Source organism: Impatiens glandulifera, chromosome 9, assembly GCF_907164915.1.
Source record: "Impatiens glandulifera chromosome 9, dImpGla2.1, whole genome shotgun sequence".
Lineage (NCBI taxonomy): Eukaryota > Viridiplantae > Streptophyta > Magnoliopsida > Ericales > Balsaminaceae > Impatiens > Impatiens glandulifera.
Window position 1 is genome coordinate 7,628,748 of NC_061870.1, and position 72,089 is coordinate 7,700,836.

Sequence of the window (72,089 nt, forward strand, 5' to 3'; positions counted from 1 at the left end):
ATAAGGCAGTGAGTTTTAGTTCTGAAGTGGGGCGAATTAAAATCGATAACAGGCATGAATCCAGCAGTGAGAAGGTTCAAAGTCAGAAGAGACCTACTAAAAAGAACATGCTGAAAATCGAAAACAAAGCAGAAAGATTCTGAATCTAAAGGCTACTAACTCTATCACGTGAGGATAAGATCTATGAGATATACTCCCCACCAAACGGTAACAGCATTTCATACAATCAAATTGTTGCCATTGAAGATAGTGAGGCAAGTGATGCTTAAAACTTCTCTGAGGATGAGGTCCAAGATAGCCTTGAAAGTCAGGAACCCAACACTTATATTCATTCATAAATATAGTGACATGGAACATAAGGGGTCTCAATGACCCTCTGAAATTCAAAGAAATCAGGAGGATCATTGAAAACCAGAAGATCACTATTATGGGTATTTTTGAGACAAAAGTAAAAAGTCGGAACGTTGACAAGGTTAGCAAGTTGTGTATTAATAGTAGTTGGGAAATTATTCACAATTCAAATGACAAAACGGATAAAATCTGGATTATCTAGGATAATAAAGTTGTTGAGGTCAAGGCTCTCTTTTCTAATAATCAAGCAATCATGATTGAGTTCAAAGACAGAATCACCAGAATTGTGTTCCATCTTTCTATTGTTTACGGTAGTAACTCAAGAACTAACAGAAGATTGCTCTGGAATTGCCTTAGGAACTGGATTGGTAGTGATAAATTTTGGGCTGTCCTTGGTGACTATAATGCAACAAGAAATGAAATTGATTGTAGCCTAGAATCTGAAATCACTTAGGATATGATTGACTTTAACGATTATATCAGAGATATGGATTGTATTGAGCCTAGTAATTCTAGGAACTTTTTCCCCTGGTCTTTTAAAATAGGAGATGAGCGCATAAGGAAAAGTAGGATTTACATATGTCTAGTCAATGAAAATTGGATCAATCAATTTCAGAGAAGTCAACTTCATGTTCTGAATCCTTGAATTTCTTATCATTTCCCGATTAAATTGTTCTAGGAAAAGGAGGAGAGGTTCAAGAAGCCCGTCAAATTCTTCAACTTCTAGATAGAAAATGACAAATTTATGGATATTCTTTAAAGTGTTTGGTCTACATATGTTAGGGGTTCCAATAAGTACAGGGTTTATGAAAAGCTAAAGATCCTGAAGAATCAACTCCAAAGCTTTTACAAAAACAAGTTCAGCAATATCTCCAGTAGAGTTTTGGTTGCAAGAGAAGAACTGGAAGAGGTTCAGAAAAGGTTATTAAGGGATGATAGTGATGAACAACTTAATGAGGCGGAGAAGGATGCACTCGAAAACTTCAGGAACCTGAGTCTACTTAAAGAGAACTTTGTTAGGCAGAAGTCAAGACAGAGCTGGCTTTCGTTGAGTGATAAAAATATATCTTTCTTCTACAGGAAATGCAAGGCTAGAAACATGAGAAAAAACGTGTACATGATGAAGAATGATGATGGAGAATATGTTCAGGGTCAGAAGGGTATACAAGATCTGGCTATCGAGTTCTATAGAAAGCTAATAGGTACAAGAAAACAGCATCAAAGTCACCTGAATACCTTGTATTAGATTATCGATAGAAAAGTTTATGTTGAGGATAGTCGCGAGTTAATAAGGGTTGTCACAAGGGTTTAGGTTAAAGAAGCGCTGTTCAGTATTGATGGGAATAAAAGCCCGAGTCCGGATGGTTTCAATGCGAAGTTCTTCAAAGATAATTGGTCGGTTGTGGGTAAAGATATTACTGATGGGGTTCTGAAGTTTTTAAAGAATAGGAAGATGTTAAAGCAATGGAATACAGCGGTCTTGACCTTGATCCCCAAAACTAAAGTGCTCGAAAAAGTACAAGATTTCAGACCAATTTCCTGTTACAATGTGGTTTACAAAATAATTTCAAAAATCATTTCTAAACGCTTTAAAAATGTCATAGGAAAAATAATAAATCTTAATCAATCTGTATTTATCCCTGGTTTAACAATCTCTCATAATATTCTTTTCATGTAGAGCCTTTTAAAAGTCTACGAGAAAAAGAAAATATTCCCGAGAGTGGCTTTCAAAATAGATATCAAGAAAGCTTTCGACTCTATAGATGGGAATCCATTTGGGATTTTCTATTTGTATTTGTTTTCCTATGATTTTTATTGATTGGATTATGCAATGCGTTTCTTCATCCTGTTTTGTTGTTAGTGTCAATGGAGTCCACGAAGACTACTTCAATGGTGAAAACGGGGTAAGGCAAGGGGACCCCCTCTCTTCTTACCTTTTCGTATCTATCATGGCGATCTTTGAGAGCATCTTGCGAAAGAATCATCCATACATCTTTCACCCTTTTGTGAGGTAGATGAGGTAACCCATTTATGTTTTGCTGACGATTTGTTTATTCTAGCGCACGTAGACGTCAATTCCATTAAAACTATTAGGGGTGCACTAACGGTTTTTCTGAGGTTACAGGTCTTACTATTAATGAAAGAAAAAGTGTGGCATTTTATGGAGGAGTGAAGGACGGAACAAAGTAGGACATATTCAACATTATGGACATTGCGGAAGGCAACTTTCACATAAGGTACTTGGGAATTCCGTTAACCGTGAAACAGATCGAGATCTCACACTGCAAGTCACTAATTGAAAAGGTTAAAAACACGATATATGGCTAGGCGGCAAAGAAACTTCCTTATGCAGGGAGGATCGAGCTTATCAAAACTGTAGTCATGGGGATAATTGAATACTGGGCGCATCAGATGGTCATTCCAAAAAAGGTAATGAAGGAGCTAGACACGCTAATGAGGAATTTATCTGGGGCAGTAGCAGGAGAGGAGGAAAGAAAATCAAATGGACTTCTCTCTATAAGCCGAAAGAGGAGGGAGGCATTGGCCTAAATAACTGCATCGAGTGGAACAAGGCTCTAACCTTCAAGCATTTGTGGGTATTGGAATGCAACCATGAACCATTATGGATCAAATGGGTACACACGCGATTTATGAAATAGGAAACCAGTATTTGGACGTGTAAAATCAATGAAGGTATGAGCTGGTCACTAAAGAAAATTCTTAAACTGAGAAGTGATATTGCAGACCTTTACGAAGTGATATTCGGCTAGGGGACGGGAAAGGCACTTTGTTCTAGCACGATACTTGGTTCAAAAACCAGTCAATCATTCACAAAGAGGAGTTCAAAAATGCACGTATCAGAAGGGACTGCGTAGTGGCAAAAATCAGAGACATAAAAGACGGGGACTAGAACTCGCTTTTGAGAAGAAATCCAGAAGGACGGAGGATATTGGATCACATCAGTAACATAAAACTCCGAGACAGACCCGACATTCATGAATTAGTTACAGAAGACAATGGGAAGCTGGTCTCAAAGAGTATATGGGAGGTAATCCAAGAAAATGCATAGAAAGTAGAATGGGCTCCTATCGTATGGTCAACCAAGATCATTCCTCGACACCAGTTCATCCTATGGCTTGCCTTCTAAAAAAGACTTAGCACTCGTGACTGTATCAGCAAGTATATGAGCATCCCGAACGTGAGTTGTCTTCTATGCAACGAAAGTGAAGAAAACATTGATCACCTGTTTGGGAGCTATAGTATAGTATTGGAAATTTAGGACAGATTTTGTAAAAGCCTGGAGCTGATCAGTTTTCCGAAGGAATGGAAAGAAATCAAAGAAGCAGCACTACTTAAAACCAAAGAAAACAGATTTGCAAACGTATTCAAGTGCGGCTTTGGAACAGTAGTTTACAACATTTTGTATGAACATAATGCGAGAGTCTATGGCAGAACCCGCAGAAATGTTGAAGAACTATAGAGAAATATAATCTCAGATTGTGGCGCACTTGCGGGAACGTGGAGAAAAGTTCTAAGTACGGAGCAAAATTAGAATATCAGCATGAATTAGAATTTACCGTTTACTGAAATCATTAGAAACGTAAACATTGTAATCAGATAGTTCATTTACATTTTTTCTTTCATTTAGAATGATACGACTTTAAAATCATTCTAGGTCTGTCTAGAATGATCTCTTAAACTCATGAGTTTTTTTTCGTTCTTGAGAAATTTTAATAAAATGATGCTAACTCGTTTTTCCCAAAAAAAAAAAAAAAAACTACAAACTTATAGAAACTAGCTTAAAAATAAATTTTTACACTTTTTATTGATTTTTTAATATAAATTAGCGACTTTATTTCAAAAATAAAATTTTAAATAATTTAAACCTATATTTTAAAAATATCAAATTTAAATTTGATTATAATAATTCTGAAGATTATTTAAACTTGAACTCAAATTAATTATTTTATAATTGATTTTAAAACCTATCATGAATTATTTGAAATCTTTTAAAATAATATTTTATTTTAAAAGTGTTCATAACACGCAAACATGTTGAAATTCTTAAAAAATCGATGTTGAAGATTCTTGAACATGGAGCTTTTACGGGTGTTGCATCCCCACACCCTAAACTAATTATATAAATATATATTCATTTAAAAAATCTAATAAATTAATAATATTATTACTCACAAATATTAATAATTAAAGATACTCTAAATCATAAACTAATTATATAAATATATGTATATTCATATAAAAAAATATAATATTAATAATATTATTATTTATAAATATTAATAATTAAAAATAATATATATTTATATAATAAAAGAGAAAAAAAATAATTTTTAAAAAGTCCAAAGAAAAAGGGAGAAAAGAAAAACAAAATAGAAATTTTCAAATTCTCAAATATTTGCGGTAAAAGATTAGCTTTACTATATCATTTAATTAAATACAATATCAAACAATGTAAAGTTTATAAATTTAAAATATATTAATTATTATATATAAAAGTTTAAACTAATCAATCATTTATATATAATATAATTTATATTCTTAATTAAATTTTAAATTTAATTATATATATTATCTAATTAAATAATATATAAATTTATATAATATTTTAAAATTTAAAATATGTTGTCATATATTTTTATTTTCTTACTTATTATTATTATTTAATAATGATATATATATATATATATTATAATTAATTATTAATAAATATATTGATATATCAAAATAAATATTAATATAATTTAAATTTAATATTTTTTTTAACAAATATAGAATTTATAAATTATAACTAAATTTGTAAGTTCAAAAATATAAAAAAAAAATCAATATTAACGGTTTTAAAACGGTTGATATTGACTCCTTTTATATCTAATAGTTTTTAAAACGGTTGAAATTGATCCCTGTATATCAACTATTTTAAAAATAGTTGATATTGATTTGCTCTATAAAAACCGTTTTAAAAATCTTTGATATTAATCTAATGTATATCAGCCAATTTAAAAACTGTTTAATGTTGACCTCTTCTATTTCAACTGCTTTTTAAATTGTTGATATTGCCCCCTCTATAACTTTGTAGACACCTTGTCTACTCTCATATTCATGACTCAAAATTCCGACCGAGTTTAAGATACAACAAAAGAAAATACGTGCTTTTGAAAAGGAAGTAGTAACTTTCTTGGAGAGTTTTGTGAAGCTCTGGTATTATACTCTCCAAAAATACATAGAATATGGAGAATATACTCCTCATTTCTTAGCAAAAGAATGACGAGTGTTACCACAGTATTCCACTATTTACGCTTAAATAATAAATAAATTATATAAACGATCTTTTGATGGTCAAAACATGCTCTAAGAAGATGGTGTAGAACAAAAAAGGACCATATATGAAGTACACGTATGAACATGCGCCCCACACATGAACGGAATGGTCTTAACCAATAAAATACTATGTCGGGGATATTATTGGCAAAACCTAGAACAAGAATGTGTAAGCAATGTAAGAAGTTGTCATCAGTGTCAAATCTATGTTAACTTAAAGCATACTCTGGTATCACTCCACTATAATATGACATCCTTTTGGCCCTTTTCTACATGGGGAATTGATGTTATTGAAAAAATATACCCCTATACCTTAAACGGGCACGAATTTATAACTGTAACTATAGACTACTTCACCAAATGGGTGGAAGTAGCTTCTTACAATGTCTTGAAATTATCTCATGTGGAAAAACTCATTTGCACTAGAATCATCGTTAGATATGGATTCCATCACGCTCTAATTTAGACAATGGACAACACTTTCAGAAAAAAGGATTGCAACTACTCAATGAATTCAAAATCGAGCATCATAAGTCACCGCCCTATAGACCCAAACCAGTGGTGCTATAGAAGCGGCTAACAAAAACGTGAATAGGATCCTCAAAAATATATCATATGCCTTATGGGGATATCGTACGACCGCTCGAACCTCGACAAACGAAACCCCCTACCCACTAGTTTACGGTATGGTTAACGTACAACTAATTTAAATCGATATCTCAAGCCTTAGAATAATCTTAGAGTGTCATGTTATTGGTGACATAGTTCTCAAATGAATCTGAGAACTCCTAGACCCAAAGGGGAAAGTTTCGTCTTCAATGGGAAGGACCATTTCTAGTCAAGAAAATACTCTTTAGAGGCGTAGTTTTCTTATCTACTATAGAAGGTAGAGAATTCATTTCCCCAAGAAATCTCGACGCGCTTAAAAGATATTTTGTATAATATCGAGCTATACGTAGAACAGTTTCAAGCTCAACCTTGAAAGAAGCTTATTTCAATAGAATTCAACCCAAGTTTTGTAAACTTGCACCACTAGCCAAAGGACTCAAGTCCGAACTAAAAAATACTTGATTCTTCTCAGTAAAAAAAATTAAGGAAAAGAGAAGATACGTTGTCAACCTACATTATTGTAGGACCGGTCTTAAATAAATAAAATTCCCAGTCCTATGACCTAAAGAGAAGGAGAAAAAATTTAAGAAATGAGGAAAACCTTGATCCCTGTTATGAACAGATATAGAGGATTTTAGGAAACAAGTAGGGGATAAGTAAACAACGTCACTTCCTACTAAGGTGATGATCACAAAACAGAACCCGATATAATAGAAATGATATTGATCATAAGTTATTTTTTTCTTAAACAATTATCCGAAAGAATATCTCTCCAAAAAAAATTTGTTAGAAAAAGAATCGGAATGAACTCATTCCAAAAACAAGGTCAAAAGTCACAAATTGAGAAAGAACACCTCATCTCTCATACGCAAGAGAAAAGAGAGGTTTAGAACTCAATTCTTTGGGAGGAAAAAAATCATAAAACAAAAATTCCAAAAAGAGAGAACGGAGTAAACTCGGAAAATCTCTACAAAAAAAATAAGAAAAATGTTTTTGTGTTAGTAGAGGTATTGAAATCACCATTCGTTGTTCACTTAGACTCTAGTCTTGATTGGTATAGCAAGAGCGTAATGTACTGATTCTACCAGATACACTTCATAAACCAAAAAATGACTCAAAGAGGTTGAGGTATTGAAATCATCATTCGTTGCTCACTCAAACTCTAGTTTTTATTGCTACGAAAAGAGTAAAGATGTATCAATTCTACTGCATATACCTATAGTCAACAAAAGAAAACAAAAGTGTATATGTTAAAGAAAAATCCAAAGTATAAAGTTATTAACCCTCTTTAAAAAAATATTTCCAGATGAGTTTGTTAGCCTATACGCAACGAAACACCCCAGAGTAGACGGAACACCCAGACATCTGCACTTTGGCCCGAAACCACGTCGTTTCTCTTTTGGATTGTCTTCTTCCTTGCGACAAATGACAATGATGAACAACCGAGATATTTAATTTCTCTAAGATAGGACTCCGACGTTAGTCCACCGAATCAGATGATTCAAAATCTGAAATGATCACCCTGGTGATTATTTCACCTACGATGATAAGGCTCATCATTTTCTGATCAATCAAGTTAGATGAAGAACAAACAAAAAGTCATTGTAGACTTGTGACATAAATTCAATCCACTTGGTCGATCAACCGACCTTGTGAGGCTATAAATAGCCTCCTCTGGGCAATCCGAAGGCAAGAAATCAAATCATAAGATCTCAATCATTCCCAAAAGAAATTCGCCATTAAAATTTTCAAGATTTTTTCTGAAAAATTGTAAGTTTCGTGTAAGTATGTAAAGCTCGGATCCAAGCATTCACAAAGCTTATAAAAGAGTTCATTAGTGTTCTCTAACTCACAGTAAGCATCCAATCATACTATAATTCGATTTATAAGTTTTAATTGAAATTTTTACATTTTAGTTCGACTAATTTCATATACTGCATTAGTGTCTAATTTCTTGATTGTAAAATGATCATAAGATTGTTTGTAAGTTATCTATCAAAAAAAACTAAATCAATCAACCTAAATCTAAAATACCTGAATTTAATTTTGAAATTTTTCAAAATCGAGTTTATGTTCTTGAGTTATTACTTAAGAACAATAACCCCTAAACCTTTCTAATACATTTCTAAGAAGGTAAGGAACATATTCAATCCAATTCCAAGAAATCCCGGTAATGTTTGATCAATAAACTATTTGTTTATAAAAATAAGAAATTTAATTCTTGAATTGGTTAAAACGAACTTTCAGTGTACATGTTTTGGTTTCATTCAACCATGTAAAGTATAAGGAAGCTAATTGTTAGCTACTTGCACATCATTAAACCTTAAAACACATAAAAATGTTTTTTAATCAAAATTATTTGAGTTAAGGGGGACATCATCTCGATCGAATGATGCATCGGGATGATGTTATAAATGATCCATGGGACTAGGAGAAGATTCTCATGCCTTTGGATAAATAGATCAAGGCCCTGTCAAAATCATCAAACTTGTTGTTTGGTTTTTTGACGTATAACTGAGGGTTTAACCCGGGTTCAATTTAGTACCGAGAAAATCGAACACTCCCCTACACTAGATCAAGAAATCTCACACACCAACCAAGAGCCTCCTCGCACCACAACTGAGAAATCTCACATCGGACTGAAGATACCTAGCCTAGGACTAAGAGATCCTCTCACCCCGACCGAGGAACCTCGCACCCAACCAAGGATTCTTAGTCCATGATCAAGAGCTTCTCGCACCTCGACCGAGGAATCTTGCATCCAATCGAGGATCTCTAGCCCAGGACCAAGAGCTCCCCGCACCATGACCGAGAGCTCCCACATCTTAATCGAGAGGTCTCAACACAAGACCGAGGGTTTTAGCCCGAGACCAAGAGAGAGACATCCTAGACTGAGAGGATCGATCCTAGGGCCTATAAGGATTGAATTTTAAAATTCCAAAATTTATATTTTTTAATTTGCAACCCCAAACCATTTTCTAAAAATCTGGAAACAAAAATATAAAACAATTTTAAAGTATTTTTAGAATATTTTTATAAAACATATTTTTGATAAGTGTCTATTTGGGATTCATTTTTAAATTTTAATGTCTTAAAATGATATTTTTAGGTACTTTCCTCATTAATTGACGACATCAATCGCAGGTACCTGCATTTAAATATTATTCTATAACACTACAACAAAATCTACTTTCAACCACCCTTATATGCCAACGCATATTAAGGGCGGGTAAAAGTTAAAAGAAAAAAATACTTTGTCAACCTTTATACATATACAACTACCTTTAATTTTTTATATATATATAAACTTTTTTAAAACCTTATAATTTAACTATTCTAAATTTTAATATTTCAATATTTTATTTTAAAATTTTATAAATATTTTATTTCACTATTTTAATTTTGTAATTTAAATTTAACTTAAAATTTTATTAACATTAAAAATTAATTATTATTTTTTATATAACATAATTTTTAAACTTTTTATATCATTATTAAATTTTTGTATTAACATCGGTCTTTTAATTAATTATTATTTAAATTTAATTTAATTAAAAGTAAAAGTAAAAATAATATAAACTAAAAATAAATAAATTAAACATTATATTATATTTAAAAACAAAATTGAACTTATATATTTTTTAAATTAGAAATCTTTATTTTCTTTAGAGTTAGAACAGCCCAAGCCTAAGCCCAAGTCCAAGCCAAGCCTAATTAAATTTCTTTGAACATACATTCATTTCTAACCTAATCACCGACTCTCCCCTATCTCTAAGTATGTTGTAGCAATTTCCTTCCTCCTATCTCTTAAGCAGATCTTCATCATCATATATTCATGAAACCATATCAATTCTTGTTATGTCTTCCTCGTGGAGCTACAACAAATTCCTCCATCTATCTCCATCTATCTAACTATGTAATCACTTACGACTCCTCCTTCTATTGGACGTCGCAATCAACACACATGCAATCAACGCACAGGACAACAATAACAACTGAGAGAGAGAATATTTTGTCAAAGTTTGGACAAAATAATATTCCACCGATAAGTAATCATCACTTTTGTTTTATCTTCTTCTAATGCTTTGAGAATACACGATCGGAGAAAAAATCGATTCAAAGAAATCTCATCAGTATGTATCGATTCCCTCTTTTTTTGTCAATAATTCCTACTTAAAACGAAATTTAAGTTTCTTTTTATCTGATGAATGGATTGAATCAATGAATGAATGAATTCTACTATATCTTCCGATTAATTAGGATTTATATTAGCTAGGAGGAGAGCATGAATGGAAAATAGATCCTAGTTATATATATAAAAGAAATTGGACTGTGGTTTCAGCCTTTGGTAATAGGTAGTTAAAGAAATCAATTATCTGCATCAGTTGCACATACTCATATTCTTCTTGGCACCGTTTCATGTTATTATACAGTGCAATTACACAGTTGGAGTTGCAAAACTCAGGGTATTTTAACTATAAACACAAACTAACCAAATTTGTATTATATTGCAAAAGGAATGAACTTATATAAATTGTTTTTTATCTTCAAGATCCTTAGTTGGAAAAATTGAAAAAAAAAATGGGATTCGGAGACTACATCCCTAACAAGATCCGTAGTTAGAAAAATTGAAAAAATTGGGATTTAGAGACTACATCCCCTGACTTTGAATTTTCCACCGGTAGGATTATTATTATTAATATAGGAATTTTGATTAAACGTTTGAAATTTACATTTTTTTCCTCTTTGCGGGTATGTGCAAATCCTTCAAGATTCAGGCTTACCCATCAGACATTATTTGTTCGAGCTCATACTAATTTCTACAGTCAGAGTCCATTCTTCTTCTATATTGTAAGATATATTTATTATATCTCTTATTGGTTTGGCTGGTCCATTAATAACAATATGTTACAGGGATGCTTCTTTCAACAAATTTTCAGATTAGTGACTAAGTCTGACTGTTTAACGTTGCGAAATGGTTTCATAAGTGTAAGAGTTTCTTCTTTAGAATGAAATTCATTGAGAGAGGATGATGATGATCTTCATTTGTTCTACTGGTGTAGGTTCATATGGGTCCAGGAAGTAAATTTTACTTCCAAAAGTATATCCAAACGTCATTGGAGGATGATTTCAAAATAGTTGTAGGAGTAAGGATATTATCTAAATAAATATGATTTTTTTAGATTAAAAATACGTAATTTGCTTAAAATTGTATTGTTTTTAATATTAACAGTCATGCCTTGTGGGCGTCATTTGTGATCTTCTTTCTCCTAAATATTAATGGTGAGACATTGTTCTTCTAGGAATAGCCGTGACTTTTCTTTCCAAGATGAATTATGAACTCATAAAAATCTTCTTTCAGGATGACATATATTGTTTTGGGGATCATTGATTCCTGTAGTGTTAAGGAATAAGAAATCTCTTTTTATGAACTTGTCTTGTTTATGAATTTAGATGTAGTTTTTGGACTATACTGTAATTTTCAGATAATTTTGGTGGTTGGAACAGAGCTTCAAGTTATTATGACAAAAATGGCTATGGAAATCACCCAAAGAGCTATGGAAATCACCCAAGGACATTGCAGACGGCAAAGGAGAATTTTGAGTTAGCCCTGGAGGTTGACAATTCACATACACAAGCTAAATACTTTTATTTAGCAAAGTTACATTTTAAATATCATACGGGGCATGTGTAGCTGTGTAAGTGATAACAAGCTCTAAACCTTGTACATTTTTTCCTTTGTTTCGTCGCTTACTTCTTCCTTGATGTTTTTTATATTTTAAGGGATAACAATTGTATTCCTCTTTTTAGTTGATTATTAACTCCTCTTCTAGTAAATTGTTTCTTTTGACATGGTTATATCAAATAACTGGGTAGTTTGTCTACTTTAAAAACAGGAGTTGCTTTATTGGTTGAAACTGCAGTATGGGTGATCTAGATGCACAATATGAACTAGGTTGTAAGCTTAGAGTTGATGTAATTTTTTATTCCTTGTTAATTTTAATTGTTCTAAAGATCATAAATATGTTCTTATGAAAGTTCTCTTTGTGTTTGAACAGAATAAATATGTTCAGTTGGGTCATCAAGCATTCTATTTGGAGAAGGTTGTTGATAAGGTACATTTTATTTGCTGCAAAGGTACGGATTTATTATTTTGTTTGGAGAAGGCATACAAAAATTTTCATAGAAATTTTTCTGTAGAATCAATATGACAAGGAATATCTTATATGTTTATTATTTTCAATAATATCTTATATGTTTATTATTTTTTTTGTTTTTTATAATAAGACACAGTTTTATACTTTTATGTTTGAGCTATAATATAAAAGGAAAATTAATCCTCTGTATTTGGTTTTTCTTTTGACAGTATTGATGATTGGTTGTAGTATTGTTGTTAGAACTTATTCTAAAATCTATTTTTGGATTTATTCCATTCCAGGTTTGTCTTGTTTATCTTTGTTTGATTGTTGATTGATTGAATGTTTCTATATACCATATATGATATTTGCTAGAGATAATTGTTTATAGAAATATTTGTTAGTGATAGATATGTGCACCAAACATCCTTATTAATCATGATTATCAAAGAAATTCGACAATTATTATTGTCGATCTTTATATAATTAATAATATTATATATTATTGACCTAAGTAGATTCACTGAGGTATTCTACTTTAAATAGTTTATACCTTATGTCTCATGATCTTTATTGGTTATCTCAAGTCTTTATTTTGCATATGAATTGTCTCATAGAATTTGAAAACATCTTTAAACTAGATATTTGTATTTCCAAGGCTATTATTTTGTCAATTCTACATTGGAAATACTCTTTTTTTTTGTCTAGATTTATATAGTTAAACTATTGATGGCACTTTTTCGGATTGAAATTATAAAAAGTTGGGTTATTTGTTGAATAGACTTAACATTTACTAGTATTTTGGCTGATAAATTAATTAATGAGAGAGTAGGTAAAAGTTTTTGGATTATTTGAAGATTATTCAAATAACCCAAATCGATTAATTATTGTTAAACTGAAAAACTTATTTATGTTTCTGGCTTAATCTAGATACAAAACTAGATGTAAAATGTATTTTTAGATTTAGTTATGTAGAATTATTGGTCATGCATATCACTCATTAGGGCATGTAAAACATAATCAATTGTAGATACATATTTGGTTGAAATGGTATTTTCAAATCGGTATATTGATCTTCAAGAATTCTCAAAGTTTATTCTTGAAATTTTGTAATGAACAATCTTAATATCTAGATTCCAATAATTGAAGATCAATTTAATTCTCTTTTAGAAGTTTAATTGTGAAGAATGAATGATTCAGGTGTTATATGCTCGTCTTCATCTTTGAGCTGTCAAATGCATGAAGAAGCAACCAGGCTTTGTTTTTCAAATTTTGTGTCGATTTAGTTTACATCAATATACCATTTTTCTTTCTTATCTTAAAAATAACATTTTTCACATAGCTTTGGTCCAAGAAGAAGTGGATGTCCAAGAAGAAGATTAAGTGGATGAACCCATTCATTTCCAGTTCTCATTGTTGTTTTGTTCAAAAATTATTTTATTTTGTTTGAAATATATTTGATGTTGGGAGAATTTAGTTAATTTTGTTATTATTAAAAATGTCACTAATGAGTATGTAATTATTTTTAAATATTCTTTTTAATGAATATTTAATTTTAAAAATGAAAATTCGAATAAATTTTTTATTTTTAAAAATTATAGACTTTTGGAGACGCTTAAATTGATGTTACCGACACTTAAATAAGCTTCGTTATAACAAGCGCCCACCCTGCTTATGGCGACGCAAGAATAAGTGTCGGTGATATTTTTGGCGACGCTTTTAAGGGTTGGCAGAAGTCTTTTTAAGCGTCGTCGTAGGTCTGTTTTGTTGTAGTGTAATTTTAAATGCGAGAAAACATGTGCATGTCTAGAACCTGAAGAATAATTTGTTAAATAAAAAGTAATAAAACTAACTTTTCATGAACCAAAACATTATAAAGTAGAGACTGTTCTTTAACGGGTACTGAATATATAGTGTTAAAGTCCCCTTTCTCAAGTATCACCAAATACCAAACTTAAAAGAATCTCTAGTCAAATATACATTTGTAGACATATAATTTTATTGATTTTAAATTATAAATCAATTGGCGACCCTTTAATCAAATAAATAATGTTTTAAATTACTTATTTTTAATTAATTTAAAAATAGATTTCTCTTAACCAAATTATAATTTGATTATCCTAAATCTAAAAGATTATTTGAAATTTGATCAAAAACTAAGTATTGTTATAATTAATGTCTAGACATATTTATATAAATATTTTTGAATAATGTTTTATTAAAAATACTAGGAAAATTTCCGTGCAATACACGCGGATAAAAATATAATTAAAATAAATTTAATAATAAAAAAATGTATTTAATGTTTAAAATTCTTAATAAATCACGAATAAAAATAAAACGCTCACATTCCATATTTTTTTTTACTTTAGTAAAACAACTTATCTTCTCACATATTTTATCACATATTTTTTCTGAATGAACCTCTTATCTCGTTACCTTACACTTTCGCTTTGGTCAATCAAATATTTGATTCATATTATACATTAGTTAGTTAAAAAGTTGAACTTATATTGTTAAAATAATTTGTATTCATCAAATTGGTTTGAATATAAAATATAAAGTGTTATTAGCCAAAAGGGTTTTACTTGTTTTGTTAGGTTGCAAGTTCGAAACACAAATATAGCATTTTAAATTTTAGTTTTTAACCGTTTTAAGTATATATGGGCGGGTCAACCCACAATCTGACCCAAATATCAATTTACTCTCACATATAAATCCAAATTAACCACAGCTCTCGAGCCGACAATCCGGACACTTTAAAAATTATGCATCATTATATATATTAAAAGGTTGAACTTATATTGTTAAAATGTCCCGCATTCATCAAATTTGGTGTTAAATTTAAAATTTATAGTGTTATTAGCCTAGTTGGTTAAAAGGTTGTACTTGTTTTTGTTAGGTTGCAAGTTCGAAACACACATATAGCATTCTAAATTTTATTTTTAACTGTTTTATGTATATATGGGCGGGTCAACCCACAATCCGACCCAAGTATCATTTTACTCTCACATATATATTTAAATTAACCACAGCTCTCGACCCGACAATCCGAACACTTTAAAAATTAAGCATCATTATATATATATATATATATATATATATATATATATATATATATATATATATATTCTCGACACTAAATCGATGTTAAAATTTCTCGAAACTCGAGTTTTGTTGGGACTAGAAAATTTTTGGGGTTACAGTACATAATTCTAATATTTTATTAGATTTTTAGGCATTAATGTTATTGAATGAGACAACAAACAAATTATTTAACCTTGCCCGTTTCTAGTTACTTGATTTGATCCATTGTCTTGTAGTCTAATCACACCTAATCCAAGTCAACCATCCAACCCAACCCTCTTTCAAGAAAACACACGTAAGATACTAGAAAATATTTTTTAACTCTTAACTTACTCGTTGCTTATGGGGAATAACTGTATGATACTAAAAAAAATAATTGTATATAAGTGTTATTTTTTTAAGCTCCAAAAAATATTAATTGTATATAATTGTATGCATATATTGGAAATAAGTTCCAATGCATGCTGATCATGGGATGAAAAGCTTCAAAGAAACGAAAAAAGACATCTTTATATAACCAAACCAATAAATATTGATAAAATTATAAATGTGAGGCGGAAATGAAGATAAAATAACTTCAACAATTAAAATTTACCCTTTTTGATGTGTTTATGAATGAATTAATTGAGATTAGTTTGAACATTTTGTAACACCTACAAATTAACCTCTCGAAAAATCTCGACTTGTGTACGCGTTCATTTTCGTTCACTTCCGATTTTCTGGCGCGTGTGCCCCTTTTTTTTAATTGATTGGCATACGCTCCCTTTTTTTTTCGAATTGAATTGGTCCGTACAGGTTTTAAATCGACACACTCGCAAATGTGTCGATCTAATTGACTTGAGAGTCGCCACTTTAGTTTACTTCCCAAAGAAACTAAAGAAAAGAAAAATCAGAGATTCATTTTAAGAGTCCGGTGTTTGGTTACGTATTAGGAAAGGGCCTACGGCGCTATGTCCTATACGCCTGTCTTTACAGACAGTCTCTACTCCTATGTAATTGGCCATATGATGTTTGAAAGATTATTACGTTTTCATTCTAAGTCCAGAACTCTTTTGCTTGTGTGAGAAAATCTTAATCATTTGCAAGGGGCTAGTCCTATTCATAGGGTGTTTGAAGAGGACAAAGTATTGAAAAGCATTGAAGCATTGAAAAACATTGAAGCATTGAAAAGCATCGAAGAGCATATAGCAAAGTTCTCAGGAAAAACAAGAGTCACGATTCCAGAGGAAGGACGTACAAGTATGAACGACAAGGACAAAGTATCGGGTTGAAGATTGGAAATATTATGCTCTTTGGACAAAGGAGAGAAGATGATAAAATAACTCAAGGTCCCAAGTGTTCCCCATTTTTTTCTTAGAATTTTCAGAGTTAAGGGAAACTCTGAGTACAACTCATTAAAATGAGCCATTTTAAAAAAATAATTCCCAAAAATTTCATATGATAGTCGAAAATATTATTAGGAGCTCATAAGAATCGTGTTTGGAATTTTCGGAGTTATAGAACCCCCCGATATGACACTACAAAGATAGACATTTTTCCAAACGGGCCCTAAAAATTCTGGGAAAAATTATTTTCGAAAAAAAATAATATTTTGGAGTTTTTGGGAAAATTTGAGAATTTTTTTAAAGTGGTTTGAATGTTAGAATCCTCATTTTAAAGTCGTTTGTAAAACTTGAGAAACAAACAGGGCCTTAAGTTTATTTTAATTTTTTTTTTTTTGAAAGTTTTAAATTAAAATAAAAGGAAAAAAAAGTTTAGTGGTCCAATTAGAATATCAGGAAAAGATCAGGGACTACTTTAATTTCGAATTAATAAATTAATTCGAAATTAAAGTTATCAGGCTTATTTAGAAATAAAAGAGACCCAAGGGTCTCTTTGAAACTTCAACAGAAGTTGAGGGAAACGCAATATAACAAAACAAAAACAGAACTCCAGCAAATTAGCTTGTTTTTGCATTGCATCAGCTACTACAGCAGTAACGCTCAATATCAACGATTTACAGACCATTATGTCATATTCTTGGGCTTTGTCAATAACCACCACCCCATAAAATTCTGATGCTAATCTGAAGAATTGAGCACACACTTCAAAGTTTTTCTCCTTTCCAGCTAACCTGCGAACAATCCTAATTGCAGAACTAGCAGTAACATGGAACTTTCCCAGAAGCACCAAAAATATCTCCTTTACAGTCTCAGCTCCTACTGCCCCAGATGCCTGGAAGTAAGCCTCCACCACTGACACCCAGATCACCTCAGGAATCTCCTTCATTGCTGCCATTCCTCTCAGCTCCTTCTCTGCCTCGCCATGCCGTCCTAACCCCAACCATGCCTTCATTGTCAACACACTCAAACTTGGATGATCATCACCACCATCATCTCTCAATACCCTCACACACTTCAACACACTGTCGAACTCATCCTTCGTGCTATTACATGATGTTATCACCAATATTCCATTTGGTGCTACCAGTTTCGATACTGAATCCCAATACAAGACCCTCTTTATGGAGCCATCTGGATGTAATCCAATAGCATCAAGAGTTCCTTTATCCATCACAAGTTGAAATTTTGATTCCAGCTTTGTCTCAAGTACATCGACAACCAAGAACTTAACGTTTGTGTATCCATCACGCTCAGAAAGTTTTTGAGCAAGGTCTACTGCAGCTTCACTGTAATCAGTACCTGTAAGACTGGAAAACCCCAGTTTAGAGAGTTCTTGGAGAAGCAACCCGTTGCCTGTGCTGTCATCAAGAACATTCCAACCAGTAACATCTTTATTAATCTGTTCAACAGGACCAGATTTACCATCGATGTGATTTTGAAAATGCCTTTCAGATATGTCTGAGCATAAAGTTTTTGTCCAAGAAGCAACAGTTTCCATGACATTAGCCCCAAACCACACTTCACCAGAATGTCCATGTTCACGGAAATCAACCAGTTCATCTGCATACGCAACATCCAAATAACTCTGGAAGCCCAACATCGATGTAATAGTTTCAGCATCTGGTTCCTCCTTATCCGAGTTGTAATCGGAGGTGGCAGGGAAAGCAGAAACAGAAAGCGCCTCGGAGGCATCAGCATGACGTTGATCGTCGTCGAGAGTACTACCGTACTCGCTCTTAATAGACCATGAGTCGGCTGCGATAGATCGGTCGTCGTCAGAGATCAGATCATTGGAAGCATACGCGACGGCGGCGGTTACTCGCGCCTGTGATAGCTCTGGTTCTTCAGGTTGTTGCAATCGAAGTCCAGCCATATTCAACAGAATCCAGCTAGAGATATGAAGAACTCTTCTTTACAACGAACACAGAGAAAATGGCAATAAACGTCACAAAGGATTTAGAAAATAGATTTTAGGTTTCTCAGTTGATCCTTCTCTCTCTCTCTAGCTCCATCAGAGAAGAAGGGTTCAAGCGCCTGACGTTGGATATGAGATCTGTATCTTGTTCAATGGTAGATCATCCATTGTCTGTCTTGACGACGAGAGAAAGAGAGAGAAGGGACTGGTTTCTAATCCTATCTTCAATTCTAACTACTCCTAATCAAAGATCTATCAGCCTGAATCTAACAAATATCAGCCAAGCATTCAATCAATTGAAAATAACTAAAGCAGCAAAGGAAACATACTTGAAATTTGAATGAAACAAACTGTAATCACACTTCTAATCATCAAGCGGCATCGGTGTTCATAACCGATGCCTCCAATCAACATTTCAAGAACATCATTCAGTTTAAATGTTTACCTGATTAGCAAAGGGAGATGAAAACAAAATGAATCAGCCGGATTCGAAGAAACTTCAGCCAAAGTTTCTGCCGTTCTTCGCGTTCGTCGATCCAATCATCCAAGGAAATGAGCTCGGATTACTCCTTCTCCTTCTTCAACAATGGAAGCAATATCAAAACTCTCTCAGATTTTGTAACCGCTCATCTCTCTTCTCCCAGAACTGAAAAACTGCTCTCTTTCTCTAAAACTCCCTAACTCCAAAGAAAACTGCCCTCTGACCTCATCTTCCCCTCTTTTTTAAATTTTATTACAGGGGTTCATTTATAATTAGCCCAAAAGTTGAAGGGCACGCTTGGAAGAAAAGAAAAAAATATATATATTTTCCCTTTTTTTTCGTTTTTCTCCTTTTCCATTTTTCTTTCTTTGCACCTTCACACTAAACGAATCACCCCGGTCGCGTTTTTGCTCAGAAAATTGTGAAAATTTTATGGTCAGTTCTTAACACCACGAACATGAATCTCCTTTTTGAATGAACCCAAACGGACCTTCCTATCCAAAGTTATGATATTTTAAAGTCACCCCTCCATTTCAATCTTTTCAATCCCGCGGTTTTCACTTTCATAACTTTAATAGCCCATAACTTTGTGCACAGAGCTTTCCCCACAATGAGGTTGGTACCATTGGAAAGGCAAGACTCTTTCCTACATCCCCATGTTCTCCTTTGCTTACGAAATGGTCCGTGTTGGTCAGGAGACTAGCCTCACAAAAACGTGTCAGTTCACGCATCACCTTCACTGCGGGCGACTTGGACTGAGCTTCAGGGAGAACTGGGAGAAGTATTTGGTGTCGTTGGAAAGGTAATTCAAAGGGATTTCCAACGGTAGCTCATACACTGAAGATGGATCATTGGTGCAAAAGATATGATTTTTAGAAGTGCAACATAGCTTCAGCTAGCTCCCAGGACTTGAATCGGTAGTTTTTCTTTCTTTTTGAGCATTTTCTGCACAAATTTGCAAACAATAACATTATACTCAAAATTCAAGATTTTTCAAAACGTACAACATGAACGTGTCACGGGTTGGGAAAACAGAGTCGTTATGAAACTCGACCTTTGGATCGTTATCTTTTAAGCTTTACCGGGTCAGTTTTCCACGAGGTGATTCTATTTTTGTTTTCCCGGTTCAATAAACAAACATGAGTATTATTTTGGGCCGGGTTTTTCTATTAGGTATCTAGGGTGTAAAAATGGGGTGTCTACAACTTGATAGTTTATACTCCAATGCCTACTTTCCTCTCGAATCTCATGAACGATATTAGGAACCAAATTGAGATATAACATAGTGTTCATTTTTAATTGTGTCTATGTCTTACTAAATGTAAGATGAGATACCCAAAATAGTACTTAATAAGATTAGACTATATTTGGCTCATTTTAGAGTCGGAACCTAATTTAGGTCACAAAAATTAAGAAAGAAAATAGCACATGTATGAACACGCCTATAGATTCTGATTTATAGTTTGATATTTTGTTAGATTAAATTAATCTAGGAAATTTAATATAATGATTCTACCGAGTTTTGATAATTTAGCTTAAATAATAAAAAAGGAGAAATTGTTAGGTTAAAGTATTTTATTAATTTTAAGTGTATCAATAAGACTGAGTTGTATTAAATTGATTCTGTGTAGGTTCAAAGTGAAGAAAACCAAAATGGAATTCAAGTCCGGTAGTTGATCAAATTTGGTATTTGATCAACTTTGAATTTTGGAGAAGCGTTTCCGGCATTTTGTTCACTTCGGTTTTTGGAGAAGCACTTCCGACATTTTGTTCACTTCGGTTTTTGGAGAAGCGCTTTCAGTTTTGTTCATGTTCGGTTTTTGGTGAAGCGCTTCTGACTTTTCAATATCTTTGGTATTTTATGAAGCGCTTACGGTATTTAACCTCTTCGGTTTTATATGAAGCGCTTCCGATATTTAACCTCTTCGGTTTTATATGAAGCACTTCCCATATTTAACCTCTTCGATTTTATATGAAGCATTTCCGGTATTTAATATCTTTTGTTTTATATGAAGCGCTTCCGGTTTTTTAACCTCTTCAGTTTTTGAGAAGCGCTTTCGACTTTTCATTATCTTCGGTTTTATGAAGCGCTTTCGATATTTGATCAAGTTCGGTTTTATGAAGCGCTTCCGATATTTGATCAAGTTCGGCTTTTGTGAAGCACTTCCGGTTCTTGATCAAATTCGGTATTTGATCAAGCATTTGAAATCCCTCTCCAGCACATTACCCGAATTCGTTATTGGCAATCTAACACAGTAGCTGAGATAAACCTATAGAAGACTGCCACGTGCCAAACTAATTCAGACTTCATGTGATGTACGTTCCCAGTACACCACGATCTCTTAAAGAATATTCGGCGCACTACCATTATCCAGTACACTCACAATCAAACGCATATTCTCTGATGTACTACACTGGCACACATCCAATCGAAATAGGACACGTATCAGTTGAAGAAAATTTGTTCGTTGAGGAGTTATCTACTTAAGAAGAAGTTGGAGGACAATTTGCAACCCTGGTTTTTCGCAATCTCTCTCGATAATCGTTCGATTAACGCTGGTTTTTCATACATACAATCTTGCAATCAATCATTGCGAACCAACTCAAGCTTTCAAGCATTTTACAATCTCAAGCTTACACAAATTAATATTACCCTGTAATTCACATATTATTCTTTCTGTGTGAGATTTCAGTATTGTAAGTTGACAGAATTCATTATGTTTAACATAGTGTTGTGTGCTAGAAGTTCAGAAACATGCATTGTCTAAGTCCTGGTTTTCCGACCAGATTTGTGTAACTATTTTATTCAAACAAAATCTTCTAGTGAAAATCATTCTGCTTGTAGAAGAAGGGGTGACGTATGAGAGTTTGCTCCAAACATCCATAAAAAAAACTATGTGTCTTGTGTTCTTTTTATTCCCAATTTTTTAATTATTTATCTGTCGCTTCAAGTCTAAACAAACAGTTCCGCATTTGACTACAGTCAAGAGTTTGTGAAGACTTGTGAAGAATAAAAGTAGAATCTAACCTCTAACAGGGTTATATTCGTCTTTAAGTTAAAGAAGAGTTCAACATAGTTAGACCCCGTCTCTATTGTTATACCCGATCCTAATATATTTATTTACACGTAAAATAAGACATCGAAACTTTGTATCCACCAAAAATGAAAAGTCTCTAATATGCAAAATTGAAAATTTTACAAAAAATAAGATTTTTACACTTTTATCGAGAATTATCCAAATCATATATATTTAGGGAATTTGTATATCTCATATATATTTCTTCAATGACACAATTCCCGTGTCATATTGATTATCAAATGTCGTCACTAAAACTCGCGCATTAAGATCTACACATCTTACTTGACGTTTCTAACGTTGATCCATGTGATGATAAAACTTTTCAACTAGAACAATTTTAGAGAACAAGTTGGACGATTAAAATTTTCAATAGTTTAAAAATCATTTACATGGAAGCTGAGGGGATTCGTTAATACCTGATAGAGGAGAAAATCACTTAGAGAATTACTCAACATATGAGATAGAACAATGGTGGAATAATGAATCAACACTTGAAAAATCATAAACCGAGATTCTCAAGTTGATAACTCACATGAAGAAGCGCTGGCAGCAGCCTTGCCTCATCAGCAACCTGAAGAAGCGCTGGAAACAGCCTTGCCTCAGTAGTAGTCTGAAGAAGTGATAGAAGCAGCCTTGCTTCATCAATAGTCTGAAGAAGCGCTAGCAGCAGCCTTACTTCAACAACAGTCTGAAGAAGTGCTAACAATAAGATTTTATCTAACACCTTGCCTCAGCAGCAATCTGAAGAAGCGCTATCAGCAGCTTTGCGCTAGCAGTAGTCTGAAAAAGCGAATAGTAGTGTTGCGTCAACAGTTGTGTTGCGCTAACAGCAGACTACAACATCAACTTAAGACGCCAAAATGTACAACTTCCATGTACACGATTATTACACTAGCCCGTGCAGTACTTTAAAATACACCACGTTCTTCGGAATATTCAGCACACTACCATCCCGTATCCCACGATCCAACGAATATTATTCTTGCGTACTATCCCGTACACCTAACGTACAACCATTAGAAAACTAACACGCCATGAATTAGATTCGACCGTTCCTACGCTTCAAATATAAAAAGGGCAGTAGAGTACAACGGCGAACTTCTGAACTCTCGATCAATTTACTCTCTTTAGCTCATCTCTCACTAAGTGCATTCTGTATTTCATTTATGCTAAGTTGAGAGATAATTTATTGTACTATAGGAGAGTATTTTCAGTGTTGTAAGTTGAACAGAACATTGTATGTTCAACAGAGTGTGATTACTAGAAATTCAGAACCGTCAGCTGTTAAGACCTAAGTTTTGATTGAATTTGTGTAGAGGATATACAAATCAAAGTCTTCTAGTGAAATCCTTCTAGTAATAGAAGAATGGGTGATGTAGGAGTTTTATCTCCGAACATCCATAAAACCTTGTCTTATTTCCTTACTACATCTTACAGTCGTATATAATGCTGCTTTAAATCCCGCAAACATTTTCCGCACTTGATTTCGTTCAAGAGTTACTACGATTTATTAAAGAATAGAAATAGATTTTAAGTCCTTAATATGATTAAAATCGCATTGAAAGTGAAGATTATCACAACAATATTCAACCTCCTTCTATTGTTGTCACCGATCATAATAGAGAGCCAACAAATTTTTAAGTGGCACAAATTCATAAATACAAAGTTAAGTGGCAGAATGTAATGAAAGACAAGATGAAGTTATTGCAAAAAATGGGCACATATGAGCTGGTGGAGTTTCCTAAAGGACGAAAGACATTGAGAAACAAATGGATGTTCAAGCTAAAGAGAGATGAAAATGGATAAATTATGAAGTACAAAGCCCGACTAGTTGTAAAGGGTTTTGGACATAAATAAGCCATCTACTTTGATGAGATTTTCTTATCAGTGGTAAAGATGACTTCCATTCGTACAGTGTTAGGTCTAATATCTATCTTAGATCTTGAGCTTGAGCAACTTTAGGTAAAATTACATTCCTTCATGGTTACTTGGAAGAATAGATCTACATGGTGCAACCAGAGGGATTTGAAGTGAAAGAAAAAGAGAAAATGGTTTGCAAGTTGAAGAAGAGTTTATACGGTTTGAAACATGCTCTGAGACAATGGTACAAGAAATTTGACTCTTTTATGATGAGTCATGGGTACCAGAGAACCAAGACAGATCCATGTGTTTACTTCAAAAGATTTTCTAATGGAAAGTTTCTAATCTTTTTACTTTATGTTGATGATATGTTGATGGTAGGACATGATGCTCAGATAATAGTTATGTTGAAGAAGGAGATGTCCAAGATACTTGAAATGAAGGATATAGACCAAGCAAATCAGATATTGGGCATTCAAATTACTCATGATAGAAATGTCAAGAGACTTTGGTTGTCACAAGAGAAGTATATTGAAAGGGTGTTTAAGAGATTGAATATTCAAGGAGAAAATGAAGTAAGTTGTCTACTTTCTAGCCATTTGAAATTGAGCAAGAAGATGTGTCCATCAATAGAGAAGAAAATGATGAAATGTCAACTGTGCCAAACTTCTCAATTGTAGGGAGTTTGATGTAGGCAATGGTTTACACTAGGTCATATATAGCGCATGCAGTCGGTGTGGTAAGTAGATTCCTCTCTAATCTAGGAAAATAACATTGGGAAGTAGTGAAGTGGATTCTTAGATATCTAAGAGGCACTTCCAATTTGTGCTTGAGTTTTAGAAGGTTACTCATATGTTGATATGACTAGAGATCTAGATTACATAAAAACTCATTTTGGGTTAGGTGTTTATTTTTGCAGGGGGACTTGTGTAATGGAAATTCAAGTTGCAGAAATGTGTGGTTTTGTCAACAATGGAAGTAAAATACATTACAGCAATTGAAGTTGATAATGAGTTATTGTGGGTGATTAGATTTCACTTGGAGCTTGGTATGAAACAAGAAGATGCAATTGTTTTATTTGATAGCCAGAAAACCATAGATTTGAGCAAGAATGCTACATATCATTTCAGAATTAAGTATATTGATGCGAGATTTCATTGTTTAAGAGATGTAATAGAAAACCAACAAATGAAGCTGAATAAAATTTACATAGATAAGAACACGTTAGACATGTTTACGAAGATAGTTCCAAAAGACAAGCTCGAGCACTGTTGTCGGCTGATGACTTAAAGATCAGTGTGCCTCTCTCCATGGGTTGGAGGGGGAGATTGTTGAGCCTTGTGGATCCAAACCAATTACACACTTAATAAAACAAGTAAACCCTGATAATGTTATTCTCCATCCCTGTTAAAAAGAGAGAGCATTCTTCTAGGAGACCAAAATAGAGAAGAAGAAGAAACAGAGGAGGAAGAAGAGAATGAAAAAGAACATTCTCCTTACTTTTATCACTTTCAGGTTCCAATTTCTTGTTGACTTAAATCTAGACTTGTTTGGGTCTGAATGAAATTGATTTTTCGTTATATATAAACCTTCGTCTTTAAGTTTAAAGTTGAGAAGAACATTTGTATCCATTTTCTTGTTAATATAGTGACATATTCCGGTCGGTCCCGTGAATTTTTACCTTACAAGTTGAGAAGATTTTCCAAGTTAACATGTGCATTTATCCAAGACAACATCATCCTTATATAATTACTCTTCTTCCGTTTAGAATAAAGTATTAATAAATAGTTAAAATAATGAAAATTTGAGTCTTGTTAAGTAAAACGACACAAACCAAAAATAAAAAGTCAATAACTATATAAGTTATTATAATTTTAAGATTATTTGTAGGAAAATAAGCTAAATAAAATATCACTAAAGAATGATCTAGGTAGATAATGAAATAGAAGATCACTTGAAAAAATTTAACAAAGATAGAAAAGAAAAATTGATTGTTGTTTTAAAATTATAAGACTTCCCAAATGCATTTCAAATCACCTCTTACGTTCTCTCGAATCACTTTAGACGATGACAAATGCAGCGAGGTAGTAACAAACAATTAACATAGCTTTGTTGTTTGTTAATAATAGCACATCACAAAGCAAGTGGTTGAGTCATAAAATGAAAGCGGGAAATTCGTCCTAAAAGAAATGTTCACGATTGTTCATCCTTTAATGTACATTGCTTTTTCTTTTACTTCTCTTTACCTGTTTAGATTCCTAGGAAAACAAAGAATATTGGAAGACCAAGAGACCAAACCCCCTAACATTTTCAGCCACTTTGATGCTCAATTGCACATTTTGTTCTAAATAGGCTAGACGTCCACACTATTTCCAACACAATTTAGAGTGTTTTGACCAGACTGAAAGAAGATGCGAGCCTAGAAAATGGAGAGGTTTGTTCAATGCTTGAAGTAATTATTTATGATCATATAAAGAGACATTATTTTGGGGCTATTAACCCCAGCCAATTTGACTAGTTATATTGGACGCATCGGGCTCTTGAGGTGCAACTAGTAAGTACCCTGACCAACAAACAGATAAAATTGAACCAATTCACATACTAAAGTAAACAAACAGCCTATTTATGATTTTAAGATCGTGATTTAACCAGCCACAGGAAAGCCAACCCACCCACCCTAGTTGATGAAGGTTACAAACAACAATAAACTCACCTTTGTAAAAACTGTCATTTTTGTCTCACTGTCTCTATCATCCATCTTGTACAAATGTAAAGTAAGTAGTTCAACCCACTAAATAAACTTCAACCCAGATATATATTGTTGTCTAGAGATCAAATATTGTGCCAAAGCATATATCATCCCAAGTAGCCCCAATATCTTAACCTTCACCACATCCGTTATTATCACCGCAGGCAGATTGAGCGGCAAGGCTACCAACGCCATCCACTCGTTCTGCTTCGTAAATCCCCAAACAAATCGATTAAACACTATCTGATTTGGAATTGTCAATATAAGCAACGCAACATTTTTCACCGCAAAAAACCAATCCGCCCCTCCAATCTCCAATCCCCACCCGACATTCCCATGCCAAATCTCTTCCCATATTGCATACACCGAAGTCAACATCAGGTAAGACGAGATCGCCATCGTAACAGGAAAATACCTCTGTTTCTCCCCAAAACCCGCAACGAAATCCGAATCCTGGTTCAGGAGAAGCAGAATCGGAGCCAAGAAGAATATTGCCCGGTTTGACCCGCCCGTTAAGTTCACGTTCAAGATCAGGCAAATCGCGAAACACATTACCGTAGCTACATTTCCAACAGCTGGCATCCAAGCACCCTCGGCAGCCATTCTTTTGATAGTGAAAGCCGAGACAGTTGTGGCTCGACGTTGCTGAACAAATCTCATCTTCGGTGGAAGAACAGATGAACCTCTTTCGAGAGTATTTTCTCTCATAAGGGACGCGAGCTCAAATTTCACTTCAAGAGCTACCAGCATAAAGATGGAAGCATACAGGCCAAGGAGAGACGTTCTCGCACCCTCAACTGCGAGTAAGTTTGTCAGCCTATTATCGTCTTCTCCTCCTCCTTCGAGTAAGCTTTTTATCCTCACCTGGCCTTCCAATAGATACGTTACTGGAAATAAAGCAACGAGAAGAGCGAAAACCCACGGCAATAGTTTGGTGCTCGATGCCGATGGGAAATGGGTGAAGACCACAAAAACCGAAGTGCAGATCATTGTGACGACAATCAGAGCGTGCAAGATTGTTGCTTGGAAGAAATATTCGGCGGCAATGTAGGTTCCGAGTGCAATTCCCATGGCGATGGCATAGAATGTTCTTAATTCGACGATGTACTTGATTGGGATGATGGAGGTTATGGCAGCGAGGCTCAGTAGGATTGATGTGATGAGAAGCCATGATGGCCATGTGGGTTTTGAAGTTATGAAGCCATATATTGAGATATCGTCTGCTGATTGACGTGCTGCTTTGATGAGGTCTGAGTGGTATGTCCATGTTAAAGGGATTGGAGGCTGTAAAAGAATGAACAATACTCCTGTTGCTACAACTAGTACCAAGCATCTCTTAGCATACTGCAATTCAAACAAAAAAGAATGTCAATAGCAAACTTTATTTAGTGTCACAAATCTTATTCAAATCAAATTTTGGTTTCTAATCAGCCTAAATAAGATTCCACTAATAGAAATTTGGTAATTTCATGCCACTCAACATTTTTTTCATCAAATTTGTTAATGAAATTTGATAATCTCATTCAACTCAAATCACTTCATCAATCAAATCAACTTAAATACTAAAATATTCATACTTTATTTTTTATAATATTTTAAAATATTAAATACAAATGTTATTTTAGTTATTTAACTCATAGTCTGCTTTTAAGTCGTGAAAAAAGGCCTCACTTTTCAAAATTCTGTTTTTAAATCATACAAGTTTTGATTTTTACAAAAAATCTCACTATTTTGGAAATTTTGTATCCCAAATAATCCACTATGCAATCAACTATCACTTCATCATAAATTATATCATTTAAATCATAAACTAAAATATGATTAGGCCTAGTTCAACACGAGGTTTATTTGTTTTGAGTAATTTCCAATTAATCTCAAATAACTTTCCATCTTTATCATCAATCATATCATTTAAATCGTCAACTAAAATAATATATGAACATTGTTTTTAAAATCAAACCAGGCGTTCTAGAGTTAAAACAGGCACAGATTCTAGAGAGAGTTAAAAAAAATGCATGCAGCAATGAGATGAAATCAATAAATTAATAAGAGAAACCAATTTCTTACCATGACATGAGAGAAGTGGATGACAACAATAGGGATACAAGCCAATCCCGTAAGAAGAATGCAACAACCCAACAGTAAACCATCAGATGGAGCTCTTCCATTCCACCACTGAAGAGCCTCAAAAATTGATTCCCGGCAAAACCAGACTGATAGGGAAACCACACCAGCATGTGTGTATGCCTGCCAAGGTTTCATCTTCGATATAGTACTTGACTTGTCCCTGAAATATAAATTATCACCTTATATGCAAAATGTCCCCCCACAAGAATAAAACCTTGTTTGATATACGTATTTTTAGATAAATTGATTCTCTGAAGAAAACTAAATAAAAACTTTGTTTAGTGAAAAAATGAATTATTGGAATAAATGACTAAGATGTCCTAAGTATTTATATTTAAACTGTTACTAAGAATAATGTTTTTCTGAAGAAAAGTAAATAAAACCCTTGCTTAGTGAAAAAGTGAATTATTGGAATAAATGACTAAGCTGTCTTATGTATTTAATATTTAAAATATTATTAAAAGGTCTGGTATTTTAGTTGATGATTTGAATAATAAAAGTAATTGATGATAGGATAAGGGGTGATTGAATTAATTTCAAGTCTTGTTTGATGTGGGTTATTTGAGATTAATTTTAATAACCCACTATCCAAACAATAAACTACTCATCAATCACATCATTCAAATCATCAACCAAAATACCATTTAAGAAAAAAATATTTTTCATTATATATTTATACCCCTTATATCTTTTACCCAAATAACCTAAATCAAATATGATTATTTGAAAAGAACCATTTAGTACTTCAAACAATCATAGATCAATCAAGGTCCAAATAACCCTTCATCAAACATTGCACAACATTAAAATGGAAGCTCTCACAATCAAAATTACATACTTGTAGAGAAGTAATGGAGGGGAGATGGCCAACAAGAGAACAGCTGATGCCCATAACGCAGTTTTTGATGTGATAAATAGCATGGCCAACTTGGACGAATACAAGCATATTAGGATCCAAACAGCTTTTTGTCCAATTTGATTGCATACCGAAAGTCTCCTTACCAAACTCAAGCCAACAAAGGTAGTCAGGACAACCATGTAGCTAGGATACATCACATCATCCTCAAAACCGTAGTAATATATGCTTGAGTAGTTGAAGAAACGATTTTCCATGTAGCATAGAAGCAGTGCATGGCTTATTAAACCAATTTCACTCAAGAAACGGAGTGTTGGTGGAAGAAGAACTAAACCAGGGATAGCCAAAGCCAAAATGACACTGGCAATTATTAACTTACAGAATGACTTCAATGACATTCCTGCCATCCAAATATTAAGATCCCAAAAGTTATGCAGCACAAACCATGTGACCATTAAACTCCCAAGCACAACGAAGGCAAAGTAAGATGGCAGAGTTTTCTTGGTAAAGAAGCGAGCCAAATAGAAACCGGCAACTGAAGGGAGTGGAATGAACTGCAATTAAAAGAGAGAAAAACTTCAACAGAATGACATTAAATAGAGAAACTACCTTCCTACAACAAGGAGGGAGAGAGAAATTGTTGATTTATTTTATCTCTTAGCTTTCTATCTGCCAGGAACTGGCTGAAAATTGAGGATCAAAACACTCCATACCAAAAACTATCAGCTGAAAGATAAAATGTTAGAACATATGATGTTTCCTACTTAGCCCATGAGTCTTGATATAAAATATATTGTGCACATGATAAAGATAAATCCTTCATTATATTGGTAACATCATATGTTCTAAAATCATGGCTCCCATACCACATCTGTGACTTTAAACATGAAAGTTTAGTTCTAACTTCATAAACGTTTGGATATATGACCCAAATGTCTCTGTCACAAATAAGCCTATGATTCATTAAGTAAACTATGTTTTGAATCAACACTATAATGCACAGTTAATAGTAATTCAGAAATATCTAACTTTAATTTGTACAAATCATTATAAGAGTATTTCCTCGCTTCTTTTCTTTTATCTAGAACTAGGTTTAATATCTAGAAATAGAATAGTACCAATTGATACCATGTGCACATTGAATTACTAGGTTTAATATCTAGAAGTTGAAGAGTTATGATGGATGCCATGAATACAACGAGTGAAAGAGAATTGAGTTGAGATGAGATGAGAAAATAAACTCTTAACAAGGCAAAGAGTACCATAGGAGAGAATTATCCAGAGATGAGGAAAGAAGAATCAACTAGAGATGAGAAGTGAGAGAGATCCTAGATGAGAATTAGAAACTCCTCTAAACATTCAACATGCTTCCCTAGGCGCCATCAACATCTTATTTATACTGATCAACCTTAACTACTTACTACCTGCCGATAACAAGCCTGAACCATCTTACTGATAATCAACCCACAATTGGGGTTATCCAGAAATCGAAACCCGTCTCATATCAGAACCTAATTTAAATAAGTACTTAATCATTTAGATTAAGTAATATATTGTGTTACCAAACACCATAAGTTTAGAAATTTATTTTTGTTTCTCTATCAGGATCCATACAAAAAACATATTCAAAAAGTGTTTTCAAGTAGGGTATCTCTCTCCATTCACCTTATCAATAAACATCACTAAATCCATGAATCCATTTTTATGAGTGTCAATACAAACACAAGTCTTATACATCATAGAACATATTTCTGGCAGTTCTCTTAAATCTCACTATCCTAAAGGGCTTCAATGAATGGAAACCAATTTGATTTGATAAAGAATACAGAGCATTGACATTGATTTGGCAACAAGAATTGGGATACAGTGTGTTTAATGCATAATAGGGATTCCCAAAAATGGATAGAGAGCAGGACAACATATTAATCATTTTTTCACAAATTGATTTTCTGACATTTTTAGGGTCTTTAATAGCCTAAACTCTTTAAAACCATGTCTTTAAATCCCCTAAAAAGGACATATATTTGACATACTGACTTCCGCTTTGAGACTAATACTATAAGATACTTTATTTTCTATTTGACTAATATCACTTGTGGGCTTATCCAGATATTTATTACTAAGCACATAATATTTCTCCTGAGTAGCATGAGAAATGCAAAACAAAACAATAAAGACTTCTTAATTCTTACGAGAAATGCAAAACAATATTAGTCTTGCAAATGAAGGGAAAGTATCATAAGGCATTGAAGTAATGACAATTACCCAAACTTTTCAAAGAGTTTCCTTAATGCAAAAGGCATACAACAGTTCAGACAAAGTACTAGTAGTTATGAATGGTCCAATACGGACAAAGATGGAAAGCAATTTTTTTTAGACCACAGGTTTTACCCTGGAAGAGGATAGAACAACATTCCACTACGATGACCCCCACTTGAATGAAGGTGCTTTCAATGGGAGTAGAGATATCAACTTCTTAAGTTGAAGACTCCCATCATTTGAGCTAGCCTACCTCGGAAAACAATTTTATACTAAACATCTTTTGCAATCGTCAAAAAGAAAAGAAAAAATCATGGGATCAACTGAGAAAGGGATTAAAGAGAATCGAGGATGAGAAAAGAGAGAGAACTGAGATGGGATTCAAAGATTATTCATTCCACACAATTAAACCATTTACTATTGACTTTTATACCTTCCGAGGACTTATGATATGGACTTCTATTTCTTAATGGACTTTCTATTACAATTGGGCTATTGTCTATATATTACTGTAAGTCTTCTCTCCATCCCACCCCAATCAATGTTGGGGTAACACAAAATATGAAGAGGTAGCATGTTATAATTCATAATCCTAATGTATTAGGACCACATAAACAATATATTGTTCCTCATCCAATAGAAACACATAAATTTACCAATTTCACATTTTCAGCTGTCAAGATAACAGACCTATAACTCTCCTACAACAAATTGAATGAAGCCTCTGAAGTCAAGGGTCAGTACAGATAACAACTTCTGTGATTCTTATTTTCAATTATGGTAGATGTATTAATTCTTAGACAAGAACATGAAAGCTTCAAGAACTGCACTGTTAAAAATAATCAACCTTGTAATTGCATCCAACAGCATTTGAAAAAAATATAATTTGATAAAATTATAAAATTATAGATACAAAGGTATACTATCCATCAAGTCAGAGAGAAAAAGTAGTTAAAACTCCTCACATATCTGGAGAAGAATAGAGAATCTGATTATGAATGCTAGAATCTCCACATTTATATAGGAGCTAGTATCCTACATGCATGGGATTAATGAAAGTATTTCATGGCAATCAAAGCAGATCCTACAACTTCCGAAATCCAAATTCTGCTCTTCCCAATCTTTTGTTTTTTCAAACTTTCCTTTTAGAAAGTTTTGTTCAACCTGCACATGAGCTTTGGCAATGGGTAAGGTCATCTAAAATTTAGGGAAACATTTGTATCAATAATCTCCCCTCTTCATGTCTCTCTTCATGTAATTCACTCCTTACTATTGTATAATGTAGGAAACTTTCAGCAAAAAAAAAAAGAGAGTAAGGTAGCATGCATAGCCTGTATGGAATGAATATTGTGTGTTCCCATAGTATAGTTAGTATTAATTGCAGCAGAATCAAGAACATGCCAAGTGTTGTGATGAGCACAAAGGCACAAAACAATTTGAATTCCTTCAACATCTGTGAAGGCAAGACCATCATATTTCACTGAACATGGATCATAGCAAATTGATAGCACAAATCAGAAATCAATACGAATTACTCTGAATAAGACGTTTTTAAGGAAGAGTATTTACCAGTATTGGAAATCCCACGACAATTGCTCCAGCAGCACTGACCAGTACGGCTAAGGCAGTGAAAGCCATTGAGCTAAATGAATCAGCTATCATACCAATGGCATAAGCACCAGCACCAGCTGCCCCTCCAAGCATTGAGATGGTGACAAGAAGATAGTTCAGTGGCGCTGGCACTTGAATGTACCTCCCAAACGAATGGAACACCACTCTGACCTCCAAGCATATAACAACAAATACCAAAGCAACGGCACCATTTACCAGTCGAATACTGTGGAGTTGATGGTCATTCTTGGTTACCCACCAAAGTGCACCTCTTGTTGAGGCATACAGTTGAAGGAGGAAAGGAATGAAGAAAAGAAGAAATAAATCACAAACAGAGGCCGCTGAAGAAAACATAACATTGTAATGTGAAGCCATATGAAACACAAGAGGTAAGAACAACAAGCTCAAAGTATGCAGACAACTCTCAAGCTGGCTAAGAATAAGATTATCATCCGGAACCTCTCCTCCATGGTAACCAGCTTCCTGCTTCAATTTGAATGATGACACGCGAGGAATAGAGAACAGCCAATAGAACACACATTGAAAGACCATAAGATAATACGAGGAGTGATTCATACCAACAGCTGAGACAGTAGCCCAGGTGAAAAGAACGGAAGCCGTGAAGGGAACGCAGGCAAAGAGAAGGCGTTCTAGGGCAAGGACGACGGTGGGATACTCAATTTGAATCCATTTAAACTGGAGAGAGGCCCAAACTCCGATCAAAAAGTTAGCCTCGGAGCATACAAGAGTTGCGAGAGCAGTAAGACCGATAGAATTGAAGGTAGAACCAAAAGAAAAGCTGAAGAAAAAAGCGATCTGAGCAGCAATAAGCGAGAGCCAGACGGAAAAGAAGGAACCGGACTTGAAACTGAGAGAATCGAGTATATAGGCAATCATGAGGCCGAGCGTGAGGGCGGCGAAGACCGGACGTCCGCCGAGGTCAAGGAGGAAGACGGCGGATGGGATGAGAGCGATGGCGATCCGCGCGTTGTGAGCAAAGGTCTGAGGAGAAAAGCGATTGTTCTTGACAGATCTGGTAGAGGAAGAGCGAGGATAGCCTCCGCCGCCGCCGTAGAAGGAAGATTTAGGATTTGGGCTTCTATCCGGAGAGAAGGCACCGCCGCCGCCGCCGCTTCCGCCGCCGCCGAAGGATGTGGGAAAGGAAGGAGCACTCATGGAAGGCGATATGAAAGGGCGGAAGGAGCGGGTTTGGAGCTCCGGCGATAGCATTGTCGCCGCCGGGCAGGGAGTAGAAACTCAGAAGGAAGGAAGGAGTAGTTACTAGAAAGAGAGCAAGAAACGCTTGTTATTATTATAATTATTATTATTATTATTAAAAGAAGCAATTGTCTGTCGTCTCCTCTCCTCCTTTGTGCTTTAACTTTGTTCTAAAGTTTTACAATTGAATCGTCCAATTCCATTTTCCATCTCTCTCGAGTCGCGAGCAAGGAAGGGCTTACTTTACTGCAGGAAGGGAGAGAGAGAGAGGCAGCTCGTTTCAACTCCACACTGTAACACCTCTATGTGACGTGTTTGCTTAATCCACAACCGCTGGATCCTCACGCATTACATCCTGCCCGTCGCCCCCACATACTACTTACTACTTTACTAATCAAATTTATCCAATTTATTCATTCAAGGATTTAATTAATTATCAATCTTAAAATCAAATCAAATCAAAATTCAATGTAATCGTCTTTTACTTTGTGATCAAAATTTATTTAATTATTTTTTTATTAGCAAATCTTATTTTATTAAAATAATTAACAAATCATAATTTATTCCTACCATATTCACATAAATTTATATATTAAACTAAATTTGTCAAAAAAATAAATAGAAATAACTTATTCATTAATGTCTTTCTTGCAAAGAAGTGACTAAGTACTTGAAGCACTCTCATGGTCTGGTCTAGTCGTCCTCATTATCGTCTATTTAAAATAAATTTAAAAATGAAAAACTAAATTTTAATGTAACTCTAAAACATTTTTACTTATAAAAATAAAAATCTATTAAATTAATACAAAATAAACAATATATATATAAAGTTGAAATAACAATACTCAACTCTCAATCTTCTTTTTCATCGTCACCGTCATGATTATCATTGTCGTCTACGTCCTCAGCATCTTCTAGGAGTAACTCCGTAGTTGAAACAACTCATTGTATAATTATATATTTTTTAAATTATTATATAAAATAAATAAATAATATTATATAACTTATGTTTAAAATTAATTTTTAATATAAATATAAAAAATAGTTATAAGAATATATATATATATATATGATAACAAATAACTAGCATAGTCACCTTGTAATGGCAAGAATTAATCAAATAAATTACTAAACATTGGTACGGTTATATTATAATTTAAAATATATCTCTTTTCTTTTCCAAAAAAATATATATATCTTTTCAATTTAAAATATATCTCTTTTCTTTTCCAAAAAAATATATATATCTTTTCAATTTAAAATTAATAATTAAGATCACATTAAAAAAATATTTAATAATTATTCAATTAAATTAACAAATATTATATTGTAAAATTTGATAATAAAATAGAAAAACAAATTACATAATTGAATAATTATAATACAAAATAAATATTTTATCTAATTTTAAATGAATTTATAATATTAATATTCTAATTTTTTTAATTAAGCATTAAAAATTAACATACAAAATTGATAAAAAAAAATAATAATAACTATAGTACATAAATAAATATTTATTCAATTTTGAATAAATTTTTATAATATTAATTTTATAATATTCTAATTAATCATTTAAAATTAAAATACAAAAATATAACAAAAAAATAGACAAAACATAATAGCAAAATGTACATTAAAAAAATAGTCAAACTAAATTTATATTTGTTCGATTAGACAAGTTAAAATATTAAATTTTAAAATTAGTAAACATTTATTTTATCTCATTTGTTTATTATTTTTTCGTCATATTTTAATTGATCTTTTCAAATTATACACATTTTTCCAAATTAATAGTAAAATAGATATAAAATGACGTATTAAAAGATTATAAAATATGCTTAAAATCTCCTTAAATTCCAACCAATTCGAATTCACATATTTCATCATATCTTATCTTAAAAAAATCTATTAACGCGTTCAAACCATCATCCTCAAATTTGCATCACCATTTCATTGATCCCTCTAATTGAAATTCACATATTTTATTATATCTTATCATTCAAAGATTTTTCATTATTAACGATCATCACTCCTTCTTAATTTCTCTAATTTGAATTCACATATTTTATCATATCTTATTCTTGAGATCATCAAGGATTTCATCCACAAATTTGCACCATCATTCCCTCCATCCCTCTAATTCAAATTCTCATTATTTTAATATCACTCTCAAATTCATATCACTATTCTCTCAAATATACATTTAAACATACCAACATCATTATTATTTTAATTTTTATAATACAAATTCTAAAATTTGCACTAAGTGAGACTCGAACCAATTGATTTGGGATCTAATTTATACAATATATTTTTCAAAACAATTATTTATTTTAATCGTTGGCGAAGCAAAAAATAATAATATTTATAAAATAAAATTTATAGGCTTTAGATTATTTAAAAATTATAAATTGGAGAGTAAAAAATGAGTGTCTAAATGCTCATTGTATGAGATTAAAATAAATAATTAGTTTGAAAATATTGTCATATCAATCGAATTCTAAAATAATTAAATTTCGAACTATTTCAAAATAAATTCAAATAGTTTAAATAATTAAAAAAAATAGACTAAACTAAAAATATCTAGAATTAATACTTGATTAATTTTTTTTTTTTGAATGATTAAATAAAAAAATTTGATCGAAAAAGTGGTCGACGAACACTATGGCAACCACGACCACTACGGCAACCGAACCATCATGAACGATCGATTAGGTGAAGACCAAACGGCCAAACAAACTCACTAGTCAACTAGGCGGGTTACTTAGTCAACTAGGCACCCACTTAGTTCGGTCAATGTGCGTGAGAGTGTCAAAGGCATGAGATTCCAGCCCAAATCAACATGTTGTCCTACTAGCCCAATGCAAACCTGAGCCTAAGGAACTCCAATGTCCACCTGCGATTCTGCATTGCTAACACGCATCCTGGTCTCCCTTCAATGCGCGATCAATGCTTAGCGTCTTCAATGGCCTACTCATCTTCACAATAAATTCATCGCGAAGAACACATTTAGCTAACAATATTTTTTGAAAAAATCCAAATTATGGTATACTCAACCATTTGAAGTGTGTTGTTGAGGTGTTCATTGCCATTGCGGACGGGTTTTAAATTCCGGGTAAACGGGTCAGAGTTTTCTATTATGAAAACGGGTTAGAGTATAAATACTTTTTTTGGGTATTTTCTCATAACACAACAAGGTTTAGAGAGAGTGAATTACAAATCTAGAGTTTTCTGCTTTCCTTCTTCTTCTTGGTCTTTGGCTGATCCAGAGGGAAAGATTGGAGGAGCTTTTGATTGTGGAGTAGTCCAATCATTCCTAGTGTAATCACTTCTTTCATTTGAGAGCAGAGCATGTAAATTTCTACTATTGACATTTCTTTGATTTAGTGAAACTTATCCCTCCCGTGGACGTAGGTCGATTTTGACAGAACCACGTATATTGCGTTGTTATTACTTTGTACTATTTCATTTCTTGGTAATCTGTTTGTCGTCATAGACAATTTGGAAACCGATTTATTACAAGTTTGATTTCTAAGAAGATCCGTAGTTTTGATGTTGCAAAACTCAACAGTGGTATCAAAGCAATATTGATTGGTTATCTATTTTAATATTGGAGTAGAGTGCTCTGCTAGTTACTTGACGAAATTCAAAGAGGAGATCAAGTAGTTTCTTTGCTGGGGTTTTTATCAATTGTTAAGGCAGTAATAATGGGGAAATCTAGACCTGATATGGTGAGTCTGAATGGTACAAACTACAGGCAATAGAATCTGATGAATAGTGATCTGTTAGTTTCAGATGATTTGAATGAAGCAATTGAAAATGAGGGTGTTAGACCTGAGACTACAAAAGAGGCTGATTGGAAAAAGACAGATAGAAAGGCTTGCAGCTTTATTCGTTCCTGGGTTGGTATAAATGTTGTGCACCATGTTGAGAACGAGACTACGACGTATGGTGTGTGGAGCAAACTTGAAGTTCTCTATGTTGGGAGGTCAGCAGGGAATAAAGCAACACTGGTACGAAGGCTGGTGAATCTGAAGTATATTGATAATAAATCAATTGCAGAGCACTTGAATGAATTTCAAAATATTTTGAATCAGCTGAGTAGTATGAAGATAAACTTTGATGATGAGGTGCAGACACTTTTAGTCTTTGGATCTTTGCCTACAAGTTGGGAGACACTTATTATCACTCTCAGTAACTCAGCACCAAATGGTAAAGTCTACATGGCATTTATCACCAGTTCCTTACTTGATGAGGAGAATCGAAATGGGGATAAACCCTCTAAGTCTGATATGTTGGTGACTGATAGAGGAAGATCAAAGGATAATAGAAGTGGTTCGAGCAGGGGCAAGTCTAGAAGCAAGTCTAGAGCTCCAAAGAAGGATGGTGCTTGCCATTACTATGGCAAAATGGGTCACTGGAAAAACGAGTGCTGGAAATTTAAAAATGATAAAGCGAAGGGTACGGTGAAGCCCAAAGAAAAGAAAGAACAGAGTGCAGATACATCTGCTTATGATTCAGATGGTGAACTAACATATGCTTATAACTATCAAGACTCCTATCTTAGTACATCTTCAAATGAAACAGCATGGATTGTTGACACAGGTGCCTCATTCCATATTACTCCACACAAATGTTACTTTTAGTCCTACAAAGATGGTGATTATGGTGAGGTTCACATGGGTAACAGTGGTGTGTCCAAGATAGTTGGTCTTGGTGATGTTAGAATCGAGACAAACATGGGTTGTTTCCTAACATTGAGAGATGTAAGACATGTTCCTAATTTGAGAATGAATTTGATTTCAGCAAGTAAGTTCGATGATGGAGGCTACCATAATGTTTTTAGTGGTGGATCATTGAAGCTAGGCAAGGGTTCATTGGTTGTTGCACGAGGTAAGAAATGTTGTTCCTTATACAAGACAAATTTGAAAATTGTCTATGATGCAGCATATTCTGTTTTGATGGAGTCATCCTCTGAGTTATAGCACAAGAGACTAGGTCACATTAGTAAAAAGGGGCTGAATATTTTGATCAAGAGGAATGAGTTGCTAAATCTCAAGGATGCTCATCTTGAAAATTGTGAGCATTGCTTAAAGGGTAAGCAGAACAGAGTCTCCTTCAGTAAGTCAAAAGTGGAACTGAAAAAAATGTCCTTGAACTGGTCCATACAGATGTTTGTGGTCCTATGAAGATTAAATCCATAGTTGGTGCTTCCTATTTTGTAACCTTCATAGACGATGCATCTAGGAAGGTTTAGGCCTATGCTATAAAGTCCAAGGATGAGGTTGCATCAAAGTTTGAGGTCATTCACAAGCTGGTTGAAAGAGAGACAGGAAGAAAACTGATGAGGGTGCAGTCAGATAATGGGGGAGAGTACATAGGATTATTTGATGATTATTGCAAAGAGTAGGGTATTCGACATGAACAGACTGTGCCCAAGACTCCACAACAAAATGGTGTGGCAAAGAGGATGAACAGAATAATGTTGGAACGGATGAGGAGTATGCTCTCCCATGACAAGTTGGCTAAGCATTTCTGGGCTGAAGCCATGAGCACTGTAGTGTATGTGATCAATCGTTCTCCCTCCAAGCCATTGAATAATAAGTGTGCAGAAAGCGTCTGGTTAGGTAAAGATGTTAATTATGATTATTTACGTGTTTTTGGTTGCAGAGCTTTTGTGCATGTTCCAAAAGATGAGAGGTCTAAGTTAGATGCAAAAACCAAGCAATGCATATTTTTGGGGTATGGTGATGAAAAGTGGGGATACATGTGTTATGACCCAGTTGACAAGAATGTTTTGAGAAGCCAAGATGTGGTATTCCTTGAAGATCAGACTATTGAGAATTTTGAAGATGGCGAAAAACTTGATGCATACATACGTGATCTTTCTAGTCTTGAGTTGTCTCATGATGTTGAGGAGATAAGGCCACATGTAGCTTCAGACTCAGATAGTGATGATGATGTTCCTCAGGGTCAAGCTGTAGGCCATGGAAATGATACTAATACTGAAACCGATCTTGGTGATAATTTTGAGGTTGATTTTGAAGTTCAACAAGAAGATGGAAATCAACATAATCAACAAGCAGGGGTACTTAGGAGGTCTAATAAGGAGAAAAGATCAAGTTCTAAGTACCCTGCTACAGAGCATGTGCTTCTAACTGATTGTGGGGAGCCTATATGCTATAAGAAGGCTCTTGAGGATGCTCATAAGAAAGAATGGCTAGTTTCCATGGATGAAGAGATGAAGTCATTGCTGAAAAATGACACATATGATCTAGTTGAAAGACCAAAGAACAGAAAAGTATTACAAAATAAATGGGTGTACAAGATCAAGCAATAAGGTGATGATAGCAAGACAAGATACAAGGCTAGGCTGGTTGTCAAAGGTTTTGACCAGAGGCATGAAATCAATTATGATTAGATTTTCTCACCGGTAGTGAAGATGACTTCTATCCGGGTGGTGTTAAGTCTTGCTGCTTGTATGGATCTTGAGGTTGAACAACTTGATGTCAAGATTGCATTTCTCCATGGTGATTTGGATGAAGATGTTCATATGGAGCAACCTGAAGGTTATAATAAGAAAGGTGAGGAAAACAAGGTGTGCAAACTTGTCAAAAGTCTGTACGATTTAAAGCAAACACCAAGGTAGTGGTATTTTAAGTTTGAGTCGTTCATGACCATCCATGGGTACATGAAGACGTCTACAAATCACTATGTCTTTGTGCAAAAGTTTCTTCTAATGATTTTATTATACTTCTCCTATATGTTGATGACATGCAGATTGTTAGGAGAGACAAGCTCAAGATTGCCAAGTTGAAAAAGGATTTGGCTAAGTCTTTTGAGATGAAAGACTTGGGTCAAGCAAGACAAATTCTTGGAATGCAGGTCATTCGTTATCGAGTGACAAAAGCTATGGTTGTCTCAAGAGAGATATATTGAGAAGAATCTAAATCGATTCTGTATGAACAAGGCAAAGTCAGTTACTTGTCCATTGGCTACACACTTGAAAATAAATAATACAATGTCTCCCAAGGATGAAGAGGAAAGACAAGAAATGTGCAGTGTTCCATATGCTCCAGCAATAGGCAATCTGATGTATGCGATGGTCTATACAAGACCGGATATAGCTCATGCGGTTGGAGTAGTTAGTCGTTTCCTTTCAAATCCCGGTAAGACACACTGGGAAGCGGTTAAGTGGTTAATGATATATCTTCGAGGGACCTCCAAATATGCTTTGTGTTTTGGTACTGGAAAGCCACATGTTGAAGGGTTTTCTAATTCAGATATGAGTGGTGATATTGACACAATGAGATTAACTTCAGGGTATTTGTTACTTTTGGAGGAGGAGTTGTATCATGGCAGTCTCGTCTACAGAAATGTATTTCTTTGTCTACTACAGAAGTTGAATATATTGCCATTACTGAATGTTGTAAGGAAATGAGATGGATGAAAGAATTGTTGAAATAAATAAGCATTACACAAGACAGGTTTGTGGTGTTTAGTGACTCACAAAGTTCTATACATGTGAGCAAGAATCCAAGTTTCCATTCACGTTTAAAACACATTCAAAGAAGGTACCATTGGATCCGTGAAGTGCTCGAGAAGAAGGAGTTATACTTGGAGAAAGTGCATACCGATGAGAACGGGTCAGATATGATGACAAAGGGCTTGTCAAGAGGCAAGCATGAGAAATGTTGTGCAAAAGCCGAAATGGTTCTGGAAGGAGCTTTACGTTGATGAATGTTTATAGAAACATTCTCCCATGGCTCGGAAGGGGGGGAATTGTTGAGGTGTTCCTTGCCATTGCGGGCGGGTTTTAAATTCCAGGTAAACGGGTCAAGGTTTTCTGTTATGAAAACGGGTTAGAGTATAAATACTTTTTTTTGGGTATTTTTCTCATAACACAGCAAGGTTTAGAGAGAGTGAATTACAGATCTAGGGATTTTTGGTTTCCTTCTTATTCTTGTTCTTTGACTGATCCAGAGAGAAAGATTGGAGGAGCTTTTGATTGTGGAGTAGTCCAATCATTCCTAGTGTAATCACTTCTTTTATTTGAGAGTAGGGCATGTAAGTTTCTACTATTGACATTTCTTTGATTTAGTGAAACTTATCCCTCCCGTAGACGTAGGTCGATTTTGACCGAACCACGTATATTGCGTTGTTATTGCTTTGTGCTATTTCATTTCTTGGTAATCTGTTTGTCGTCATAGACAATTTGGAAACCGATTTATTACAGGTTTGATTTCTAAGAAGATCCGTAGTTTTGCTGTTGCAAAACCCAACATGTGTGAGGTACCAAAATGATCACAAGGTCATGAGGGTCAATTTGGCAACGAGTTGAAACCACTCCCCTCGGTGTAGAAAAATTTAACCCCATGAATTTTCACCCGAAATAGGCAAATTAAAAATTCAACTTGATTTGTTATAATTAAATATAGAGATTAGTTTCATTAGTGGGGAGAGAGTTTTCCAAACCTAGAGAGAAGCTGGGAACCAAAGAAGGAGAACCTCCATTGTTGGTCATTTTCAAGTTTTCAGATTTTTAAAAATTTCTAAAAGAGAAGTTTAGGATCAATTCGAGTTCACCAAGATTCCTATAACGATTTTATGCCAATTATAAGCTCCCATTTCTTTTGTAATCAGAGATATCAACCAAAGTTTGTTCTTACACATTTGAGTTTACACATTGTTAAATACTACATCATATCTTGATTTTATGAGTGGAGAATGATCTTAGCATGATTTATATGTTGGGTTTTGGGTTCATATTTTATTAGAATTTATACATTGTAATTGAGTTTTAAGCCTTTATTGGGTTTAGAAGTAGTAGTTTAGTCTTTTTATTTTTTTGATGTACTCCTATAAATAGAGACATTGTAACCTAGGGTTACTTGGACCATTATTACATGAAAAATCAATATAATGGACAACTTCTCGAGGATGTAGGCATTATTAGTTGAACCTCGTTATATCTTGTGTTCTTTATTATTCTTTATCATTATATATCTACATCTTCTTTTATCGCGTGTTTAGATTATATATTTTCTCAACAAATGGTATCAAAGCATGTTTTGAGAATATTTATCCTAATCTATTTGTGCAGATATGACAAAAACCCTTACCACCATTGAAGAAGTTGTTGGATATTTGTACTTTTGTTGAAGATTATTAGTTATTTGAGAAAAACGACATTGGTTGCAGAAGAATTAGCCGCTGTGAAGATTTGAGTCGAAATCTTCAATTGCTAAGGAGATGTCAACGGTCGTTAAAATATTTCTTAGTTTTGGGTGATGATGTCTATTATTCTTCTCAAAGGCGCCAATGGGTCCAAGTGATAAAAGTCGCCGTGGAGACAACGTCACCAGAATGAAGAAGATGAGGTATATTCTTTTTGACATATTTTAATTTGGGATATATGGTCTATTAAAATATAAAATAAAAGGAAAAAATATATATCTCCATATATGGAATATATATATATATATATATATTATGATATAATATAATATATAGAGAATGAGCCAAGAATCTCTGAAGTGGTCAACAACTAAGACTTTTTAACTAAGACTTTTTCTTTAAGTCTCATTTGATTTTATAAAATTGGTTTAAAACCTATTTGAACCAATTTTCACAAGTAAAGCCTTGCTTGATTTTAATCAAATTCTCAAAGCTTTGTATGCTTTGATCTTGGATTTGTATTGAGACTTATTTGACTTAAATTTCTCAAAGATGGAGATCTTTTGATTTATCTGCTAAGAGATTTGATATTCGTCAATATGGAGATTGAAAATTGGAGTTGAAAAAGAAGGTGGCGTGCTTATTCGATGTTGCAGGTTGTGGAAGACAACTGATGCAACATGTAAGGGGTTTTCTAATTAAAACGGGCAACTTTAAGGTTTGTTTGCAAGAGTGTGGTTTTGATATGTGTATATAAGGACCGGATTTTGAATTTGCATCAAACCTTGAGTTGGTTTGTTTGGCAATCTCCAGTAAGTGTTGGTGCAAAGTTGTCAAGTGAGTGTTGATGCCTCAAGGGTTCTACCAAGAATAATAATTTCTAAGGTATGAGTTGAGGGTTCACTAATCATATACATGGTTTGTTAGATTTTTTCTATGCAGGATTTGGCTAGAAGAATGTGGTGAACAAACGATACATCTTCATGCTTGTTGAAAATTAGTTGGAGGTTTTATTATAATCGATTGTTATTTTGGCATACATGAGTGACATTATTTCATTATGTTGAGGGCTTTGACTTGAATAAATTCTCGGCTAAAATGAGTTTGGAGAGATTTTTCTTTGAAAAACGGTTATTGAAGAAGTCCAAATTAAAAAGAGAGGTAGAGAGAAAATTTAGCAACAGATTTTCGCCTACAGTCGCGTAGGGTTCATCAAACTGACGATCGGAGATTCAAATGAAATCCGATTGTGCTGAGATTTTGTTGAGAGGTTGGTAACTCATTCCTCTACATTTTCAATGGTCGGATAAAGGTTTGGACGTCTCGAAGTTTATTTTTATGGGGCTTAAAGTGTCTGCCTAATTTTAGTTTTATTTGACTTGTTTGGGACCAAAAAGTTTGTATCTTTTTGGTTATGATCTTTTATATTATTGGAAGAGCTAATCAAGATAAAGACGGTGGTGAGATTATGTGCTTTACACTTGATAAAAACATGATCGAGTATGGAAAGTTGTTATCAAAATTGTGTTTATCGTTGACAACATTGTCGACATGTTGATAGGGCAATCATTCAGGCCAAATTGCAAGATTTTATTGAGTTGGCGGATGATTAAGGATTGACAAAATTCCAGTTTAACACACAATATGAATGAAAGACCAGGATAAGGAAGAATAATGAAAGACACTTATAAGTTGAGGTGGAGATATCTTAAGAGCAACTCTCAAACGAACCAAGAAGAAATCATTGCATTATCTTCTAATGTGAGAAGATAAATAAAAATCTTGAGTGTGATTCCTAGTCATGAAAAATAGGTTAGATAGGAGACTCGGTTAATTTGAAGGTGATGATTTTGTTACTTCTTTTAATCTATCTAAATTGCTTATACATTTTGGATCATAGATTAGATGATTGAGACCTTTAATGGGATTTCTAGTCATGAAAAATGGGCTAGATCAGAGGTTCGATCAATTCAAATGGAAAGATATTCGATTTCTTTTAGAGAAACTATAGATGATCATTTGAAGCATTGGTAAAGACAATTAAAGAGAGATAGTGAATCTGAAATAATATTCTTGGATTGCTATGTGTTTTTGGATTCAAGAAACTAGAGGATTGCAAGCTAATTTGTTCAAGGAGAAGTATGAGCTTCAAGTTGGTTGAGTATGCAACGACCAAGGAAAGATGGGTGACAAATACTTTGTCAGATCTTGAGCTAGAAAAAAGAGATGTCGTGATAGCCTAATTTATTTGTTATGAAGTAGAAGATAAAGGTTCGTCTTGGGTCTTCTCAATTTTTTATTGATATCTTATTTTGAGGAAGTAGACGATGGAAGTTCGTTTTGGGTGTCCTTAGTTTTCGATAGATATCTGATTTTGAAAAAGTAGACGATGAAAGTTCGTCTTTGGTCTAATCGGTATTTTAGTTTCAGTCGATTGTTGGACTTGAAAAATAAGACACTCAGTTTGTGGCAAACAAATATAAAGATTATTTTGACATAATAAAGAATTGTTAATTATAGTTTCCGCATATGTAATAGATATGAACAAAAATTGGGAAGAATTGTTGAATGTCTCTCGTCGTTAAAATAACGTGGTTACCCAAATTTATTTACCAGTGTTATAAACTCTATGATTTTATCTTCTAAGGGCTTTTGAGCAGAAGTGAAGGTATACTGATTTATCTCGTGAATGGCTCGAGCAATGAAGATTGATGTGTGACTCGTAACCTTTTGATGGTGTGATATACGTGATGATGAAGATTTTTATTCTTCTAAGGGATTTTGAGTGGATGTGGAGGTATGAAATGTTATCTCATGAATGGCTCGAGCAAAGGTAAAGATTAAAGTGTTAAACCCACTTATTTCTTGATGGTTTGACTTTTGTCAAGATGGAGATTGATGGGTACGAGTGTATTTTCTAAGGGACGTGAAATTCGTCAAGGTGAAGATTGTTAAATTTGTAATTTATTCATCACATCTCAATAAGCGCGGTATTCGCCTAAGGTGGAGATTGTTGGGTTTTGGACTCATATTTTATTAGAGTTTATATATTGTAATTGGGCTTTAAGCCTTTATTGGGCTTATGAGTAGTAGTTTAGTCCTTTTGGTTTTGATATACTCTTATAAATAAAGACATTATAACTTAGGGTTACATGGACCATTATTTCATGAAAAATCAATAGAATGATTGACTCCCCGAGGATGTAGGCATTATTGGTCGAACCTCGTTATATCTTGTGTTCTTTTATTATTCTTTACCACTTTATCTTTATATCTTCTTTTACCGTGTATTTAGATTAGATCTTTTTTAAACATAATAAACTATTGGCCAAGTCAAAATTGAGTCGTTCATTCCAAGACAAAACGCCCAATTTCGATTTAAAAGACATGAAATTGAGTTGTTGTTTTAAGATCTAACATAAAAAATACTTCTATATATGCCTAGGAGTATTTCTAAACAATCCTTACACAATTTGATTAATGCGACTATATTTCATAAAATTTATATATCTTTCGTTTTTTGAATTGGTAGTTAGTGTATAAGTAAGTTAGATTGTATTTGGATGGTTGGTTTTAATTGTTACAGGTTGGAATAAGGTTTGGTAAGTAGAGAATTCGATTTTGGTTCAAAATAAATATTTTGCAATTTTTTAGCAATGAGCTCGGCTTTTCGACGTTGCTCCGATGAGGACTATTATGCAATGAATGATAGTATTTAACTAGTTTAAGGAAGGTCTCCGGGCTATGAAGAAGGTTTCTATCTATCGTGATTTGGTGTCAAAAGCCTAGAATTTAAATTTGCAAAAAACTCGATCGATGTGTCATGAGGTTGAAGAAAGAGTTCAACATGGCCAGAACACGTCCATCCCATGTCGCGTTCAGTTTTCCAGCGTGTTGATCCAAGGATTTCCCTTGTGCACTAACCCATCCGTCAACCCATGAACTGATCCATTTTGTGTTCCCTTCTATCAATGCTATAGACCTAGCTCGTTTTCCGCATCAATTTAGGATTCTAACCGCTTAACCTAACAGCTTAGGCCTCATTTGCATGCTACATTAGGTATTTTCTTTATTTTTCTTCTTTTCAAGGCTCTTTTGATTTTTTTTAAATTAAAAAAAATTAAAATATACTTTTAAATAACTTTTACAATAAAAACACAAAACTGAGTGACAACTCTAAAAAGTCAAAATTAGTCTAAGTTGACAATTTTAAATATACTCTAGTCAAGTGTATCATTTTGCTTCATAATCTTACATTCAAGATTTAAGAGTAAGATGAGTTATGAGACGTCGATTATCGAGTCAAATTTTTTTGAAATATTAAGTCAATTTTTAGACGTTGTATAGTTAGTATATTTTTATTACTAAAACTTAAACTTTTTTTTTGGGAAAACGGTTAAAACCATTTCATTAAAATCCCAAAAGTGAGAGGGTCAAAAATCAAAGTTAGACAAACCCTATCAATGATTAAAAGATGACAATCAAACGACCCTAAAGAACCTAATTAATAACAATCAAACATACAAACAAAGATTACAAACAAATATTATAAACTGTATCAAATCATAATTATCCTAATTAAGATTTTTATTTCCATACTAACTTGCTGTATCAACATATTGTCTTCCTTTTCCCCTTTCTCTTGCAATGAAAGAGGGGTGAACTGAAAAGATTGTTGAATACTATCTATTCTCAGTTTGATTTCTTTTTTATATGAACCCGTTTTGATTTGATAGAAAAAAATTATTTTCAGGATTTCTGGGCTCTTCACCTTCTCAACTTGAATTTCTAGATCATTGTCTTCATTTCTTTCAGCTTCAGCTTTGGAATCCTCAATAATTTTGGATTTCTCTATATCAACCTTGGAATTCTCTCATTCCTCTTGATTAGTCTGAGTATCTTCCTCTCTATTTTCATCAGCAACCACTTCAACTTGATTAAATTGTGATTCCTTAACTATCTCTTTAATATGATTAGGTTGAGGTTTCACCTCCTTCTTTGTACTTCTTTCTTTTTGTACATAATTTTCTTTATCTTTTATTTCCTGTCTATAACCACATTTTTCTCTTTGATTATAGGCACCTCTGTTTCATTTTCTTGCATCTTTAATTTCTAACCTTTATGAATTTTCTAATCTTCTTCCTTATCCAAATCACATTTTGGCTTGGATGTTGGAATGTATTGTATAAAGAGCATCTGTCTGGCCTCCACTCATAAGTGATTTCATGATAGTATGTTTTCCTTTTCTATATACTATTGACATACTTTTCGGTAGTGTGATTATATGATGCACCTCAATGCTAATTCTAGCAAATGATAGGTGCTCTCCTCCTTCAGTAATCGAGTCAATGTATAATGGTCTACCCAATAAACTTGTAAAATGACTAAGGGCTTCAGAATTTTACATATGTGTAGGTATATTTTAGAGCTTGAACAATATATGTGTAGTTTCTTTTGGCTTACTCAATAGGTTCAAGTCTTTAAACTATTTTCCAACTCCATATAGTTGGATCCTATATATGTATGCCCATTTCCTAAAATTTCCTCGAAATTAGATCCCTTCTTGAATTTAAGGAAATATAGATCATGGACATTTGCTGAAATCTTCTCCAGCTCTTTTCCTTCCCATTGCTTCAATAGTGCATCTTTAATAACTATGAATGATACTCTATTTTTCCTATATAGTTTCCCACAACTATATTTTCTCATTTCTTTATACATTTTCCCTCTATTTTAGTTTAAATTCAAATGGAAAATTAAGTACCTCCACTTTTGTCTATGTATTTGTAGATTTTTCCTATATAGGCATTATCTTCTGACTTTTTTGCATTGTTGTTCTTCTAGACTTTATTTTTCCATGTCGTGTTAAAACTTAAACAAAATGCAAGAATGAAACTTATAATCCCGATTACATAATTGAAACATATATTTCCCTGTTTACATAACTCAAACTCACATTCCTCTATTTTAGTAGGGAATTTAAATTCAAATGGAGAATTAAGTACCTCCACTTTTGTCTGTGTATTTGTAGATTTTTCCTATATAGGCATGATCTTCTGACTTTTTTGCATTGTTGTTCTTCTAGACTTTATTTTTCCATGTCGTGTTAAAACTTAAACAAAATGCAAGAGTGAAACTTATAACCCCGATTACATAATTGAAACATATATTTTCCCTGTTTACATAACTCAAACTCACATTCCTCTATTTTAGTAGGGAATTTAAATTCAAATGGAGAATTAAGTACCTCCACTTTTGTGTGTGTATTTGTAGATTTTTCCTATATAGGCATGATCTTCTGACTTTTTTGCATTGTGTTCTTCTAGACTTCATTATTTTTCCATGTCGTGTTAAAACTTAAACAAAATGCAAGAGTGAAACTTATAACCCCGATTACATAATTGAAACATATATTTTCCCTGTTTACATAACTCAAACTCACATGCCATAAAACTGAAACTTTTATCACTTGAAATTTAAACGTCATAATAGGAAGAGGAAACCAAATTTATCTACAGAATTTGGTCGATGAACAACTAGGAGAGCATTAATATCAACTAAAACCCAAATCATAATTTTAGTAACCATAAAGAGTTCTAACTAAATGAAATTCAATATCAAAACCTTAAACCCTAAAATTCAGTATGAATACTTTGGTGTATTTGGAAGGGAGGTTTGTGATTGAATATGGATTTGGCGGGTCTGCTAATTGGTATGCTGAAATTCGTGAAATTCGGCCCCCGTTATCTTTTTAATCCATTTCGCGACGATTGTATGTGTGAGTTGGGGAAGTCCTCGTCGCATCAAAGTCGCGAGAGGTTGAAGAAGTGAAGAGATGTGATGTCACTATAGGTTCGCTAGAGATTCGGATATATGTGGAGGTTGGTCATTCGCTAGAGTTTGGGATGATCATATGTATGTAAGATGTATTTAGATGAAGATTTGGTCGTCACGATGTTAAATAAGAAAACAAACGTTTCATCCATTCCCGACAAAGTCTCATATTCTAAAATTATGATAGTTCTTATTTATGTGGAAGTTTGTCATTCGCTAGAGTTTGGAATGTTCATATGTACATGAGATGTATTTTGTATGAAGATTTGGTAGTCGCAATGTTAAATAAGAAAACAAATGTTTCATGGCCATTCGACAAAGTCATATTTTAAAATTATGATAGTTTAAATCTTATTTAACATAATTCAAAATTTAGAATCTTATTTTTAGACGTTATATAGTTGGTATATTTTGCATTACTTAAACTTAAACAATATGCAAGAGTGAAACTTATAGCCCCGGTTACATAATTGAAACATATATTTTTTAAACTTTTATACTCGGATACATCACTCTAAGTTATATACTCTAAAACTAAAACTTATATCCCTTAAAATTGAAACGTGAAATAAAATTTATTTGTAGAATTTCGTCGATAAACAACTAGTAGAGAACAAATATCAACTAAAACCTAAATCCTAATTTTAGTAACCATAAAGAGTTCCAACTAAATGAATTTCAGTGTCAACCTTAAACCCTAAAATTTAGTTTGAATACTTTGGTGAAGTTGGAATGGAGGTTTGTGATTGAATATGGATTGGGTCTGCTCATTGGTCTGCTGGAATACGTGGAATCGAATCATACGACCGTCCTTATCTTTTTCTAGTCCATTTTCTGAAAGTCACGAGAGCTTGAAGGAATGAAGTAGCTCGATGTCGCTATGGTTTCGCTAGAGGTTGGGATGTATGTGGAGGTTGGTCATTCATAGGATGTTCATATGTATGTGGAGAAATGATATTCTCAACGAAGGGTTAGCGAAAGCAAGGCCACGAATCCTACGTGGCCTTGCCAGCTAGGAGAGAGAAAAAAAAATTTAATCGTTTCAGGTCCAATTCCCTTCTTTCTTTTTCCCTCTCTTTCTTCTTTTCATTTATCACTTCCGGCGAACGAACCAGCGTCTTCTCTGGCGATTTTTCACTCCGGCATCCCGACTTCTACTTTCTTCTTTCGCTCGAAAATGGTAAGACACTTCTCATTCTTTAATATTTCAGTTTCAGAATCGTCCGCCTTCGTGTTCATTTCCTAATATTTTCTTTTCAGGCTGGTGTGTCAGGTAAATCTCCATACAAGGCCCCAAGATCTCCCAGATCTCCAAGGACAAGGTAAATAAGACATTTTCTATTTTAGAATCGTAGGGTTAGGGTTTTGCGGTTAGGGTTAGGGTTTTGTAGTTAGGGTTAGGGTTTTGCGGTTAGGGTTAGGGAAAACTATGATTATTGTGTATTTGCTGCATTATGGTTCTCGAAACAAAGTTTTCGTGACCCGAAAGTATGATTTAATTGTGTTTGGTTGAATTATGGGTCCCGAAAACTAAAATTATTGTGTATTTGGTGAATTTAGGGACCCGAAATAGGCTGTTATGGGTCCCGAAAGTGGGATAACTTCATGTTTGGCTGAATTTAGGGTCCTAAAAGTGTGATTTCGGGACCCGAAATAGGCTGTTATGGGTCCCGAAAGTGGGATAACTTCATGTTTGGCTGAATTTAGGGTCCCGAAAGTGTGATTTCGGGACCCGAAATTATAGGTATAGGGTCCCGAAAGTGTGGTTTCGGGACCCGAAATGATAGGTTTCGGGACCCGAAACTTGGATTACTTAATGTTTGGTTGAATTTAGGGTCCCGAAAGTGTGTTTCGGGACCCGAAATGGATGGTTTCGGGACCCGAAATGGATGGTTTCGGGACCCGAAATGGATGGTTTCGGGACCCGAAATGGATGGTTTCGGGACCCGAAATGGTATTTCGGGACCCGAAATGGGTGGTTTTGGGACCTGAAAGTGTGTTTCGGGACCCGAAATGGATGGTTTCGGGACTCGAATTGCTTCATTTATGTGATTATTTGCTTCATGGCTTTTAAATATTTATCATTTGTTGTTGTAGGGCAAATAAACGTAAAAGGATTGTCCAAGAATCAGCTCCCGAACCAGCTCCCAATGCAGCTCCCAAAGCAGCTTCCAAAGCAGTTCCCAAATCCCCTAGAGCAACAGCTCCCAAAGCAGCCCCCCACAACTTATTTTTAACTAGGACATCGTCTAGTGGCCTTTTCAATCTTCTTCAAATGCTGTCTAAGGAACAAAAAGATGCTGTGAAGTCAATAGGCTTTGGCGCTCTACTTTCATTATCGCTTTCAAAATGCCCCGGGGAGATCTCTCGTTATCTAGCCAGAAAGTTTGACTGCAATAAATGTTCATTCACCCTAGAGAATGGCGAGGAAGTGAAAATCGAAGAAGAGGACGTTCATATGGTATTGGGTCTCCCCATAGGGGAGCTGGATATTGTAGAATATCAGAATAACGAGATTGATGACAAGTTGAAGGCATTTAGGACTCGATGGGGTAACCCTGATAATGACGCTCCTTTATCGACTGCTATGCCGATCAAAATCATTGAGAACAAAGCTGCTGACAACAATTTCAAGATAGACTTCGTATTATTTGTTGTCAGTTGCTTTCTCTGGTGTGATCACCTAGGTAATCTATCCAGGTATATCTCATTTCTATTATTTTCAATTGCATGACAACAAATTTGTATTGTTAAATAATCCTCAAATATGTTTTTTTCATTTGCATGTATAGAATTCTGAAATCTATTTCAGATGTTGACAATATCAAGAAGTTCAATTGGTGCAAATTTGTACTTGAAGGATTAGTTCAATTATGCGCAAAAGTGAAGTAGAATGAAAAACGACATTTCCAAGGACCACATACGTTCTTTATCGTAATTTATCACTAATTCATTTTTATGTTTTCAAAAATATTTAGTTTTAACATATGTATGTTTTCAGCTATGCTACGTGTATAGGGTGAGCAACCCTGAACTAGGAGGAGTTACTGAGCGACGATTTCCTATACTGTCATGTTGGAATGACACAACGTTGAAGTTTAGGCTGGATACAGAGTTTGATAATGGAGGATTCGGACGTGGAAGCGTTCTGGGACGCATTCCACTACCGGGGATGTGGGAGGAGAGCGACGACGAGGATAATGATTTCAGAGAGAACGAGGAGGAGGAGAACGAGGAGGATGATATGAATGATGGGGTGTCTGAGACCCCAAAGGCGGAGGCAGCAGCAGCAGAACCTAGGAATAGGTCACCACCTCTGAACACAGCTCCGGATGAGGTCGGAATAACTTTTACAGAGAATTTGGTGTGCGTTACGAAATGTACAGTGATGCTTGAAAAAGCCATGAGAAAAATGGAAACTTTAAGTTCAGGCTGGGATGCAACGCCATTGTATGACAACGCCATGCACATCATTTACAGAGCAATGGACAAGAATAAACTTTTCAGGGATGCCATGCATAAATACTTCAAGGATCAAACACCTTCTGAAGAACAGTGTGACAAAGATGCTGCTGCTCAAAATGAGGGTGGTCTTGATGAGGCCAGTGACAAGGAGGCTGCTGCTCAAAATGAGGGGGGTGACAAAGAGGTTGCTGCTCAAAATAAGGGAGGTCTTGATGAGGCCACTGACAAGGAGGCTGCTGATCAAAATGATGAGGGGTGTCACACTGAGGACGATGGAAAAGAGGTGGCTCCGAGAAAAAGAAGGAAAAATCCCGTGCGACAAATGAAAGTTTCAGCACACCTTAAATCTCCATATATGACGCAGGACAAGCAGAAGAAAGAGGGTGGTCAAGAAGTTCCTCTATCGGTGTTTAAAGACAAAAAATTTGTCAAAAAACCTAGGAAATATCCCCTCGAAGTCATGAAAATTCCCCCACGCCTTCAATGTCAATATTTGATCAACAACAAGCGAAGAAATCATGTTTTCTTCGATTTTGTCAAGATATATTACCGGGATGAAGTCGTTTTGGGATTCATTTTTGACAATAAAGGTGATGAGAATGCGAGGTAAATCAATCTTTCTTAGTTGATGTTGTTTATATTATGTTGAAAGTGTGGTTTAAGGACCTGAAAGTGTGGTTTCGGGACCTGAAAGTTGAATTCTTATGTGTATTCTTTATGTGTTTGGCTGTTATGGGTCCCGAAAGTGTGGTTTTGGGACCCGAAATGTGTGGTTTCGGGACCCAAAATGGGTGGTTTCGAAACCCGAAATGGTGTTTCGGGACCCGAAATGGGTGGTTTCGGGACCCAAAAGCGTGTTTCGGAACCCGAAAGGGTCGTTTCTTGTCCCGAAATGGGTGTTTTTTTAACTTCATTTCTTCTTTATGTGGTTTCAAGAAGGAAGTAGTGTATGTATCCGAGCATACCAATATCAACATAGTGCAATTTCAATCCATGAAAAATAGATGCCATGTTGAAAGTGGTATTATTGATGCGTGGGCAAACCTTATCACATTGCACTGCAAATTATCTTCCGACGCGAAAATTGTTTTTTCAACAGTCCTTACGGTAAGTCTCTATATCTTTCATTGTTGTATAAACCAATTGTCTTATTGTCATGTTGATTTAATTTGCAGGACTTTTGGAGAACGAAAGACCTATTTATTGACAGATTGATTGAAGAAATGAGAATTTTCAAACTAACACCCGAAGACATGAAAACTGCTAATCTGGTAAGTCCAATATGCTTATATTAAATACTTATTCTTGCTCATACATGTCATCTGAATCTTGGTGATATTTTTGCAGATATTTTTCCCATTTTTATACGAAAGTCATTATTATGTTGTTGTCATCAACATTGCGAAGAAAGTAATTGAAGTCCTCGACAACCTCCCACTGGACCCAGATATAGAATGGGAACATAAATATGTCACAATTCGGAAACTGGTATTGTTGAAGTGTTTTTTACATATAATGTATTTTCAAATAAAGTGTTTATGTTTATTAACTTCTTTTGTAAAACAGGTAGAAAACGTTGTGGAGTACTTCAATACTATCGACCAAGAGATCTCAACCCAAATTGCCCAATTCCCGGTCTATGTTTTGAATTTACATTGGCAAGACGGTTCAAATAAAACGGATTGCGGGATATACTGCATGAGACATATTCATACTTACAATGGCAATGCAAATTGGGAATGTGCTATAAGCAAAAGAAATGTAAGTTACATATTTTCACATTTTATTTGTTTCATAAATCTTTAATAAATCTTTAATCATATTTTTTAGGCAAAGGGAATGCTTGAAGCTTTGCGAGTCAAATACACCGCAATGATCATCCGTTCAAGTTTGAACCAAAATCTGAAGAACGTCTTAAATAAGTTTTTGGAAATTTTAAAAGAAGATTGTCCTGAAACGTATAAGTTGTATATAAAGAGCGACCCTTAATTAATTTAGTACATTTTTGGTCTTCAATTATTTTCTAGTCTTCAATTATAATAATTTTTTTTTTTGAGAACGTCAATTATAATAATTTTAAACTAAGTATAAAGTATAAACCAAGAAAACCAAGTATAATATGAGTTAAAAAAACGCCATTTCGGGACAAGAAACAAGTATAATATGAGTTTAAAAAACGCCATTTCGGGACAAGAAACAAGTATAATATGAGTTAAAAAACGCCATTTTGGGACAAGAAACAAGTATAATAAGGTGTTTCGGGACCCGAAATGGTTGGTTTCGGGACCCGAAATCGATGGTTTCGGGACCCGAAATGATGTTTCGGGACCCGAAATGATGTTTCGGGACCCGAAATGATGTTTCGGGACCCGAAATGGGTGGTTTATGGACAAGAAACGTGTGGTTTCGGGACAAAAATAAGTGACAACAACATCAAATAAGTACTATCTTCGTTAAAAATGTAAAAATATTCAAAGTGACAACAACATGATCAAATAAATACTATCTTCGTTGAATGTTATCCCCACACGCATTATCTTTGACATATACTTGAGAGGACAAAAGTGATGTGAAGGATAATTGAGTTGAAAGTGGATCATTCCATTGCTGTTGTTGTTGTGTTGAATCCAAAACTGTAGATGTTGTGGCCGTATTTCTCTTCTTTTTTGATCTCGAAGTCTTGGGGATTTTTTCAATTAAGGATTGTTTCCTCTTTGTTGTTGGTCGTCCTCGACTTCTAACTTTATTAGGAGAGTGTATCAAAATGGATGTAGCGGGAGATTGAAATGGAGATGGAGATGGAGATGCTTCTGTGCTTTGGTCTTTAGATGCTTCAGTATGGCTTCCATGATTAAGTGACATAAACTGTTCCATCAATCCTTTTATTCCGTTCATCCAAAAAGAACAGCTGACTTCAGATTTTACTCCAACTTGTTGAACCTCTTGCATCAATCGAGTTAGACTGTTGTGACGTTTTTCTTCTTCAACAGACATATCTGAATCATAAATGTTGGTGATATTTTGATACCCACGCTTAATATCTTTACGCCACCGGTCCATTATATAATACATTGGTACCTCATTCACCCTCATTTTTTTCAACACAGCTATGATATGCCTACACAAAATACCTCTAAACTCAAACAATCGACATTGACATTTCACATTGCAATCATTTTCTGTGTAATGTACTTTGTAAGAAACATCTCTTACATGTTCTTCATTAACCCCCAGAATGATTTCCTGAACTCTAAATATACTAACTGACCCTTCCTCTTCAATGACTGAGATGTCGCACAACATCAAACCTCTAACTTCATCTTTAACCAATCTAAATATATCTGGAGTGTAGAAGGTTTGGTATTGTCTTTCAAAGGCAAATCCACTTACAGTTGGTATCAAAGAATTAAACGATTGGAAATCCAATTTCTTTTCTCTCTCGATATTTCTCAACAGAGCCCTATCATATTGCTCGACGAATTGTTTGAGAGATGTTTTGGACTGCACGCAGTCATCAAAGAATGCGTTCATACTTTCACTCCGTTGAGATGTTGACATGCCGACCCAAAATTGTCCTTTGACATAAACATGTATCCATTTAGATCTTTCCAAATACAAAGATTTCAACCAAACATTATCTTCCAACTGATAATCTTCAATTAGTCTATTCCAATCCTCTTCACATTGTTGAATATTTATGGAATTGTATACTATGTTTTTCAGCCTCTTCTTTATTAGATGGTATTCAGTATGGCTTCCAAGTTTTATAGGAAGTTTCTTCATTATATGCCACAAACAAAATCGATGATGAGTTTTAGGAAATACCTTCTCAATTGCAATCGTCATGGATCGACATTGGTCTGTGATTATGGCATTTGGAGGTCTATCATGCATACATTCCAACCAAGTTCTAAACAACCAAGTGAAAGAATTTGAATCATCACTTGACAATAATCCACATCCAAGCAAAATGGATTGACCATGATGATTAACACCAACAAACGGAGCGAAAGGCATGTCATAGCGATTTGTCAAATAGGTTGTATCGAAAGAGATAACATCATGAAAATCTTCAAAGGCAGCCCTGCACCTACCATCTGCCCAAAACACGTTTTTAATTCGGGATTCCTCGTCCAAATCAATAAGGTAGAAGAAGTTTGAGTTCCTGGTTTGCATTCTTAAGAAATAATTAGTGAGTGCTTCAGCATCCCCAATCCCTAACCTCAACCGCCGTGCTTTTGTAACATAATTTCTACATGTCCTCTCATCGAAAGACATGTTTTCATACCCTCCAGCTTCAACTACAAGTGATTGAAATGTTTTGGCCACAGTTATTCCAGCTTCATCGTTTGTATCCAATCTTCTTTTTACATTTCCGTCAATCACTTTGTAGGATCTAACATGACGTATTCTCTTTGGGCTTAATGTATGGTTGTGCTCAAGAGAAATACTTGTTATCACATATTCCCCTTCATTTCGAACAACAACATTAATCTTTGCTTTACGATCTGTCTTCGTTATTGGTCTAGGCTGATGAAACTTATTTTTTGCCTTCGATTCTTTCATAAAACTATTGGCACAACCATCGCTGAAATATTTCCTCTTACCACCTACATTTTTGCTCCCTAATTTGGTAATGCCGAATCCCGTTAAGTGGGCATATGATGTGTAGAATTCAAGAAGTTGTTATTCGGAGGAAAATATCATTCCAACACTAGGAATGTGACTGCAAAAATTATGTGAAACCGTAAGAAAAAAGTCCATAAAACACTCATTTCGGGTCCCGAAACCACCCTTTCAGGACTAGAAACCACCCATTTCGGGTCCCGAAACCAACCGTTTCGGGTCCCGAAACTACCTTTCGGGTCCCGAAACCACCTTTCTTGTCCCGAAACCACCTATTTCGGATCCTGAAACACAACAATTTTTGTCCCGAAATGGTTGGTTTTGGGATAAGAGAGGACCCTTTCTTGTCCCGAAACGACTCATCACGGGTCCCGAAACACATAATTTTTTGACCCGAAACACAACATTTATTTACAAGATACCACAAATTTCGGGACAAGGAATGACCATTTCTTGTCCCGAAACCAACCATTTTGGGACAAGGGTGGGTCCTTTCTTGTCCCAAAACAAACCATTTCGGGAGAAAGAAAGACCCTTTCTTGTCCCGAAACCAACCATGTCGAGACAAGGAAGGACCCTTTCTTGTCCCGAAACCACTAGATCTGTTTAGGGTACCTTTCGGGTTCAACAAGGGTGGATCTGTTCAGGTTAAGTTCTTCATCTACTGGGTTGTTCAAGTTCGGTGCTTCGGTTTCCTGAAAATTTAAACCGTTTAAATCCATAAATACATCTGTAAAATGTAAACCCTAGATCTGTAAAATCTAAACCCTAGATCTATAAAATCTAAACCCTGGATCTATTAAAAAAATAATAAAGATCCTTAAAAAGGATACCATTGAGAAGTAAATGCTCCCGTAGAAAAGAAATAAATGCAGCCGGAGAAGAAAAATAAATGCAGCCGGAGCTGGAGAGGAGAAATAAATGATGCGTTTCAGAGAGAGAAAGAAATGCAGAAATATGAAACCCTATTGAGTGAAAGAGGATATGCAGAAATGTAAAATAATTTTAATTTTTTCCTTTCTCTCTCCTAGCTGGCAAGGCCACGTAGGATTCGTGGCCTTGCTTTCGCTAACCCTTCGTTGGGTTTATCATATATCATGTATGTGAGATGTGTTTAAATGAAGATTTGGTGATCGCGAGGTTAAATAAAAAAAAATGTTTCATCCATTCTCGACAAAATCTCATATTAAAAAATTATGATAGTTTAAATCTTATTTAACACTATTCGAAATTTAGAATCATCTAACTAATTAAAACATTCATGTTTTACCTCAAATAACAATGTGGCCCATAGTTATTGTTGACGTTTGGAGATATACTAAAGTAAATTGAAATTAAGAGTAAAAGGTTTTTGCTGTGGGTAGAAGAATAATAAATATAATAAAATGCTAAACAACAACACCATAGTATTTGTAAAAGTAAAAAAGAATAAAATAAAAAGAAGGGTAAACGAAGAAAGGAGAGGAGGATTGTATAAGTAATTAAGTAAGTGCTGATGGGTCAAGCCAATATTGTTGTTGGTGATGTTTCGTTTTTTGTTCTATATTTGTACCTCCGCGCAAAGAATAAGAAGAGAAAGAAGTTGGCCAAAGACAGAATCGAAAGCAGCCAATAAAAGTAGTCGAATCGGCCGGTGTTAATGTTCTGCGACAGCCATGACGGGCGACTGTTTGCCAGGTCTTCAGTTGCCGATTTTACGATATTATTGAGTATAGTTGCACCAAAACATCCTAAACCTCCTGCCACCGCCGCGTAAGCGGATCCAATGCTTCTCATAGCGTCCGGCGCCTCCTCGTACAGAAATTCTAGCAATCCTACGATGCAAAACACCTCTGCGATCCCGATCAGACAGTACTGTATCAACAGCCAGTATGCGCTCAGATCGTCCATCGAACTCAGAAAACTCTCCTTGTATCCGTGATCTATGGCGTAATTCCTCCTGTATCTGTCCAAAGATCGATTGAGATTATTGATATTGAGTGAGTAACGGAAGTAATTAGCTAGGATGGACTGAATACCTTTCGAAAAGTCCAGCCCAGGCAACGGAGATGATGGAGACAGCCAGGCCGATTCCGACTCTTTGAAGCTGCGAGGCTCCGTGAGGATGGCCGGTGATGCGACGAGAGAGAGGAACGAAGGTGGAGTAATAGAGAGAGAGAAAGAGGAAAATACTGAGACCGGGAAATACCGGCATACAAGTCACCGGAAGCTTTAAACGACCGAGATGAGTGTTGAGCGTGTATGCTTGTTGAAACGATAGGGTTAGGTATTCGGTTAACACGAGATTCAGCATTATTGTGCACGCTGGTATTGGAATCAGCCTTATCAGTATCTTCACTTCTTCCACTTGCGTCACTGTGCAAAGCCGCCATGGATTCGCCTCGATACCTTCTTCCTTTAGTTTCAGAGCCGCCTTGTCCAACCATCTAATTACAACAACAACATTCTGTTTAGTTCTTGCATTTAAGGATTCATAATGATATAGTATACCTGAATCGATCAGTATGAGCAATCTTCTTGCTTCCTTTAATAGCAGATCTCTTTCCAGAAACCTCAAATAATCCCACAAGCTCACTACTATCAAACGGAACCTTCCTCTTCCTGAACGCCGCCACCACCACCTGCGCCACCCTAGTCAAAGGGCTGCCTCCGGGAACCCTATGCCGGTAAAGAGGCGTCCCCACAAAGAAGACAAAGTTGGAAATTCCCATGGCTATAGCCAGCGCACCAAAGGCAGAGCCCCATCCATGCTCTATCTGGATATAAACGACAGCCGTGAAGGCGATAATCGCTCCGACGGTGACGGAGAGGTAGAAGAAGTTGAAGAATCTGTCGAGATGGGCTGCGTAGTCACGGCTCGTCTCGTCGAACTGGTCGGCGCCGAAAGAAGACACGCAGGGTCGGATTCCGGCGGCTCCGAAACCGGTAATGTAGAGGACTGTGTAGAGGTAGAGCGTCTGCCATGGTTTTGGAGGTTCGCAGCTGCCTAGGAGGAGAGAAAGTCTATCGCAGTTTGATTGATTTGGGGTGAAGATGTTCATTGTTGCGCTTAGTGTTATTCCGGTCAAACCCTGTACAATGTACATGATGGCCCACACAACTTATTGACCATGCTGCATGTACTATTGGATTAAGAAAAAAAAATATAGTAGTAGCCTAGTAGGGCCTTAATTAATAATGAAAGGATAAGCATAATAATAAGGCTTACGACGAGGTAAATGGTGGTGAAAATAGCAATGGTCCAATAACGGCCGAGATAAGCATCGGCAAGAAAGCCGCCGAGCACGGAGGAGATCTGAGAGATACCCAAGAAGTTATTGACGGCGTTTGCGGCGGTTGAGAAAGGCCTATGCATAACGTAGAACATGAAAAGCACCATGTTCACTGCCAGCCCAAAATATGCCATCCTCTCCGCCATCTCATTGCCGAAGATGAACAAAGCTGCAATCCAGCCGCCGGTCTTGGACAGGTTCACGATTGGCTTCCCGTGGATATTCACTGGCGTCATTCCACCGCCTCCCGTATACCCTCCGCTTAGTGCTGTACGCCGATCATCTGACTCCATGAAGTAATTCCCCAGCTTCTTCCTATTTAATTTCGATAAATTATTATTCCCCACTATTTCAAAACTGCCTGCACCCGCCTGCTGCTCCTCCTCCTCCTCCGCTGGTGTCGCCTGAAGATGTCCCTCAGCCGACTTTATTTCTCCCGTACCCATTAATTAAGTAATTATTTATCCGGCCCCGGCCGAACTGATTGAGAAAAACAAGTAATATAGATAGATAGATAGATATAGAGATAACTTAGGTGCACTGATTCGGACGGTTCGATATTAAGAGAGCACTGACACCTCAACTAATTCCTAACTAGTATTGAATTCTCCTCATCCATAAAGAGCACCCCTTCATCTCATGCTTGCAAATTTGTCCCATTTTCTCACTTTTTATTATTTAGTCAATATGAGGTAGCTAGAGAAATTATGGACTTTTTAATTCAAGGTACAATTATATTTTAATGATTTATATATATATATATATTATATATATATATATATATATATATATATATATATATATATATATATATATATATATATATATATATATATATATATATATATATATATATATATATATATATATATTAAATAGGAAATTATAAATAAATTTAAAACAAATTAAATAAGTTATGCAAATAATGCTATAGAATAAATTTATTACCAAAATTTAAAATATTTATTTTATAATTTTTATAAAAAAATATTATTTAACAAATTTCTAAATCTATTGTGAAAATTTAAAATATAAATTTTATGATTATTGTAAACATAAAGTTACATATAACCAATGACTAAAGTAGTTATAAAAATTAATAATTATAATTATTGCAAACAATATAATTTTACATATTTATTTTTAGCTTATAATTTGAAATTAAATGATTTTGTATAATAAATTGTTAAATTTATTAAAAAAAAATTAAATTTTTAGTTTTATAATTGTTGTAAAAGGAATTATTAAATTTATTGTGAAAAAATATACTTTAAAATTTATAATTATTATATAATGGTGCAATAATTATAAAATTTTAATTGTGTTGCAAGGAACAAAAATGTTGTAATAACATTAGTAAAAATAGTTGCTACCAAATTTAGATATAATGAATATATATTAGAGCATTAAATAAATTGTGTTTTTTTACTAAAATATATTAAGTTGAAAGTATTTTTGTAAAATATATTACATATGAGTTACAATATGTAAATTAGTAGTAAAAATAAATAAAAGATACAATTATACACTCCGATCGTGTTAGTAATCATTTCTCGAGTACTTATTCGTTGTACTCTTTACAACAAAAGAGATGATGCTATATGTAACTCTCGAAAAACCCTTACGTTTCAAAAATCTTATAAATAAAACATTATTTTAAAAGATTTATAAAATAAATCATGATAGTTTGAATTTAACTATGAAGGTGTCAGGCTAGTTCTTATTTTATTCCTAAACAAATAATAATTAAATAGATTTGAAATAATCAAATAAAAGTTTGATTAAAGATATATTTAATTAAATTAATTAAAAATAATTAATTTTAAAGGTTATTTATTTGATAAAGAGTCGTCAATTGATTTTTAATTTAAAATCAATAAAAAAAAGCCATACGTATTTAAATGTGTTTTTAACCAATGTTTCGTTTTGGTTTGTAGTTTGGTGATACTCGGGAAAAGTCTTTCGTGTTATATCTTCCGTATCTGTTAGAAAATGGTCTACACTTTATAAAGTTTTTCCTTTTGGAAAATTGTTATTAACGTCTTATTTTAACCAATTATTCTTCCGGTCCTAGACATTCACATGTTTTTGTGTATTTAAAATTGTAAAAACAATATTTAAATGCTCGTACTTATAGCCGATGACGATGATTAAAGAGGAATGTACTTGAAGAATATCAATTTTGAAGACATTAGAGTTTATAAATAAATCACAAACAAACCCTTATCAAATTATTTTTTATGAAAATATTCTAAAATAATATTAAAATCATTTCCTATTTTTTTTGAATTTTTAGAAAATGGATTGGGTTTCCAAAATAATAAAAATAATTTTGAAAATTAAAATGTGAAACCAAACAGACCCTAGGACCGGTGCTCTCGGTCCTAGGTGCAATTTTCATCGGTCGGGGTGTCGAAATCCCTTGGTCGGGTGTGGGGATCCTCGGGTGGGGTGTTGAAATCCCTTGGTCAGGTGCGGGGATCCCTAGCCGAGGTGTGGAAATCCTCAGTAAATGTGCAGAAATTCCTCAGTCGGGGTGCTGAAATCCTCGATTAGGTGTATGAACCCTCAATCAAGGTGCGTTAGTCCCTCAGTCGGGTGCGGAAATCTTCGGTCGGGGTGCTGAATTCCTCGGTTGAGGTGCTGAAGTCCCTCGATCGGGTGTGAGAATCCTCAGTCAAGGTGCTGAAATCCTCGGTCCTAGGTTAGACTTAGGATATATTTTGTTAGTCCTAAGTGTGAAGAACACTCTGTCCAAGTTTCCTCGGTCCTGGGTGCTGATGTCCCTTAGTCCTAGGTTAGTCTTGGGCTAACTTTTATCGGTCCTAGGTGCAAAAGATTCTCAGTCCTGGCTAAACCTAGGTTAGGTTTCTCGATCCTCAAGCACATAGTTCCTAAGACCATTTTGAACATCATTCTGATGTGTCATTCGATCGGGGTGAGATCCCATTTAATCAAACAATTTTATGACCCAAAGCGAGTTTTTAATGTTTAGGCTTTAATGAAGCATAAGGAGTTTGCTAGTAGTTTCCTTATGCTTTATATGGTTGAATGAAACCAAAAGATGAAAACTAGTTATTTGTTTTGACCAATTCAAGAACATGAAATTTTTTTTTATAAAAATTTTGGTTTTTGATCAAACATGACCTGGATCGAATGGAACTGGTCCAAATAGGTTCCCAACACCACTAGAAACATGTTGGGAAGCTTTTTGAGCTTTGTTCTTAAGCAACAACTCAATAACAGAAAACCCAAATTTGAAATATTCCAAATTCAAAATTAGGGGTTTCTAATTTAAGATGATTGATCGGGTTTTATTGCTTCAACAGAAAGATCATAAATGATCCTATGATTGTTTTCCAATCAAAAAACAAATAATGAGGCAGTATACAAAACTGTCAAAACTAGAATATAAAAAATTCAATTCAAACTGGTAATTCAATGTAGAGTGTGATTGAAAGCTTACTTGAAGTTGGAGAACACTCCTTAGCTCTTAAGGAAGCTTCCTGAACGTATGTATTAGAGCTTTAAGGCCTTGCACAAAAATTTTAAAATTCGAAAAAAAAAGTTTGATTTTATTGACAGATGTTTTTTCTTAACTTGATTCAGGGCTTAAGAATAGTTCTCTCGCTTTCAATTAGCTCAAGTGGACTGAATAAGTCAAATAAACATTGATGACATTTTGATCGTTCTTCGACCAATTGCCAATTTAAGTTATGATAATGCCTCCATGTATGAGAGAAATAATCATTAGAGTAGGGTGATCATTTCACCTTCGGAACGAAAATAAAAAATAGAGAAAATGACCAAGTTTCATATTTGAGAATATGTTTTTAATTAAAAGAAATGGTATGGTAGAAACTAAAAAAAAAAATTATTATTATTTTATATAATATAAAATATCTCTTTTTAAAATTAATAACATCACTAGTATTTATATATTTATAATTATTGCTATACTAATAAATAAGGCAGTGTTTTTTCAGTTAATCAAATTATTTAAATAATATGAATACAAAGAATGCCTAAAATTTTAACTTTATTAGGTGAAATATTACTACTTTCATTATTATATATATTAATCATAATTAATTATTATATTTATAATTGGGTTTATATTAATATAATTTAAGTATTTTACTCTGGGTTGAACTCAAATATTAATCCAACTTTTACTTATACATATTTATACTCAAATAAAAATTTAAATGAATTTGAATGTTGAATAACAAATAATTAAATATTATTATATTTATAATAGTTTAAAGATAATAAAAATATTCTGATGAAGCCCGTACCTAGCTTCAGTCCATCTCAACCTCAGGTTGCAAATTTCAAACATGGAAAACAAATGAAGGATAATAGTTACAATTGATATTTTTTTTTTTTTTTTTTTTTTAAGTTAAGGCTTTCTGTTTCATGCTCTTGTAACTAATATGCATAACCAGCACTATTATTATATTTACTAAAAAAATTGTGCCCAAGATTTTCTCCTTCACAAATATTTCATTGTCTTTAGTAGGTTTAAACCATTGAAACTTTCCCTAATATATGGAAATGTGTTTGGTAGATTCGAATGATTCCAAACAGCTAGGCTTTAATGTATTAAGAAATGAGTCTACCTACTTATTTTCCTCTTAACGTTTTGAGGGGTCTATAGTATTAATGACAATATTATGAGGGTTACAATTAAATAACTTATTTTTATTTTTATTTGTCACTCTATTTATTGCACATGACTAACCAACAACCTACAGCCACCCAGTGCATATTATATATAACCACCCATTACTGTCCTATCCTATTTTCTTTCTTATATAAAAATTTACTTATCAGAGTGAATATCTCTATCTCCAGCTTTGTTAAGGTCCTAAGTTCGAGCGGACACATGTTAAATTAAATTGGTTAAGTGATATGTTTTATAAAATAATACATGTGATATGTTTTATAAAATAATACATGTGAGAATTAATTGCACTCCAAAATCGTAATGAAACTCAGACTTCTATATTATTTCACTTATTATGTTACTTATTAAAGAAAATATTCAATTGTATTGACTGTATTATAAAAATTATAAATTGTATAATTTATTAATTTTTTTTTATTATTTTGGGAAAAATAACTTATTGTCATTTTATTAAAAATCCCTAAAAGGGTAAAAACGAACTTAGTATGTTTGTATCAATCTAACAAACCTAAATTGATAAACGAAAAGTTTGAAGTAAACGAAAAAGTACAAACACACACTTATGACATATTACAAAACAATAAAATCAAAATAAACTATCTATATCGCCTTGAAAACGCCAAGCTTAGTGACTTCCGAGTATTGTATTCCCTTATCGCAAATAACCTAATTTCTCTCATCTTTGGGAACTCGCCTCCACTTACTAATAGGAGCTCGACAATCAAGTGCAAACAAAGTGCAAACAAATTAGAATACTTAAATGTATAAGAAGTTGATGCACTTTATTTTTTTCTTGACTTCTCTCATATTCTTGAGTAAATTGTTTGTACATTTTGTATTCATCCAAAAACATCTCTTGGAAACATTAGAAATAGTAACACCATAATTTTTTCTTTACATGATTTCTTTTAGTTGTTTCCATCGGTTAGAATATCCTATAATCTTTAAGCATCATTACTTTATATGGTTTTTCTCCACAATGTGTGCATAATCCTGTTTTACTTTTAAATTTTGTGTGTATGTTTTAGTCCTTTCTTTAAGTACCATTGCAAATTTTTGAAATGATTTTTTTTTATGTTTAAACTTCTTTTTCACATTATAAAGTTTGGTTAATAACTTGTACACATCTAGATAAGAATTTAATCCTTAACTTGCTCATACATCTCTTCAAGTCCCATTAAAAACAGTAACAACTTCAACTCTTCATCATCTTGAAGTATTTCTGCATCAAAAAGTAGTCATACCTAAGTCATCTACATCAATGAAGTGACTTAAGTCCCATCATTTCATAACAATCCGATCTTAGGGTAATATTTATCTACATCCATATCACCTTGTTGGACTAACCAAAAACACTTCTATAAGTTGTCAGGACATGAGTCATTCTTGGTATCAATATAAATATAACTCAACGATCTCTCCAATGGTAGCTCACTTACATAAAATGGTTGAGTGATTAAAAAGACATGAATTTATAAAGTCACACACTTAGCTTCCGTTCGCTCTAAGATTGAAATTGTTGTACTTGCATCAGGTTATCGTGCCAATAGACCAACTTTACCGTCAAATAGAGACTCGAGAACGATTCCATTCGAACGGACTATGTCTTAGATTTTAACCGTTGGTAGCAATATAATTTTGAGCCCTGAGACTCAAGTTATGAATTTCTAACCATAAGCATGTCTAGCTTGATCCTGTTCTGGTCATATTGTCTTGCACCGCTGATTTCTTGTGCGTTAGAGCTTCGATTTGAATTAGGATTCAAACGAACCTTATAGAGGACACTTCAAGATTTTCAAAACATCTAAGATCATAGAAAACCATTGAGCGTAGAGATCTAAAGGAAATTTTGGCATGTATCCGTTGGACGGCGTCCAATAGTACGGGAGTACAACAAACTCTGAGAATTTGGATCGTGGCTGTACCGAACATGTAGTGCACCGAATATCCTCTGATCTTGACCTATACTGGAAAGGTAATTGAGAAATATTCGTGTACGTGGCATTCATTCATTTAATGGAATTAGCTAGCTTGTTATACTGTTGAAAGAAGTGGAGCAGACAACTAAGTGATCGTGGTTAGACGGATGCTTCCTTCAGACAACTGCTAAATTAAGGCATCAGACGTTCTTATTTAGACCGCGTCTAAATGAGTTATACGTCCTCGTCTAACTCTGCATTTCTTTAGACCGCGTCTAAAAGAGCTAGACGACCTCGTCTAACTGTGCATCCCTTTAGACCGCGTCTAAAAGAGTTAGACAACCTCGTATAACTGCGCATTCCTTTAGACCGCGTCTAAAGAAGTTACACATCCTCGTCTAACTATGCTTCCCTTTAGACCGTTTCTAAAGGAGTTAGATGACCTCGTCTAACTATGCTTCCCTTTAGACTGCGTCTAAAGAAGTTAGATGACATCGTCTAACTATGCATCCCTTTAGACCACGTCTAAAGGAGTTAGACGTCCTCGTCTAACTACGCTTCCCTTTAGACTGCGTCTAAAGGAGTTAAACGTCCTCGTCTAACTACGCTTCCCTTTAGACTACGTCTAAATGAGTTAGACGACCTTGTCTAACTACGAATCCCTTTAGACCACGTCTAAAGGAGGTAAACGTCCTCGTCTAACTACACTTCCCTTTAGACCAATCTCATTATTTAGTTACGAAAAGAATATTAAAATATCTTAAGAGCACTCAAAATGTGGGATTGTGGTATCCGAAAGATTCTAGTTTCAATTTAATCAGTTACTCTGATGCAGATTATGCAGGTTGTAAGGTGGATAGGAAAAGCACTAGTAGGACATGTCAATTCCTTGGTCACTAACTTGTCTCTTGGTATAGCAAGAAGAAAACATCCATTGAAACTTCAATAGCTGAAGCAGAATATCTTGCAGCTGGAAGTTGTTGTGCGCTTTGATGGATCCATCAATAACTTAAAGATTTCGGTGTCCAAGCTGAGGAATCCCCAATCTTCTGTGAGAACACCAACGTTATTGCCATAACATACAATCCGGTATTTCACTCAATAATTAAGCATATAGACATCAGACACCACTTCATCCGAGACCATGTGACGCAAAAGCATATCCGGCTGAAATATGTCTCAACTGATCAGTAAGTGGCTGATATTTTCACTAAGCCACTCCAAGAGACTAAGTTTTCTTACTTTAGAAATATTTTGGGTCTTGCAGACATTAGCTAAATCTTTCTAAAATATGGCATGTACTCAGGGAGAACCTCCCTCCTTTTCAAAAAGTTATCTTTGCATATGTTTTTCATACAAAACCGGGCACATACTGAGGGAAAATCCATTGCTTCTCAAAAATGCTGATATCTAAATCACCATGCAATGATTTAGGGAGAAGCCTCCGCTTCTCAAAAATTTTTCATTGCATAAATTCATGAAATATATATGTGTGCATAAGTTTAGAGGGAAAATAAAATGATCAGACAGATAAAATCGGACGGTTTTCTCCTTTTAAAACTGACCAGATCATTCTACTGAAACAACTGTAGATAAAACTGAATGTCTTAAGCAAACTGGAAATTAAGCCGATCGGTTATTTATGAGATTGAATAACTATCGCCTGGTTAAATCTCCGCTCTAAGCGGAAGCAGTTCTTCTTCAAGTCTAAATAACTGATCCCTTGAGATTAGGATATGCAGATAATTTCTTTGGTTATTTTCGATAGTTTCATCTTCAAATCAAAATGTGACAGCTGTCAAGTTTTGTCATTATCTGTCTGAACATATTCCCTCTTTGAAATCAAACAGTCATCCCTCAAATAACGTGAAAACTTATGTTTCTCACCGTTCAAATAAATAACTAACATAACTGTAACGGTTACTTTCATTAAAATGTAACAATCATTTTCCTTTGTCCAGAAGACGTTAGAATGAATCTTAAGCAATAACTCCCCTATTTAATGTTAGAATGAATCATAAGCAATAACTTTCCCCTATTTAATGATGCCTTCATTAAGAGCAAACTCACATATTTAAGGCCTTCTAAATTCCTCTAAGCAAGTCTAAGATATACTCTCTTTCTCTAGAACTCTATCACATTCAAAGCTCCCTTCCTTTCCTTAAAGATCTAGAAATGGACCTTGCTTTTGCTCGCAACACTCTGTTCATTGATTTCAATTTTTTCCTATCATGTGGGGATGAAGAAAGCATCACCATGTTTAAATCTCTAGAAAACTCAGGCTTGAGAAAGTTTCTATAAGGCACACCAATCCTTTATGAAGACATCATCTTCCAATTCTTTGAAAATTCTAGAGTCATCGATGATTCATACTCTCGAAAGTGGTAGGAAAAGAATTTTCTTTTGAAGAAGACTTTGCTCACTCCCTCGACCTTCCTACGGAAGGGTTCTCCGAGTTCCCTCCCTCTCTAGATGACAATGTTTACGAAATGTCACTCTTGTTCTCAAATATCTCTACTCCAAGAGATGTTCGAGATGATGATCGCCATAACAAGAGGCATCCCAATCAACTGGTCGAAGGTCATCTTAGAAAACTTGAAGAAAATGGGTTCCTCTCAAAAAATGTTGTTCGGCTATGTATTTCCACTTGGTCACATCTTCTTCGACATTAATGTCTACATGGGATTCGAAACTAGTCCAAGACCTTCCCATGTCCTGACCAAAGAGAAAATATATAGTTGGATCGATAGGGTAAAAAAGCACAGGCTAAGAAGGAAATGATCTTAGGGTCCCATAGAAACTAGATCTATTGTTAATCTTTTCAGCATCATCATATTCGGATTAGGAAAATGTAAACCAGTCATTTTGTGTCTTAAACCGGTTGTGTAAGTCTATTTTTATAAAATTATCGGCTATGGCTATTAAGTAAAATGTGCATTTATTTAAATTATGAGTTATGTCTTTATTTAATAACCGTTATAAAATTAAATCATCACAATTTAATCTTGGAAACATACCTTTTCAAATTGGCGCTTTAATAG

The 72,089-nt window shown here is 34.2% G+C and overlaps 3 protein-coding genes across 3 annotated transcripts; all 3 read right to left on the reverse strand.

Moving 5' to 3' along the window:
• Window positions 1-17,366: 17,366 nt before the first annotated feature.
• Window positions 17,367-18,805, reverse strand: LOC124915786. The gene has a single exon (XM_047456547.1). The coding sequence runs from the start codon at window positions 18,777-18,779 to the stop codon at window positions 17,367-17,369; it is 1,413 nt and encodes a 470-aa protein (XP_047312503.1). The 5' UTR covers window positions 18,780-18,805.
• A 7,994-nt stretch (window positions 18,806-26,799) lies between these two features.
• LOC124916672 lies at window positions 26,800-35,306 on the reverse strand. The gene is made up of 4 exons (XM_047457421.1): window positions 33,803-35,306; window positions 29,957-30,528; window positions 29,059-29,278; window positions 26,800-28,335 (listed from the first exon to the last, which is right to left on the reverse strand). Exons 1-4 carry the CDS (start codon window positions 35,072-35,074, stop codon window positions 27,034-27,036), a joined length of 3,366 nt encoding a protein of 1,121 aa, XP_047313377.1. The 5' UTR covers window positions 35,075-35,306; the 3' UTR covers window positions 26,800-27,033.
• A 25,132-nt stretch (window positions 35,307-60,438) lies between these two features.
• Window positions 60,439-62,929, reverse strand: LOC124914956 (protein NRT1/ PTR FAMILY 6.1). Its single transcript, XM_047455588.1, has 4 exons — window positions 62,376-62,929; window positions 61,658-62,238; window positions 61,186-61,593; window positions 60,439-61,112 (listed from the first exon to the last, which is right to left on the reverse strand). Exons 1-4 carry the CDS (start codon window positions 62,883-62,885, stop codon window positions 60,668-60,670), a joined length of 1,944 nt encoding a protein of 647 aa, XP_047311544.1. The 5' UTR covers window positions 62,886-62,929; the 3' UTR covers window positions 60,439-60,667.
• Window positions 62,930-72,089: the final 9,160 nt, after the last annotated feature.

Excerpts from the sequence above, each read along its gene's own strand:
- LOC124916672 (XM_047457421.1), bottom strand. The coding sequence starts at position 35,074 with ATGCTATCGCCGGAGCTCCAAACCCGCTCCTTCCGCCCTTTCATATCG. Across the intron at positions 29,279-29,956 it reads CCTCCATTACTTCTCTACAA|GGACAAGTCAAGTACTATAT; the intron begins GTATGTAATTTT and ends TTTATATTTCAG. Across the intron at positions 28,336-29,058 it reads TCCACTTCTCTCATGTCATG|TATGCTAAGAGATGCTTGGT; the intron begins GTAAGAAATTGG and ends TTTGAATTGCAG.
- LOC124914956 (XM_047455588.1), bottom strand. The coding sequence starts at position 62,885 with ATGGGTACGGGAGAAATAAAGTCGGCTGAGGGACATCTTCAGGCGACA. Across the intron at positions 61,594-61,657 it reads GCTCATACTGATCGATTCAG|ATGGTTGGACAAGGCGGCTC; the intron begins GTATACTATATC and ends TGTTGTAATTAG. Across the intron at positions 61,113-61,185 it reads TGGGCTGGACTTTTCGAAAG|ATACAGGAGGAATTACGCCA; the intron begins GTATTCAGTCCA and ends ATCTTTGGACAG.
- LOC124915786 (XM_047456547.1), bottom strand. The coding sequence starts at position 18,779 with ATGGCTGGACTTCGATTGCAACAACCTGAAGAACCAGAGCTATCACAG.